Below are 72,089 nucleotides of genomic sequence, written 5' to 3'. Positions count from 1 at the left end.
GTATTTAGGTAACAACTTCGTATTATCAGATTGTCCCATTAAACATGAAATAATAAGCCAAAGAACGAAAAAGAACTTAACAATACCGGTATTTTTTGTATGAAGAAAAAACCTTGGTTGACGGTATTATCATTACCTTTTCCAGAAGTTCTCATGCGTGATATCAGGGGACTGCCAGGTGTCCTTCGCTGGGGACTCGTCCCAACCAGGGGCCGTCTCCACTCTCGAGTCCATAGGACACGTCGCGCCGGAAGACAATCGAGTGATCGGGCGGGACCTGTCCGCGTTTGTACAGAAGGAGCTGGGAATACACCCTGACAGGTGACGGGTTAAGACTGCTTCCTCTTAACATAAATACTGCTTCTTTAATACTATTTCCTCTTAAAAACAGTTTTTTTTTAATCACTGCAGGTTACTCTGTTTTACCGTTTAGTTTTATAATTACAGTTTCTTCTTAAATATTGTTTGCTCGTAATAGCACAATTACATATAAATTCGCAACGAGTGGTGGTAAATTAAAACACGAACGAAGGGAGTGTTTTAAATCGACACAAGTTGCGAATATAGCATTTTTGTACTGAATATGCTTGTGCAAACAGTGCCGCACACTGGTGGAATCCCGCCTTAATATTAAAAAATCTAAAAAAATCAAACCCATCAATGGTTAATATACCTACATACAATAAATAGTGTAAATATATTTTTCCATGCAAAAAATAGCATCACGTACCTTTTTGGAATGGGCATGAAAATGCCCGCTTAGTTTTTCCTTTGGTATTAAAACTAAAACTGAAAATGTGTATATAAATATTCAACTACTAATACTTTTATTTTGTTTCAGGTTTTTCATAAGTATTTACGATATTAAAGGCACCAATATTGTAAAAGGCGGTGACACGCTACAACAATAAATTATAAAACACCAATATGTATATAAATATATATTTAATTTTACCCTTGAACATAAGAATATAACCCACATTCCCCTATATTTTTTATTATTATTATTATTTTATTGGTTTTTTGTATTGGCTATTTGACAAAATACCGAAAAATCATTAAAAAATCCAGTACCCCTAGTGTAAATTTCATTCGATAGCGTGACGTGACGTACCTACACGTTTTGTATGGGATTTTGACCCAAACCGTCCCGCTTGTCGCGCTGTTCAAAATCCCATACAAAAAAAGACACCGCAAACGCGAACGCTCATACACTAGGGGTATTACACTGCACTACATTTCTGGGGTACGATTTTTATTTTTAAGCTTATCATCTAGATTAAAATCCTAAAATTTAAAACTAATAAGCTACTTTTTCCTTTTTTTTAACTACCTACCTACTTTTAATTTGACGCCTGACAGTTTCATCATAGCAAGGTTGTCCCTGACTTAATATTTGCACAGATATATTGACAAGAGATAAAAAGGGCGGTTGCACGGAGCGGGTGAGCGGGATAACGCAAAATATAGTACATATGGGGCATTATCTATGAAAAGGGACCTTATTGTCGATGGCGCTTACGCCGCACAGCGTCGCGCGGCATTGTATTTATATCGGAGCATCGTTAATAATAGCGTAAGTGCCATCGACAATAAGGTCCCTTTTCATAGATAATGTCACATATGAGCTTTGCTAACTGGCGCGGACGCGTGCGACGGATTTTACCTACAATGGCACCCGCGAGCGTGCGCCCGCTCCGTGCGCAAATCATGTGCGTCAAATCAAAAGGGCATCTACGTGTTGGCTTCGGCTCCGTGCACGCCTCCCAAAGGTCCGGAACGCCATTGTACCGTGATGGTAAAGACGTTCAAAAATTAATAAAATTACATGAATGGACATTAAACACTTTATTGTATAACATTAAGCTACGACATATACAGGAGCAATAAATTAAACTAAAGGCTGTACTCCTCAAACTGACCAACATTTGTTCAGCAACTTTTAAAAATTATGAATCCTTTAGACTTCCTCTTTTTCATACAAAATAAATATTGCCTTCAATGTACGCTGACATCAGTGTGTTTGACGTTGCTTGTCATGCTTTAAACATAACAAAATTTGCAATACATTGCGTCTTAGAATAAACTTTAAAGTGTAATAAAAATCAAATCACGAGTTATTTTCAAAAGTTGCTGAACAAATGTTGGTCAGTTTGAGGAGTACAGCCTACGGTTTAATTTATTGCTCATGTTACAGGAAGCACCCTGTATAAACATTTAAAAAGTTTATAAACTAGGATAGCATAAGTTTGGTCAGGAAACATTGGTTGAAGTAAGGACGCTAAGCACGAAGAATTTCGTACAGGCGAGCGAGATAGACTGCGATCGAGTTTACGCAGCGCTAACTTAAACGTTAGATCATAACCATAAAAAAGTTAAGTCAAAATGGACCTCCTGGATCATACGCCGCATGAAAACAATGTCGGTTGCCTGGCATCTGGCAACCGCATACTTTGAAAACATTGTTGGTTGCCTGGCAACCTCATACTTTGAAAACAATATCGGTTGCCTGGCAACCTCATAATACTTTGAAAACAATGTCGGTGGCCTGGCAACCTCATAATTTAAAAAAAAAGTCGTTGAAAACAATGTCGTTGAAAAGTGCAATTGTGCTCCAACAGTTTTTATAATTATGTGTATGAAAACTATATAAGTAGGTACCTATATCATTACCTCATTAAAGTATTACAACATGATAGTAGTAATGGTCTACTTAAAATTGGCACTAATCTAATTTTAATAATTTAAAAATAATTATGTATAAATAAATTACGAATTTTGGTATGGTATGGTGTAATTTTGGTACACGGTATTTTATACTTAAATAAATAAATAAATAATAAAATTAACCAGATTACATGTAGGTACCTAAGCAGAAAACAATTACATAATACACGCTTCGTGATTGTTACGCCATTTAGGGTTCTAGCTAAATTGGACATTCCATAGCGTGAGTATAGAACAACCAATTTAGCTAGGATCCTAAATGGCGTAACAATCCCGTGTGGTGATGAGTACTTAATATTATTTAATACTAACAACAATCTTATAACTAATTACTTGGACGAATATGTTTCTTCTTTTGGATAGTTCTTTAAACCCTGGTTTTATTGTATTTTAATTAACAAACATGGACTTTTAGGGTTCCGTATCGCAAAAGGGAAAAAACGGGGCCCTTATGGGATCACTCTTGCGTTTGTTTGTCTGTCCGTCTGTCACAGCCTATTTGCTACGAAACTACTGAACCAAAAGCTGAATGTAATTCTGTACTTAACCCATAGACTTTTGGAAGGTAACTGAGAAAATAAAATAGAAAATTTAATTTTTTATAATTTTATCATTGTAAATAGTTTAGAAGTTATAGTTATATGTAGTTGTAGTTAGTTTAGAAAACAGGCAATCTGACATATCACAATCTAATTACCATGACCTCGAGCAGGACTTGGTAATCACACCTAACCATCGAATGATGTTCATATAACATGCAGTTCATTTAAAATAATATGGAACAGCTGACACGTAAAATGATTGTAACCATTTTTTTAAGTTAACACATTTATAATATAACGGTCTAAAAAAGAAAATGACTTATTTCGACGTAAACAATACCTATATCAATATGTGGAGAGACAGTAGGTAGTGATGGGTAGGACATCAATTTAAAATGACATTTGTATGAGTACCTCATTTTCTAAAATGAGGTGTTACAATGTCTTACTTCAAATGAGGTGAGGTACTAGCATATTTTCAGCGGCGACTATTCCATTAATTCCAACAGCGACATTTTTTTTTAATGTATATGACACCGTAAGATTGTGAACCCGTTAGTTTATAATCTAACGTAGGTTAGGTTAGATTATAATCTCCCTACCGTCAGTTTATAATGTAACTAGCGAGATTATAATATGACGAGTGATTACAATTTTACGGTGACATATATACATATTTATGTATTCATCACTTCCTTTATAAATCAATAAATAGTAATATTTAATTGGAGTGCAATTCTGGAGGTTAAGAGGATTTTTGGGGGGTTCATGTCACAGAGAGGCGGTGAGTGGTACAAACTTAACGCATTACTTGGTGGACCTTTTGTCGTTGCAATAAGGTTTGTAGTTCGGTAGTTGACAGTGTGGACCATTACTCGTTTCTTCATTTGAGACTTTTGAGTTTTGAGTATCGGCGAGCAGGCGAGCACCTAGCGCCTCGCGCGATCCAGTGACTTTCTTGCGAGTTGTGAGGAGTGTATGAGTTGTGAAGGTCGCGAGACTCGCGAGTGAATTTGAACAAATAAGAGTTTTTTGAAATTTGAAGTGTGTGAATGATTTGTGTGGCAAGAGGTGTTTGTGATGCGCGCGAGTAAATGAGTAAAATGAATAGAGGAGTGAAGTAAGACATTTTTGCGGTACGAAGTACTGCGACAAATTAACAAAATGAGTGGTACAAATGAGGTGCCTCACGAGTGAGCGACTCAACACTAACAGTAGGTGTTACATAAAAAAATAATTTACTTAGAAATGTATGTTTTCAGTAACGAATAAATATACGGTGAAAGCATATTTCTCTATTATCTTTTAAGCCCAGCCAGAAGTGACTTGACGGAACTGTCATATGGCCATCATTTGACGCAAGAAGTATTGTACATACCTATATTGCGATGACTCGTAGGTCGTGGTAATTAGTTTGTATTAGATGTAGAATGTTCGGTCTTCTATTGTTAGTATTGTTACAATTACATCTATACAAGTGTGACTACGGAACCCTAATAAACCCTGACGATTGGCAGTGATTATTATACTTATCTTAAACTTATCTTAAACACCATTTACAGGTGATTTTTTATTTATTTTCAACTTTTCTCCTTAGACTCTATTTTTTAAATGTGTACGAATTCATTTTTGTTACTTGCCATACATTCTTTAGATATGAAAAGTATTTTAAATGTCTAAATATAATAAAATCTACACTAGGGGTTCTGGGCTAAAACCGTTGGTTTTGATAGATATGTTTTAAGTAATAAATACAGATTTGAGGTAGGTACATATATACATAGTTAAGGTACAAGTAGCAATTGTATTGACCGATTCGATTTTAAAATTAACAGCTATTTAACAGAGTCTAAAATAACAAGTACATAGGTACCTACCTAAATACACTTTTATAAATATGCGTGTTATAATCTTTTAATAATACAATTACGCACAACGCAGAATACATGAATACATGTATATTATTAATTTTATTAACTTATTAAACTAGGTACCAAAATTCTACATGGATATAAAATATCGAATTAATATACATTTGCATTCGTTCATTGGTTTTCTGGTACCCTTCACTTTACTTAAAAAGTTGAAGCAGTTCCATTTTCACCTCAAATCGTTCCTTTAACTTTATATCTGTTTCACTTTACACTAGAGTTCATATCACATAAAAAATTGAGGTGAACGTGAGTGATGTGAATGTATACTTGGTCAAGCAGATCTTGTCAGTAGAAAAAGGCGGCAAATTTGAAAAATGTAGGCGCGAAGGGCCATCGTCCCATAGAAAATATGAATTTCGCGCCTCTTTTTACTGACTAAATTTGCTTGACCAGCTATAATTTATTCCTCTTTACTCTTTTCGAGCTCTTTTGACCTCGCCTTCCAATTCTCCAGGTTAGCGGTGACCATTTCCACCATTGGTTTGGTTTTGGGGAACAAGGCTGCTAGGATGGTGTAGCATGGCAGGCATATTTGGCTCAGGAATCCGACCTGTAAGACAAAGTGTGATAAATCTTTATTGAACAACAACATAAGTATAAAATAACAATAAAATAACCTAAATAAAATTAAAACTACCTACAAAACTAAAACTACTACTTAAAAAAGGAAAACTAAATATCTATATCTAAAGAGGGCCCCTGGGGCATAGTACCAAAGACACTGGCAGCATTTCCTCGCTGAATTGCAACGCTTATTCGTTGAGCGAGGAAGCTGCCAGCTCTTTTATCCCCAGTGACTTCGACCAGCCGTTAGGCCAAATATGTAAATAAATTTTGAGCTCCCGGACCGAGGGTCTCGACACCGAAAGGAACAAAGTTAGGTTGAAAACTGTTCTACGCATTTGTCAACGTCGAATCGGCTTGATAAGATGAAGTTTCATACTTTAAATTTGACACTTATCTGAACGTACCGAATTTGTTGCAATGACATGCAAGAAATTAAATACCACCTTTTTGAGGTGGAAATAAATATATTTTATTATTATTTTATTATAATTCATAAAATTGAACGAGCTAATTTATGTTTTATCCCTGTCTTACAAATACATAAGTCAAAATGACAGATTAAAACAAACGATAACTTCCTTAAAACAATACAAAACTGGAATCCACATTAAAATGTATGTATATCTAAAGACCATACGGTATGTATCATTCTATAGGGAAACGTTCAGTATACTTATAACGGTATAAGTTTTAAAGATGGCAATAATCATGCATCTAAAACAAAACTCCAGAGAATAGACAAGCAACTAGTGGACTTTATATAGAGTCAATTCTATGCAATAGGTTGAGATACAATGTGATATGCAATAAAGATTATGAGTATGAGTTTAATTTAGTAACTCTTACACCGACTGGTAATATACAGCTGTGCTGTACAATATTTGCCCATTATTTTCAGTCGAAGTTTTAGGGTCATTCTCTGATAATATGTCTTAGTCTAATTGCCACGACTCTTTTCATATATTTAGTATGGGTCCTGGCAATTATACAGCAGACATATTTTTTGAGAATTACCCTTTACATTCATTCATGATAATCATGATCCAAGTAGTAAATATGAAACTTTTTTTATGGGAAGATCTTCCTCGCAGAGTATATTTAACAATGGTCAATCATTCGGACTTTGTTATCGATTATTGACCGACTACTTGGTTTGTTTGCTTGCTTTAGGCTCTGGTGACATTGCTGAAATTATTTCCTCTAGTCAGGTACTCTAGGATAAATACATACTTAGCTAGGTATCATATTGCACACTACCGTAGACCACAAATTTCTATGGAAATACGACTTATATGACGCCGCCACTTTTAGGTGATGAAAAGTCAGGTGAGAAAGTCAGTTACCTAGCTTTGTCGGATTATATTATTGCGACTATAATAGTTATTTGTACAACAAGAGATCAAAGTTTGATATTTCTTCGAGTGCTTATTTTGAGTCCCGTGCAAGCGAAAGATTCTATAATCGCTACGCTCGTGAATCTAATTTAGAATCTTGAGCGTAGTAAGGGACTCAAAAGCGCACGAGATGTAAATAACTTTGATCTCGTGTAGTACACAACATTTTTCACCTCAGCAGTAAGAACATATTAGAGAACCCGAAAAATGTATTCCTTCTTCATCACTTACCTTTATTCACTCATGTTTTCTTAAGATATACCAACAATTAAATTTTCACCTCAGCAGCTCGAACAAGGGTACTTTGCTACTTAAAAACAGTGAGCAAAATCGAATTTTGCTCATTTTGTCTCACTCAGTGAGCAAAATGCGATTTTGCTCACTGTTTTTAAGTAGCAAAGTACCCTTGTTCGAGCTGCTGAGGTGAAAAAATATTTTCATCAGGCTACCACGGATGGACACATACATTAGAACAGGCCAGGCTATGGGTCTACCACTTGTCTCAGGCGATTGCGGAGAAGTTGCCCATTAATTTTCTAGTAGAAAATAACTGAGATAATAATAATAGACTCCAAGTAGTTAATATATTACCTATTTTAATTACTTAACACAATACGTTACATATACTCCATGCAGCAAACCTGTCCGTACCATAATAACTCTTAATAATCCGTCTCAGTCAATCGGCAGACCTATAAAACGTTTCACCGGCAGGCTGAAACCTGATGGGTCTACCGTAGTGTCATCGAATTTTGGCCAACGCCAAGACGGCCCGGGGATATCTGTTGGTACAATGCTGGGTTAAAACCCAGGGAATATGACAAAACGTTCAGAGTAAAATGATAAAAGTTAAGCTGAAGGGTGGAAAACTTGAAGAACTTGATGGTTTACAGAACATTTAATCCAATTCGTAAGAGAAATTAAGCCGTGAGCCGTGGTAAAATGCCGGGATAACGCTAGGAAGAAGAAGAGGAAATGTAAGAGAAATTAAATTAAGAATACAGCAAGTATACAAATTTTAGTGCCATTAACTGCGTTCATTCATGGCTTAACAGTTGATAAACCTTAAAGCCAAAAATGAAAGAACTAGCACGTGATTAATTGCTAGGAAGAGAACTGCATGCATGAACTATGAAGAAGGACTAAATGCCCTTCCTTTTTTGGGGATACAAGGTTACTCAAGAAGACAAACTACTTAAATAGGTGAAGAATAAACGCTTTTCGTATTCCCTTATGAGGAATTGGGGGATAGAAGTCAGGGAATCTTAGCTTCAGTGGCAGACTTGCCTTGGATATCACCAGGCGTCATTGGTGACAAGCCGTCCCGAACCGCGGGGAAGATCTGACGAACAATCCCGGGCGGTCTAACTGTACCCAGAAGAATAGAAGAATGTGTGAAACTGAGTGAATATTGGTAAAGAACCTGATGAGCTCTGACTGAATGGAATCCACAACACAGTTAGAGTTAGACCAAGACAAGTCTGCAACTATTTTGATAGCACACGTAGTGCAAGTGTTATTTTATACGTCATACGTCTATGACGTATGACATTATATTCTTATGACGTATAAATAACACTTGCACTGCGTGTGCTATCAAAATCGTTGCAGGCTTGTCTTGGTCTAACTCTAGCTTAGCAGTTATTTCATACAATTTCTTTTTGACGCATGGAGAACCTATACACCTCCAAATCTTATTAGTATTTTCTATGACTTTGGGGACCTTTTATATCTCTTGAATGTATAATTTACCATAGAAACTTATACATCTCCGTAACATTATAAGAGTATTAGATACTTTCATTTTGACTTGTACTTTAAAGCGCGATGTGTTTAAGTAACTTCTAACTGTCACTTTCCTGGAAAAATGTATGGGGTTTGATTTGACATTGACCGTCAGTCTTGTGACAATTGGTAACCGGCCGCTAATGGTAGGTAGCAGGTGTATTATGGATGTGCAACCACGGATCCACGTAATAAAATAACTGTCACACTAAAACCGCAGGATGGAAAGTGATGGACACATGACGCTGGGTGAGAATACGTTTGTGCCATACGCCACTTACATTGGTTTACAGGAGAGCGAAAAGAAGCAAAAAAAAATAATTTCTCGAAAAGTTTTACATTTAGGAAATATTGAACTTATTTGTCATTTAGGCACATATGATTACTGTTTATAGTACGTACTATACAAATATTGTGAATATAGTGATAATCATGAAATAAAAGCACTTTTATTATTACCATATCCGTTTTGATGAGTAAATGTTAAACGTACAATGTTTTGGATATGTCACATCTTTGTGATAATTTTCTGTTAACAGAGTGTAATTATCCTATAGTTACATTTTTGAAAAATATGTTTTTCCAAAAACCGATTAGTGTCAATTATATAGCATATTTTTTGTTATTTTAGAAATAATTAAAAAACGATTTTGCTCATAAATGGATATGGCACAAACGTATTCTCAGCCGGCGATGATGGACACTATTTTATCACGCTGTCACGTAGACCAGAACGACCATAATAGCCGTGCAGAAGTAAAATAGCCCCTACCATGAACTGTTGAAAATAAGATAAGAGAAGAGTTGCTACCTGGCATGATGGGAGCTGGTCTTGTCGTCGGCGGTCCATCATCGCGATTGGGGAGCGGCCTGCTTGCCTCTCCAGGTCACCCTGGCAATTTGTTATAGTTCAATTTCAAAAAACTACGAAACTAGGGAAAACCTTAAAACCATTGTTAGTCGCTCGTATTTGCAAATAAAACTAGTTATGGAAAATTATGAGAAAACAGAAATTAATAATAGAATTTGAAATTGATTGTCAGTATGTATCACGAGTATGATGAAAACTTTATGGCAGCAGGCCACAGATAGATGATAAAATTCATAGTATATAATTTTCAACATACTTAGGTACGGCGTGCGCCATCAATCATCATACAGAAGAATTTACAACAATTCTCAGAAAATATACGTAGGTATTTGTAGTCTAATTGCCACGTCCGTGAAAAGGTATAAGTACACGCAAAAGCATAATAGTTTTCTGAAATTGGCCAAGGCATAATGATGATGTATTTTCCTCAATCGGGTTCGCAGATGAAATTTCCATTTGGCGCGATCTTGAGCGGCTACTACCAGCCTTTTCCAGCAAGAAATATTACATAGTACAAATTAGTGATGGGTAGGACATCAATTTAAAATGAGTTTGTATGAGTACCTCATTTTCTAAAATGAGGTGTTACAATGTCTTACTTCAAATGAGGTGAGGTACTAGCATATTTTCAGCGTCGACTATTCCATTAATTCCAACGGCGACAAAAATATTTAATGTATATACATATTTATGTATTCATCACTTCCTTTATAAATAAATAAATAAATAGTAACATTTAATTGGAGTGCAATTCTGGAGGTTAAGAATAGAACTTTTAGGAGAAAGATAATTTTAGAATCAAGTAAAATGAATAGAGGAGTGAAGTAAGACATTTTTTCGGTACGAAGTACTGCGACAAATTAACAAAATGAGTGGTACAAATGAGGTGCCTCACGAGTGAGCGACTCAACACTAGTACAAATACCTGTTGATAGAACTCGTCGAAAATTATTTCCACCGTTTGGAGCTGGGCTTCGAACGGCTTCGCTGAAGCGCTGAGGTCCGCGCCTGTCATGCAGAAACTCTGGCCAAGGACCCTGCGAAACACAGCTAAGGTCAATGTGGAAAATATCGTCTATAAGAACAAACTACAAACTTTTTAGCTTTTAACGCTTGTACACATACTCCACTTTCAGAAGGCCGGAATGATTTTACCCAAGTGAATCTATTGTATGTGTTATCTTAATTGTTCCGGTAACGGATCCTCTTAGATATCAAGGTGGAATCTTTAAAATCCCAATTCGCATGGCGGCAGAATAATAGTAGTTTATGTGACTGCTATATAATGATAGCACTGACTTAATATAAAAGAAATAGACACACAAAGCAGAACAAAAACGTCAAGAAATGTGGATCCCAATGACGTTTCGCACCATTTGCATTGATGATAAAAACGCTTACGTAAATTTTGAGTCAAGATAAATGTTTCGTACAGAAAAGAGCTTAATGTCGTAAGCATTAAGTGTCAAATTTGCAAACATAAGTACCAACACTGTTAAAAAATTTAGTCCGATGGCACTAAACGTAACGTATTTACGTCAAACAACGTCAAACGAGAATAATGAACGAATGGAGTCACTTTGGTACACTTTAATATGTATTACTGTACAGGAAAATATTAAAATTGAAGTAATAAATAAAACAAATTTAATTTAATCGGGAGCTCAAATAAAATTAATTCGTGGTTGAAATTCAAACAAATTAAATTTTTAATTCGTAAGTATAGGTCTTTAAATACTAATTTCCTTGAAATAAATTCTACTTATTAAATAACTGTGTATTTAAGATCTACATTTACTCATAGCACGGGTGCACGGGGACATTTAGATACTGATTGGATTTTTTTTATAAAGTCTACCTATACTTTATAAAAAAAAATCCTGTGGTTGTCACTGTGTTCCGACAGGTTTAGCATTTACAGTTAGTCGATATAAGCCCTTATTGGTGGTGTATATGTCGGAAACAGGGAAATGGGCCAAACACACAAGTGCCGTTTTGCCTTGTTTAAAACTGCATCACCCCTATCTCTTGCTATAATTAAATAGCAGTCCACTTTGCACGTCGCATAGGTTTTCTTGGAAATCTTCAATTTAAACATAATATTATTTCTTATGAATTCCATATAAAAATATAAAAAAATAATGACCTCACATCGACTCGATAGAATTTTGTTCCTTGACATCCCTTCCTTGGTACTAACAAATTAATTTATTCAAAACCATAAAATTACCACCAGATTACATAAATTATGTAATGCTATCCAAAGAACTAACCGAAAGAAATACATTCCATCCTTTTTCCTTGTTTTATCATTGTTATTTTTACATATTTTAACGGCACATTTCGTAATTGTTGACAACTTCACATTTGAGCGTTTCAAACAAGACTAAACGAAAAAGTAATGCATGATCTGTTTTGACATCACTTTTGTGGGGCCATTTTTGGCGGCTGATTGGGTATCCAGTTCTTTATACTATATCAATGAATGATAGGCATTAAAATACGGGTGTGCAGTTGAGCTTATGAAACAAGCTGAAAGCAAATTCATGAAAACATCACACGCGTGTTTCTAATTATACAGGTTCAGACACTGCTTTATCTACAGACATATTATAATAAGCTCTCTCATATGTATTCAGGAACCGCATGGTACGACCGCCATTGTAGCATTTGATAACACACTAAATGAAACGTCAACTCGAAATGTGATTTATGTGATACTAGAAATGTGATCAAATCACATTCGTTTGTTTTTCAGAGATGTTCGAAATTTGAATCATCATCTTCCTCGCGTTGTCCCGGCATTTTGCCACGGCTCATGGGAGCCTGGGGTCCGCTTGGCAACTAATCCCAGTAATTGGCGTGGGCACTAGTTTTTACGAAAGCGACTGCCATCTGACCTTCCAACCCAGAGGGTAAACTAGGCCCGTATTGGGATTAGTCCGGTTTCCTCACGATGTTTTCCTTCACCGAAAAGCGACTGGTAAATATCAAATGATATATCGTACATAAGTTCCTAAAAACTCATTGGTACGAACCCGCGACCTCCGGATTGCAAGTCGCACGCTCTTAATACCGCTAGGCCACCAGCGCTAACATTTTCACAGATAAAAAATTTCTTAGTATAAGAAATGTATTTGTGCTGTTTCTGAATTTATCATGTGCGATTGATGTTAAATGTGTAGATAAAGGCACATAAATTTTACTGTACCTATGACTTTCATCGTTCCAATCAAACTGGGATGTCTCCAAAACGAGTTTATTAATCCTCTTTAAATTAGGAAAAAATGCAGCAAGATCTGTGGCCAGAATACACTGGCGAATCGAGTCCAGGACATCTTTGTATTCCCCGCTCGACATCTGATAGAAAATATTGTGACCATCCTGGGAAAATATTAAGGATATTTCAGAAATGGCTAAAACTGTTAGGCTGCAAAGATTTGAGATTAATATACTTACTGAAGAAAGCAACTTTAAAATTGAATACTAGCAACTAAAGTTTATTTTTTTATTCGGTAAACTAAAATGACATTTCATAGTATGAAATGACACATGATGTTCATACTATGAAATGTCATTTTAGTCTACCGAATAAAAAAATAGACTTTAGCAAGGTCTAATATTAAGAATAAAAGTCACGAAATATTTTAGTGCGCTTTATACCAAAGAGTTTTAAGGTAATTATTTAAAGTAGGGTCATTCTCCGAGAATATGTCTGTAGTTGCATCTAATTACCACGACCCGTTTCATACATTTTGTATGGGTCGCGGCAATTAGAACGCAGATATATTTTTAAGAATGACCGTTTACGTGTATTACAAATGTGTTTAAATGTATTAAAAGTGGATATTTTTATGATTAGTCGTTAAAAGTTACTGCAAAGACTAACATATTTATGATAAAGGTAACGACAATATGATTTGTGACGTTTTGTGTGATGATTATATACTCAAGTTAAAACGTAACAAACCTGTTGGAGTATGGTTACTGTCATATTAAAATGATGGTGCTCTAAGGTAGAAGTTGTATATATGGCGGCTAAAGGCGACGCTATTTCGCTCATGAACTTGTTAGTGTATCCCCTGTGATCTAAATCGTGGCACAAACTAGCCACAAATAATGCTAACCTCTGAAAAATAATTGCTCTAAATATTACAAAAAAAATACTTTCAAATCATATCACAGGGTCACAGGCTTTAGAAACGTTGCATTTTGCTTCGGTATCATTACTTACATTGTTATAATTAAATCTGTTTTCAGTATCATGTTTCAACATGACATACATGGAGTTGGCAACCGCCCAGCCGTGATCAAAATTGTGATAAGGCACTTTTCTGTAATTCTTCTTCACGGTCAAAACAAATCTGGTTAAAACTGTTACGTCAAACTTGGTTATATCGAACAAATCATCAAACATACTTAGAATCCCTTTACATTTCTCAGTATCGTTAACATCAAAAGGATTTAAAGCGAAATCATTATAGTTGATCGTTGCTCGTTTTCTTCTTTCTTTAAGAACAGTTTCAACGTCTTCTTCGGAGCAGGCGTTATGATAGCCAAGCACTTCCAGTGCTACTTTATACTTCTGTTCTTTCCTTTTTATTTTATCGTATAGCTTTGCGTGGTGTAAAGCTAGTCCAAAAAACGTAGAGAATACTTGAAACGCTGATTCGTCGTCGGCTCCGAAAGCCCGCTTGTCTCTTTTATTGACCATCTGGACGACCGCTAGAATCTTACCCCTCACTTTGATTGGCATACACAGGATGCTGACAGTACGATAGCCGGTAGCTTCGTCTACTGCCCTATAAATTTAAACAAGGTACTTATTTTAGTTAATCCAAATTTCGATCATATAAACTACCATTCCCAGAAAGATTTATGTGGCACCGTCTAATTACCTCCACCACTTTATTTCAATTGAGTCGCGGTGATTAGTTTGATGAAATATATTATTATTTTAGAACGGTTTAACATTTAGTGTCGTTACATAAGTGATTTAAGTACTAAAATATTATTTATGTGCAAGCCAAATTTTTATTACATTTAAGGTTTCTGTAGTCAATCTGGCAAAACAGGAACCCTTATAGTTACGTCATGTCCGTCTGTTAATCTATCCGTAATTGTCACAGCCCTTTTACTCGGAAACGATAAGATAATACTTTAATGAAAATTAGAACCGAGCGTACAAAAAATATACAGGTTAAAAATGTCCACGAAAATTATTTTGTATATGAAAATATAAACTTATCTTCTTATTAAAACGACGTAAGTGCCGCGAATGGCTTTTTATATTGCATGAAGCAAAGAAATTCTCCATTAAACGTGGTTCGACAACCATTTGGCCATTTTTTTGTGCTTGATATCGATAAACACTTATGTTGGGTACGTAAAAGATACTGTTTGTGCACCAAATGGTTGACTTACTTGTTAAATCTTTGATCCGAATATGCATCGGGAATATTCATTGTTTCTCCAGATGTAGCCACATGTCCAGCGATCCCTTTATTAATCGGCATTCTTATCTCTTTCTTTGAGAAGTCGCTGTCCTGCTCTGTTTCGTATTTGAGATCGAAGACCGTGGAAACCAGTTCCATGTTCCTGTGGTCAACGAGAAAGAGGGATGCCCTGTCGGCGCTCACCAGATGCTGGGCCACTTCTAGAATCTTCTTGATTAATTGGTCCAGAGATAGCATCTCTTCGAATACTGCCCTGGGATAAAATAATATTTTTAATACATTTCTCTCAATGAAATTCATTGGTTGCTTCCATACCTTTCACTCTGACATTTACCAGATTTAAACTTAAAGCTGTGGTGTGCATAATGATCATCCAAAAACTATATGTCCGGTGATGCCAGTGCTTTAAGGCAGCGGTCGGCAACAGGCGGCCCGCGAGGGCCGCGAGCCTCCCTGGCTATTTTGTTTTTAATATTGACAAACGACAATGTCCGATAAAGTCATAAATATTAACAAACTGCGGCCCGCGTCAACTTCGTTTACGAACAATAAGTATGTGGCCCTTGGCTGCTAAGAGATTGCCTGCTAAAATTGCCTGATAAAGGCTCAAAACTCAGTTCCACCATAGATAAATATAAGTAAAGAAAGAGTGGTATACATCAGTTTTGTTACCAAAACGCGAGTTATTTCGTAGTCGACATCTAGCGTCAAGTAGCGGACATTATCAGCACTGCTAGTTGACAATAGACGAGGCGAACACAAATACCAATGCTCGACAATTTTTAGCTACTATTATAACCGGATTAACCGCAAGTCTATTTTCAGCTTCTGCTTATAATATTAGTTGTCAATTGTTTTAACTAACTAACTATTTTGGCTCAGTGATCCAAAGTGAATCTTGGCCTCCGAAACGACAGCGTGCCACCTGACCCGATCCTGCGCAACTTCCCGCCAGTTACCGACGCGAAGCTGAAGCAGATCCGCCGCCACACTGTCTGCCCAGCGATTCCTGGGCCGACCCACCGGACGGCCACCAGTCTCGGTCGTCCCATGAACGCCCTCTTGAAATTGTTTTAGTGGTACATTTTTCGTGAGTAGCGAAACTTGTGACATGACGTTAGATGTCGACTACGAAATAACGAGTTTTGGTAAGAAAACTGATGTATGGAGTTACCACACTTAGGCCCACTTGCACCATTTCACTTACCCGGGTTAACCGGTTAAACCTGGAGTTACAATGGTTACCAGTACTATTTAACACTGGGTTAATGATTTAACCGCGTAATTACAAATACATTGAAATTTACATTTTTTTTTTGTTAAGGCTTGACTTTGGTATTTTTGACATAAATTTAATCCTTATTTTTACATTTGCTTATAATTATTGTTTATATTAAGATTTAATCACTTTACATTAATCACAAATTCTCCTCTCTTTGGAATTGTAAATAGTATATTGCAGTGCCCAACAGGGTTCACAAAGACCTAGCTTATAAGTTTACCACCTGTACAATTACTTTGTGAAATTGCAATAAAATATTGAGTATTGAGTATTGAGTAACCCCGGGTTAGTGGGATGGTGCAAGTGAGCAACCACCTTTTCTTTACTTATATTTCTCTATGGTTCCACTTACTGCGCCACCTGCAATAGAAATTCCGACATCTTCGACTCCTGCAACAGATAATGATACCGGCTGTGATACGGCAGGGTCAACCCGACGAGTTGCGGCAACCGCTCAATCAGAACTCTGTCGTGCGCAGTGTACGCTGATGTATTCCATATTTCTAGCACTATTGCACCGAATTCGTATTTGAACGGTACGAAAGCGACGTGGTGGTTTTTCTGCAAGAAAACGAGTTGCATTATGCGATGCGATGCAAATTGCTTATATGCGGCGACTTTAATGTAAATATTTTGGAAAATTCAACAATGTCTTGTAGATTATTGAATCTTTTCAAATCTTGTAATCTCAACCACATGTTTATGGAGCCCACTAGAGTGACTGCCTCTAGTGCAACCTGTATTGATAATATTTTCACTGATATTTTTCCTATTACTAAAAAAGTTATCAGCAATTTAGAATCAGACCACTTAGGTCAATTAATGGTATTTGAGGCATTAAGGAAAAATACTATGAGAAAACAAATAACTTTTGTACCAGTAACCTCGGACCGCGTGGAAAGAATGAAGCAAAGTTTAGTTCAGGCGCTACCCTTTTTGTCTTCCGATATGAGTCCTAATAGTATGTATAATTCATTCTTTCACACTTTTATGGAACATTATAATGCGATATTCACCTCAAAATCGGTCGTAGTTAATGGTGCATCAGTTTTTAGTGAGTGGGCTACTGCGGACTTACATCAACGAAGACGTGAACTGTATGCCTTGTATGAGGAACGGCGGTTTAATCAGAGTGATGAATTTAAAGAACATGTCAAGGAATATTCGAAGAAGTTTAAAGTAGATTGTCATATAGCTAAGCGAAATTATCTAAGTCAGAAAATAAAAAGTAGTTCCGACATTATTAAAGCAACCTGGAAAGTAATAAATGTGGAGACTGGTCGCTCGAAACACACAATTAAAGAACTTAAACTAAATATTGATAACAAAATTATAGATTCCAATTTAGAAGTAGCTACAGAATTTGAAAAATTTTTCACCGAGGTACCAGTATCCACAACTAAGGATTTAAATTCATCACCCTCATCTGCTGTTACATTATTAAAACATAACGCTCCAGAGTGTTGTGGAGACCTTCATTTTGAACATGTTTCTACCTCAGATGTAATAAAGGCGTTTAAATCAATTAATGTCAAAAAAACTAATGACCTCTGGGGAGTCTCTGTCCATGCTGTCAAATCCTTAGTAGAAATTGTAGCGCCTGACTTGGTAGTTATATTTAACAACAGTGTTGATTGCGGCGAGTTTCCTGATTTAATGAAACATAGTAAAGTAACTCCTTTATTTAAATCTGGTAGCAGCTCTGACCCCACTAACTTTAGACCGATATCTGTGCTACCAACATTTAGCAAGATTTTTGAAAAATTAGTTCTTTCTCAATTAGTACGACATTTTAACGTTAATAATTTAATGCATAATAAGCAGTTTGGTTTTACGCGGGGTCGCTCAACAACCGATGCTGGTGTTGAGCTAATTAAGCATATTTTCGATGCCTGGGAGGAGTCACGAGATGCTTTAGGTATCTTCTGTGATTTGTCTAAGGCCTTCGACTGCGTTTGTCATGAAACATTAATCAGGAAACTTCATTATTATGGAGTTAGAGGATCGGCACTGAATTTACTTAAGTCCTACTTAAATGGTAGAATACAAAGGGTCGATGTGAGTGGACAGCGATCACCGGGGTCATTGGTCTTTATGGGTGTACCGCAGGGGTCAATATTGGGGCCTTTCCTGTTCCTTATCTACATAAATGACTTGCCATTCCTTGTAAAGACCCACCATGATATAGTGTTGTTTGCAGACGACACCTCACTTATTTTCAAAGTCAAACGACAGCAACAAGCTTACAATGATGTAAACGATGCTATTTCAAAAGTAGTAAATTGGTTCAATGTTAATAATTTATTGTTAAATGAGAAAAAGACTAAATGTATTAAGTTTGTCACTAGTAGTAACGTTAGGCATGTGCAAACAAGTGTCATTGTGAAGGATGAGGAATTGGAATTAGTTGATAGTACAGTTTTTCTTGGTATAACTTTAGATTCTAAACTCCAGTGGGGTCCCCATATTGCTACTCTTTCGAATAGACTGAGTTCTGCAGCTTTTGCAGTGAGCAAAATCCGTCAGTTAACTGATGTGAAAACAGCTCGATTAGTATATTTTAGTTACTTCCATAGCATTATGGCATATGGTATTTTACTATGGGGTGGTGCTTCAGAGATAAATACCATTTTTGTTCTGCAGAAGAGGGCTATTCGAGCAATATACAAAATGAACCATAGAGACTCACTTAGAGATAAATTTAAGGAAATTGACATAATGACAGTGCACTGTCAATACATTTATGAGAATATTCTGTATGTACATAAAAATATTGTAAATTTTAGAAAAAATTGTGAAATTCATAATATTAATACTAGAAATAAACATAAGCTCGCAGTGCCCTTCACTCGGCTCTATAAAATTAAAAAATCATTCATGGGTAATTGTGTGAGATTTTATAATAAACTTCCAAAGCATATTACTGAATTATCTATTAGTAAATTTAAGAATTATGTAAAGCGTAAACTTATATCTAAAGCGTATTATACCACACAAGACTACATGAATGATAAAACAACGTGGGATTAATTGTTATTCGAAATGATTATTTATATATTAGGTATATTTGATTAATGATGAGGAAATTGATATTCCGAATATTCCGATGTTTGTACTTCTTTTGTGTTTTTTATTTATTTATTTGACATTTAGATTTTATTCTAGAAACATTCTAGACTAGTATTTTTTATACAATTTTTTTTTCATGTTTGACGATCCTTTTGTGAAATTCTTAAATTTGTGTTAAATTTGATTTGTATAATAATCCAATATTATTATGGAATAATAACATCAATAAATTGCTCTGATAATTAGCTTAAGATAATTTATAAGTATGTTACGATTCATAAGTGCTTGTTGCTAGGCCTACATGAATAAAGATATTTTTTGACTTTGACTTTGACATTGTTCTTAATCGGGTTTAAAAAAAAAGAACGACATTTTAACATTGAAAAAAATGAAAATTATATTGCTTTAGCGATTAATTAGAAAGCTTTAAAACCTACCTCATTTAAAGGTGCCCACTAATTAACAGTCCGCCGGACGATATCGGCCAGACAGTTGGAACCAAAAGTTGACAGTTCCGAACATCTGACAGGCCAATACCGTCCGGCGGTGGACTGTTAATCAGTAGGCCCCTTTAAGGTGCAGTGGGTTCAGCCAGTCTTAGAACATAATACGGTTCCCAAAAAACATTATTAGCAAGTTTGAGGAGTTCCTCGACTTAAAGCCTGATTAAACAATTGACGCTCTAAATTGGTAACCATTTTTGCATAAAAATATGCCTCTAATAATGGGTAATGTTTGAACTAAAAATAACAATTCAGTAGGTAACAATGATATTCTCGATCCCGGGTAGGTATGCACTCGGCCGTCTTCAGTGCGGTCGGACAAGGACCTAAACCCACTGCACCTTAAGTTAAGGTCCTTAACATTCACTTACATAGAGAAGATGAATAACATGTTTAGGTAAACTAGAAAGTCTTGGCGCGTCATATCGACTAAAAAACCATGGTACTCCCTCGGATATCACTCGTCTAGCGATTCGGACGTGTTGCTCTGTTGTATGCTCCTGTAAAAATCCGGTGAGACGACATATCAGAATACAGAAACAGAATACTAATTACCTATCTTATGATAGAATCTGTGCGGAAAGGCATGTGGCTGCGTTTAAGCGACAAGAGACAGGCTCAAAAAAAATTCTGTCAGAGGATGAGAAGAAAGAAGAGTACTATATAAAGCACAATTACTATTAAATTCAGCTTGACCAGATTCTATTTTAGCCCTGAGATAGTGTCGCTACAGCCGTGGCAAAATGCCGGGACAAGCCGTGGCAAAATGCCGGGACAAAGCCGTGGCAAAATGCCGGCACAAAGCCGTGGCAAAATGCCGGGACATAGCCGTGGCAAAATGCCGGGACAACGCGAGGAAGATGATGATAGTGTCGCTACAAGCAGGTTACATTTATATTATGGATTTATGGCAATAATGTGAGATATAACATGGTATATTACTCACATTATTAATTAATAGTCGATCTATTCATATATCTATATCATATATATAGATATAGATCTAGGTTTAGGCTAAGCATGGAAGGCTAAGATGAACTTACGAGGCCGGTTTGTGTCACAATGTACACATAATTTTGGAGGTCCAGATATAACTCTGTGACTGCATCAGGAAATACTTTTAATGTAAAATCTTCTATGATTGATATGATATTTATCTTCTTATCGTCAAGCCTAGCCTGTAACAAAAGCTAGAAGGTAATTTTTGGATGAAGATTTTTGATTCAAAATAAATATAGATTTAAGAGCATAATAGAGCGTTTTCACATTGTCCGATCCAATAAAACTGAAGTTGACCACGAACGCTGTAAAGAGTTCGCCTCTTGTCTGTACAATAGTATCGATTTTGATGAAATTCGCTATATGGGGGTTTTCGGGGGTGAAAAAGCGATAGTTAGGGTCTTATCTCTAGGAAAACGCGCTTTATTGAGTTTTTATATGTCTCAGATATTAAATTCACTATACGCAATATAATCCATTTCCATAGTTTTATTTTATATTGTTTGTTGTTCAAAAGAAAGCGTTAATGCAAAAATAAAAGAACATGGCCATTTTCCGACAGCTAATCCGACTTCCGATATCGAATCGGACAATGTCAAATGCTTAAGACATAATGCTACTTGCCGGTTTTATTAAATACAGCTGCCTTGGCATAGAGCAACCAATAGATGGGGCACAGGCACGTCTTCTCTCCAGTGTCTCTTTTCCACCCTGTATAACAAGGTATTAATAAAGCTTTATTCATTCATTCATTCATTAAAAAACTTAAAACGTTTAATTATCAAAAAAAACAGCAAAAACAAGAACATGGCGCTAGTGCAGGGTGGAGGTAGACCGTAGACGGGTTCGGTAGGGCTGCACCGTCATTGAGACCGAAGAAATGTTGGATGGATTTGAATCTGTGCCGTGTTCCACGGATATACATGCTGCATGGTGGCTCGGATTATCGAAATCATGATTTTGGATCTTAGCCAGCCCATTACTACACTAAGGGATCTGTCCCAACGGTCAGCGATAGCTTCACCGAGATGTTTGATGAAGGTGGACATTTCATTCTATCGACGGATGTGACGAGGGGAGTGAAAGTTGCGTGTTAAAAGTGTTGTTGTTTGTAATGTTTGTACATGGCAATATAAGAGATGGCACTTTTGGTGCTTTTGGGCTGGTCCCGTCAAGTCTCTTCTTCAAGCGAAGCCAATCTCTCTTTCTCTCTGTCTTTGCTGATCTAGTTTTCTCTTCATGAGTCGTCATATCTCTCTCGTTCAGTCTCAATTTCGTACGGAGACAGTCTAAGTTCAAGGACATGTGAAATACCTTGTTACTGCTCGCAAACATACGAGCTGTTGGGGCTGGTTCCATCAATATTCTTCGTAGTCCAACCTAGAATGACCTAACCTAGAATGAATATCCTCACAGGCATCTCTCTCGTTATCTCCTTTTCACACGGAGCCATTCCTAGTCCCAGGCTGCAGCATTACCTTATCGCTGCTGGCGCATGACGTCACAACACAGGAATGCGCACTGATAGGGCTGGTTCCGTCAACCCGGCGTTTCATGTGGAGCCAGTTTTCCAAGTACTGTGCGGGCACCTCCTCAGCGATATAGTCGGCCAGAAAGCCGGGATTCTTAACCAGGTACATTCGAATGGACAACTCGTCGTCGTCTGAAGCAAAATCAAAATATTTATTGTTGGTAAATTAACAAAAAAAAAAAGTTTAACCCTTCGTATGTCTAAGCACTGCTTCGTAATATGTGCGCACGATTTTAAGTCCATTGTTTAATACATTAGGTTTAAATTCGTTCGCACTGATCAGTGCTTATACATACGAAGCGTTGATAGAGAACTCTTTTCAGGGCTTTTTAGGGTTCCGTAGCCAAATGGCAAAAACGGAACCCTTATAGATTCGTCATGTCTGTCTGTCTGTCTGTCTGTCCGTCTGTCCGTCTGTCCGTCTGTCCGTCTGTCCGTCTGTCTGTCCGTCCGTATGTCACAGCCACTTTTCTCCGAAACTATAAGAACTATACTGTTGAAACTTGGTAAGTAGATGTATTCTGTGAACCGCATTAAGATTTTCACACAAAAATAGAAAAAAAACAATAAATTTTTGGGGTTCCCCATACTTCGAACTGAAACTCAAAAATTTTTTTTTCATCAAACCCATACGTGTGGGGTATCTATAGATAGGTCTTCAAAAATGATATTGAGGTTTCTAATATCATTTTTTTCTAAACTGAATAGTTTGCGCGAGAGACACTTCCAAAGTGGTAAAATGTGTCCCCCCCCCCTGTAACTTCTAAAATAAGAGAATGATAAAACTAAAAAAAATATATGATGTACACTACCATATAAACTTCCACCGAAAATTGGTTTGAACGAGATCTAGTAAGTAGTTTTTTTTTTATACGTCATAAATCGCCTAAATACGGAACCCTTCATGGGCGAGTCCGACTCGCACTTGGCCGCTTTTTTTTTAAACAAGGGATTCCAGCTAAAGATAAACATCAGATACGGAGAAAAATATACAATATAACAAAATTGCATAAATCGGTCGAGCGTGATAGGTCTCATGAAAAATTTAAACATATTAAACATGTACAGTAAGTTTCTGAGATATCTGACCATCCCCTCCAGCTATCTCTGCAGCTTCCTGTACGCAACCCTCGATTTTTGATTTTTCTAATCTTACTCTAGGTTTTTACCTGACAACCTGACATGCTAAAACACCAGTGTACGTTTCATTCGATAGCGTGACGTGACGTAGGCGTTTGCGTTAACTGTCTTTTTGTATAGGATTTTGGGTCTGCAAAACCTCCCGCGCGCTGTTCAAATTCCCATACAAAAATAGACACAACGCAAACAGAACGCACGACTCGCTGTCGATTGGAACTTACTCTAGGGGGTCTTAAGTTTTAAGTAAAAGGTTAAGTTTTTTAAACTATTCAATAATCTGTTAATTGTTACCATTCTGTGTGCTTGATTTATTCGGGTCTCGGCGGCGGCGTGGAGCTGAAAATTTGAATGGAATACAGTTAGTTTGGCAACTTAAGGCAAATCTGTTATTTATAGTTTTAAATTTAAGTGTTTTTATTATGTTTCATATAGGACATATAGGTACTTGTTTTTTTCTGTATCTTTAAGACTATATTACGCTATTAATATTATATTAATAAAGCTTTATTACGCCCCTCGTTAGTTGTACTGGCCTTTTTAGGGTTCCGTAGCCAAATGGCAAAAAACGGAACCCTTATGGATTCGTCATGTCTGTCGGTCTGTCTGTCCGTCCGTCTGTCCGTCTGTATGTCCGTCCGTATGTCAACCACTTTTTTCCGAAACTATAAGAACTATACTGTTGAAACTTGGTAAGTAGATGTATTCTGTGAACCGCATTAAGATTTTCACACAAAAAATAATAATTGAGGGTTCCCCATAGAATTGAAATTCAAAAAATTTTTTTTAATCAAACCTATACGTGTGGGGTATCTATGGATAGGTCTTCAAAAATGATATTGAGGTTTATAGTATCATTTTTTTCTAAACTGAATAGTTTGCGCGAGAGACACTTCCAAAGTGGTAAAGTGGTGTGTCCCCCCCCCCCCCCTGTAACTTCTAAAATAAGAGAATGATAAAACTAAAAAAAATATATGATATACATTACCTACCATGCAAACTTCCACCGAAAATTGGTTTGAACGAGATCTAGTAAGTAGTTTTTTTTTATACGTCATAAATCCCCTAAATACGGAACCTTTCATGGGCGAGTCCGACTCGCACTTGGCCGCTTTTTTTTTAAGATCTAATTTTAAAAGATATGCAACTTGCAATGTTTGTATGGGTACTTGTATGTTCCGGTTACATATATATATATCTTGCAAGCTAAATTATACCCACTTTCCATATACATATTTTATGTAAGTTGGGTGACAATAACAATGCAATATTTATTATAGTACCATCGAGCTGATCCGACGAGAGACAGGAGGTGGCCTTAACTCTGTCGGGCCTCGGCTGAAAACTTACATGAGAGCTGCGGAGGCCTAGGGCTGCGGCTGTGACAGTTGCGGTGGTACCACGACCAGGGCGCCGGCGACGGTGGCGGAGGGCATGGGGCCTTCGCTAAAACAGAAATGGACCCTTTAGGTACTGAAATCCAGAATAAAGAAGATAGTGGACCAACGCTTCTCCATGCAAACGTAGTTCCCATATTCTTCCCTGAATATTCATATTTTGGAAAATATTTTTGCACAATTTATTTTATATTTACCGTATGCCCCTTTGTTAGACTATTATCGATTTTATGATTAGTTATTTTGAGAGTTAGGAGCGTAAAACAAATTCCACACTAAATTCTTATAATCGTTAGATGTGACTAATTTAACACGCACCGCGATAAACGAAAATCGAAACTTCTTTATCAGGGGGCCTACCGCGAAAACAGAAAATCCCAAATTGCGGGGATCTTTCTCTTTTACTCCAATGAAGGCGTAAATAGAGTGACAAAGAATTTCGGTTTTCGCGGTAGACCCTGCGTCTATCGCTCTAATATGCAAGATCCGAGTCATGTGGATGTCATTTTGATGTCAGTGTACGTTCGAATCGGTATCTATGACTAGTATTAAAAGTAGATACTAACCTACACGTTCGGTCACTATCGGCGGCAACCGCGGCGTCAACCTCTGGGTCAGCAGCGGAGAGGGGATAGGGCTTGTTTCCTTTGAGCGGAGGGCGCGAGGAGAGGGCGACAGTCCCGCCATGGCAGTAGAAAGCTGCGAGCGAATATCGACCTTAGAGACAAATATAATCCTAAATAAGTTATTAGCAAAAAAAACATTATTGGTAAATAATACAAGCATTAATCGTCTACTCATCGAAACAATTATAACAACCCCAAACACAATTTGCGTTCTTTTATCACAACGATCCCATGACCACCTCCTGTCTCCATCATCAGATCAGCTCCATGTCAACATGATATAGCATTGTCATGATTTGCAAAATTTCAGATCAATCGGGTCTAAAATAACTAAGGGCCGATACAGAAGGTCTTCGGAGTGCAACCCGTCTGCAATTTGTATGGGAACGCCGGGGATGGCACGTGGACTGCACGCCAACTGCAACGTTGGCATGCAGTTCCCATACAAGTTGCAGTCGGTTGCAGTCATTCTGTACCCGGCCCTAACAGGGCAAGTTAGATAAATAAAAGCTTGTAAAAGACATACCTATCAGATATCAAAACGCGTTTCTGTTTTTGTTATTCACGTTAAAATGAACAGGGAAAACTTGCAAGATCGCCTTTTATACTTAAGTAATAAGTTGTTAGCTTAATAAATAATTAATTATACCTATTATAGTCTATCGTAGTTATGAAAGTCATCAATCAAGTAAGTAACTATAAAAGACTTTGTTTTGTAGTTAAATATTGGCAACGCGCTTTGTTTTTATGGCATCACGCAAGGGGGGGTCATTTGGTTTTTAAGGTAATTAAGCGGTAAAGGATGACTCACGCTATAGACCGGGCCACAGAACAAGTAGAATGGCGATGCGAGCAGGGTACGTGTCGCCGCCGGTTATGAGCAAACGCTCGCATGCTAGTACTCGCCCGCGCTGACCGAAAAACGTAAACATGCCTTTTGCGCCACAATAACGTTCAGATTAAGAAGCCAGACATCAAATCTGTCTAAAGGAGGCGTATCCATTCACCAGGCACACAAGTTTTTACTACCGTTGCGCGAGAAATGTGGAAATGTGGAGAGGAACGAGCGGCGACACCGGTTCCGATACTAACTGCGCGCGATAGCCGTTCTAACCTCTTTAATATGTTCTGTGGACCGGGCTGTATCCGGGACGGTGCTTCCGGCGCTTCGTTTTCTATGGAAAGCACCACGTGATCACCGATCAGCCGTCATAGGAAATGACATGTCGGACGCCTCGGCCCGGGCCCGGCCCGGTCTAGCCTAAGTAATCATTCTTAAATCGAGGAAATTAGAACAAAAGACAAGAAAGTTGCACGAAATATATGGCGATCGCGCGGGTTTTAACGTTTCACATCAATCATTCTGAAAGTACCTATTTATTTATTTAAACGTTTTAAACGATTAAAAAAATTACAATACAATACAAATACAAATACTCCTTATTGCACACCTCAATAAAAGAAGACAATACAAATAAAACAGAAATACAAACAGAGGTAAACAACAAGCGGTCTTATCGCTAAAAAGCGATCTCTTCCAGACAACCTTTGGGTAGCGGAAATTAATAAATTTACATATTAAAATTGTATAATGGCGGACTTAAAGCTTAATAACTGCAATTTGTATGGAACTGCAAGCCGACTGCACGCCAACTGCAACGTAGCTAACGGACTTATAATATAATATTTTCATGAAAATGTATACTAGATACGCTTTTCTAAACTATAAACAAGTAATATGGAAGGGACTAGATTTTATACAATATATGTAGGTATTACCTGTAAGATACCGCGCGAGCTTTACAAATACAGTCCGTAGTATTAATGACATAATGATTCATCAATTTCATTAATTCTCTTATCGGTAATATCAGTATCGTTCCAGCCCTACCCCAAGTTACAGATTCCTGGCGATTAGGTGATTCCCCTCTGAAATATTTGGCAAACATAGCTTTGAAATAAGGAGCATTACTGCAATGTTTCGCCGCCAGAGTGCAGCACTAGCGCAAACCGTAAACCATAGAGTAATTTATATTATAGTATATTATGCCGTAAACAGTTTTTGATAAGTTTGCACATATTACTTGTTGCGAACGTTACGAATAAATATGACATTGAATTGAATCATTTCTTGATTCATTTATTCATAAATTTCATAATATCTGGGAGACCGAGCCCAAACCGAGCTTTGCTCGGAAAACATATAAAAACTCAAAAGTGCGCGTTTTCTCAGAGAACCTAGCTGGATCGATTTTTCGCCCTCGAAAACTCTCATATTGTAAATTTCATCGAAATCGTTATAGCCGTTTCCGAGATCCCCGAAATATATATATAAATAATAAACAATAATTGCTCGTTTAAAGGTATAAATTTACGATGCAAGTGCGAAAAATAGGAAATGAGCCAGGAGTTGCGAATTTTAAAACACGGACTAGGGACTTGCATAAAACGCCCTCAGCTTTTAACTTAGATCATGCTAATTTAGGAGAAAGGACTAATTTTTGTTTATTGCATGGTGTATTGAGATATCAATAATAATATAGCATTCATATTTTATCAGTGATAGAGTCGGACCACACTATCTCTGCATGGAATTTGTAATGACAAAATGGGGCAACGGTTTTAGTGTCACTTCTTTATTCAAGTTAGCTTAGTTAGAACGTAGTGATTATATGCTTTTTGGCTTATAATACGGACTCTAGCTGACCACTTACTAGGAGGCGTTCTGATTGTAACAACAGGATATGAATTAGATCTGGATTTGAACATTTCTTCAACCAGAAATGCTACTTTTCCCAACGACTTTTCCTACTTTTCACACTGACAGATCGTATCCATAACAAGTCTAAAGTGCCTCAACACAGGAGCACTTTTACAACGCGCGTTAAAAAAAGCGCGTGAATCCGTCCACACGCTAAATTCGATTTAACGACCAACGCTTAAAGTCGAAAATCCAACAACGCTTGATAAAAAGCGCCACCGCCATCGTGAGAATATAGCTGGTCAAACCAAATTGACAGTAAATAACGTAAATAAGAACAAAGAAAACTATACTCATCCTTTTCTTTTGGGTGCTAGTTCTAGTGTAAAACAAAGACAGTGTGATTCTCTCTGTCTATGTTTGAAATGAGACAGTCCTTGACAAACTATAAATGTCATTCAAGCTCTCTCGTGCGAATTAGGCCTTAATCTTGCGTAAAACCATGGTAAAACCAAAGAGTAGTATAATATATATGTCGCAGGGAAATGATCAAAACAGAGATTTGAACAAATCTCTAAGGGATATGATCAAATTACGCAGGATGTTAAAATGGCGAATCCATATCATCATTTCCCTAGAAAAATTCAGTCATTTGACCAAATCACTGACTCTGTTTAGTGAAAAGACAAAATCGGCCAATAAACGCGAAACGCTTTTTCATTTCACTAGATTTGTTTAGGAATTTGACAAAATCCCTAACCACGACAGTAAGTTGACGAAACGAACGCAAAAAGTCAACTAGTTTTATCATTTCGCTAATAAACAGGTTTAGTGAAATGATAAAGTCTCAACTGGAAGATGGTACATATATGGTGATTTGAATAAATCTCTGAACGGTTTAGTGAAAGGACGAAATCAAGTTTACAGCGGCAGTTAAGCCTCAGGGGGCTTTGTTCGCTGTCATAATTTTTTGAATGTAAATATTTTGTGTTAATAAATAAATGAAAAAAAAAAAGTACAGAATACAACAGTTTACTCTCTACAGTTAAGCGATTTGATCAAATCTCTGACTAGATTATGAAATGGTAAAATAAAATGTCAATAGTAAAGTACTGTAGGTATCAAAGTTAATCGAATACAAGAATAGGTGGTTGTAAACTGAAACATAATAATTAAATAAATAAATAAATAAATAAATATTATGGGACAATCTTACACAAATCGACCTAGTCCCACGGTAAGCTCATAAGGCTTGTGTTATGGGTACTATACGACGATATATATGTCGCAGGGAAATGATCAAAACAGAGATTTGAACAAATCTCTAAGGGATATGATCAAATTACGCAGGATGTTAAAATGGCGAATCCATATCATCATTTCCCTAGAAAAATTCAGTCATTTGACCAAATCACTGACTCTGTTTAGTGAAAAGACAAAATCGGCCAATAAACGCGAAACGCTTTTTCATTTCACTAGATTTGTTTAGGAATTTGACAAAATCCCTAACCACGACAGTAAGTTGACGAAACGAACGCAAAAAGTCAACTAGTTTTATCATTTCGCTAATAAACAGGTTTAGTGAAATGATAAAGTCTCAACTGGAAGATGGTACATATATGGTGATTTGAATAAATCTCTGAACGGTTTAGTGAAAGGACGAAATCAAGTTTACAGCGGCAGTTAAGCCTCAGGGGGCTTTGTTCGCTGTCATAATTTTTTGAATGTAAATATTTTGTGTTAATAAATAAATGAAAAAAAAAAAGTACAGAATACAACAGTTTACTCTCTACAGTTAAGCGATTTGATCAAATCTCTGACTAGATTATGAAATGGTAAAATAAAATGTCAATAGTAAAGTACTGTAGGTATCAAAGTTAATCGAATACAAGAATAGGTGGTTGTAAACTGAAACATAATAATTAAATAAATAAATAAATAAATAAATATTATGGGACAATCTTACACAAATCGACCTAGTCCCACGGTAAGCTCATAAGGCTTGTGTTATGGGTACTATACGACGATATATACAGTGTGTGGCCTACAACACGGGCGAAAAATTAAAACGTAGATTCTACTCCTCAAACAAAACAATGTTTGTTCAGCGACTTTTAAAAATAACTTGTGGTTTGTATTTTAAAACACTTTAAAATTTATTCGAACACGCAATGTATTACGAAATTGATTATGCCTGTATGGTGACAAGACTGACGGGCAATGTCAATTAGACGGAATTTAAAGTAGATTGAAAATATTATTTAGTTTGTTTGAAAAAGGGACAATTTTAAGACTACATAATTTCAAAAAGTTGTCGAACAAAAGTTTTATTGTTTGAGGAGTAGAATCTACGTTTTAATTATTTGCCCGTGTTGTAGGCCACACACTGTATAATATATAGATACATATAAGTACTTAAATACATAGAAAATATCCATAACTAAGGAACAAATATTTTAATTAATTAATTAATTATTAAGAGGGATTGTCTTTTTAATTATTAATATTATAAACCGTTCAGAGATTTAATCAAATCACCATATAGGTACCATCTTCCAGTTGAGACTTTATCATTTCACTAAACTTATTTAGCGAAATGATAAAACTAGTTGACTTTTTAAGTTCGTTTCGTCAACTTACTGTCGTGGTTAGGGATTTTGTCAAATTCCTAAACAAATCTAGTGAAATGAAAAAGCGTTTCGCGTTTATTGGCCGATTTTGTCTTTTCACTAAACAGAGTCAGTGATTTGGTCAAATGACTGATGTTTTCTAGAGAAATGATGAGATGGATTCGCCATTTTAACATGCTGCGTGATTTGATCATATCCCTTAGAGATTTGTTCAAATCTCTGTTTTAATCATTTCCCTGCGACATATATATGAGACAGTTAACAGTTGGGACAGTGAACGTGTTAATTACATCATATAGAGTCTGTGCTCTTTCCGAACCGACTCTAACAATCATAATCTTAATCTATATATATAAATGCAAGTGTCCTGACTGATGACTGACTGACTGATTCATCAACGCAGAGCCGAAACTACAAAAGCTAGAAAGTTAAAATTTGCACACTAGGTTGCATTTGTAAAGTGTACAAGAGATAAGAAGCGATTTTGAAAAATTCAACCCCTAAGGGGGTTAAAAAGGGGATGAAAGGTTGTATGGGGTTCAAGTTTTAGTTTAAGCTAGGAATTTGACTCTTTGTGAAAATGTATTATATTAAAAAACAAGAAAACTAATTTCAGCGTTTTCGAAAATTCATCCTCCAAGGTGGTGAAAAAGGGGTTGAAAGTGTGTATGGAGATCAAATATTTTTGTGAGTGTATGACTTTAAACTTTGTATATGGGTATATTATTATAAGACAGGAAAAGTAATTTCAGCGTTTTTGAAAATTCATCCCCTAACAGGGTTAAAAAGGGGTTGAAAGTTTGAATCCATTACAAAGGCTTTGAAACTTCTTAGAAAGGCATAATAGCCGATTACAAAAAAAGTAAATGCGACATTTTAGGAAATTCAACCCCTAAGGGGGTAAAAAAGGGGATGAAACTTTGTCTTGGGGTGCAAATTTTATTTTAAGCTAGGACCTTGAAACTTTGCAAAAAGGTATTAAATTAAAACTCAAGAAAAATAATTTCAGCGTTTTTAAAAATTCATTCCTTAAAAGGGTTAAAAAGGGGATGAAAGGTTGTATGGGGTTCAAGATTTATTTTAAGCTAGGAATTTGAAACTTTGTAAAAATGTATTATATTAAAAAATAAGAAAACGAATTTCAGCGTTTATCGAAAATTCATCCCCCAAGGTGGTGAAAAAGGGGTTGAAAGTTTGTATGGAGATCAAATATTTTTGTGAGTGTGTGACTTTAAACTTTGTATATGGGTATATTATTATAAGACAGGAAAAGTAATTTCAGCGTTTTTGAAAATTTATCCCCTAACAGGGTTAAAAAGGGGTTGAAAGTTTGAATCCACTACAAATGCTTTGAAACTTCTTAGAAAGGCATAATAGCCGATTGCAAAAAAAGGAATTGCGACGTTTTAGGAAATTCAACCCCTGAGGGGGTAAAAAAGGGGATGAAACTTTGTCTTGGGGTGTAAATTTTATTTTAAAATAGGACCTTGAAACTTCGCAAAAAGGTATTAAATTAAAAAACAACAAAACAAATTTCAGTGTTTTTAAAAATTCATCCCCCGAGGTGGTGAAAAAGGGGTTGAAAGTTTGTACGGAGATCAAATATTTTTTAGAGTGCGGGACTTGAATCTTTGTATAAAGCCATATTATTAATTTTCAAGAAAAGTAATTTCAGCGTTTTCAAAAATTCATCCCTTAAAAGGGTTAAAAAGGGGTTGAAAGATTGTATAGGGTTTAAATTTTATTTTAAGCTACGAATTTGTAACTTCGTAAAAAGTTATTTCATTAAAAGAGAAGAAAACTAATGTTAGCGTTTTTCAAAATTCAACATTTAAGGTGGTGAAAAAGGGGTTGAAAATTTGTATGGAGGTCAATATTTTTTGTAAGTACGGGACTTGAATCTTTGTATAATGACATATTATTAGAATACGAGAAAAGTAATTTCAGCGTTTTTAAAAATTCATACCCTATAAGGGTCCAAAAGGGGTTGAAAGTTTGTATAAGTTCAAATTTTATTTAAAGCTAGGAACTTGAAACTTCGTAAAAAGGTATTTTATTAAGAGAAAAGAAAACTAATTTCCGAGTCTTTGATAATTCATCCCCCAAGGTGGTGAAGGGGGTCGAAAATTTGTATGGAACCCAAATATTTATTGGAGTGCGGGACTTGAATCGTTGTATAAAGGCATATTATTACAATACAAGAAAAGTAATTTCAGCGTTTTTAAAAATTCATCCCCTAAAAGTTTAAACAGGGGTTGAGAGTTGGTAGAGGGTTCAAATTTTATTTAAAGCTAGGAACTTCAAACTTCGTAAATAGGTAGTTAGGTAGTAGGTTTTATTAAATAGTGGACTTGAAAATCTTCTGGGGGTTAAGAGAGATTATATCGAGATTATCGAGAACAATTTTATTCAGTTAGGAGCTCAAAACTTTGTAGCCAGGTTGTGAAAGACAAATCTCATGCGTTGTATAATAATTAACAAATGATTAACCGTCCCTACTGCTATCTTTTGCTGCATAATGTTCTAAGCTAATGTAGAATTTATAACCACCAATATACAAATCCACGCGTACGAAGTCGCGGGCAACAGCTAGTCATGTTATACACCGTGATTTTTTATTAGTTCTGATGATGGGTTCCGTGAGGTCCAAATCCAAACTCGAATCTCCTCAAATCTTGATAGCTTCGGACCTAGACCTTGAAACTTGATTGATACTTACCCGAAGCGCAAAAATGTTTAGGACCTAAACTTTAGGTACGTGACAGTTTGACCAGACAGGAACGAATGCATCACTCATAAGAAAAACTTAAAACTAAAAATGGAAACGTTTGAAGTCGGTGCCAAGTCAAACTTCAAAAGCGTCAACACCTCGTCCAATGGAATGCCAACACGGTGTAGTTTGATTAGAAAGAAAGAACCATTAGGTATATAACCAGTATTGTAAGAAAGAAAGAACCCTTATATAACCAGTACCTATTGTAACTAAAAGGCTTGGTACCGACTTCACACGTTTCAGTTGCTAGCGCATATAAAACGTGATAATATTTTATTTTATCCTTTTTGAAGTCGGTTTTACTTTTTTTAGGATTAATTTTATGTAAGATTATGCCCAACCCACTGTATCTCCTGAATACAGCTTCTCGTATCCCGCGAAGTGCCCTAGTATCACACGTGTGATACTAACTCAATTTGGGTCGTAGCGACTCAGTATCAGACGTGTGTTACTACAAATAAATATGGGTCAAATTGCTTTGCATCAATAAAATTTGTTGTATGATGGTATTGATGGTCGTTCGACGGGGTATTTCCCCGTTCACTATCCTTATGTTTTGGTACAGTCAGCAGCAGAAGTTGCTAAGCGGGCCTGGTGTTCAAAATGATCTTAACGCGACTTTATTGTTAAGAGAATAAGAGCGTGTCAAGGTCATTTTTAACACCTCGCCCGCTTAGCAACTTCTGTTGCTGACTGTAGTTACTTAAATTCAGGCGGCCGCTATGAAGCTCAAAAGTCGTTACGTTTTTCCATTTTGTAGTCTACCTCTTTCGCATTCATGGAATTTTCACAATTCAATTTCCGCCATTGATCCTTTTATAAGGGCTGATCCTTTTATAAGTTTAACCCTTTCGCAGGGTGCACTAATAAATGTAGGTAGGTATCAAATAATGTTCCGAATAATTACATTTTAGTGATTAATTTTAAGGGGATTTTGCGAAAGACCAATCGAATTTGAACCTTAAATCGGTTGAAAAGCTAAAGTTGAAATCCTACGAGTATTGACACGTTATACAAGGTATCCCAAGAAGTAGTGATATACTGATTATTTTGTGTGCTAAGCTGATAGATAGGCCAATTCAGTATGGTAACATTTACTATCGTTAGATCTTTGAATGGAATTAAAAAAAAAAATAATGCCAAGAAAGATAAAATTACCCAGTATGTTTTATTTTTTTAAGCGCCCTTGAAGTTGTGAACATACTGGGTAATTTTATCGTTCTTGGCATTAATTTTTTTTTAATTTCATTCAAAGATCTAACGATAGTAAATGTTACCATACTGAATTGGCCCATCTATCAGCTTAGCACACAAAATAATCAAGCATCTACCGCAATAATTCACGTCACCATAAATAAAAATCTCATCGTACTCGGCGATAGGTGAAAAATTAAAAAAAATCATAACTCCGAAAATACGAAAAATCGCGGAACATACATGGGGGTGATTCAGATAGCCCTCTAGGTCCTCTACCTCCCAGCTTCAGTATATCACTACTTCTTGGGACACCTTGTATAAATCGTACTGAAAATGTCGTTAAAAATGGCTTACTGTCGGAAAAAAGGCCAATTCCAGTGCTTTTAGTAAAATTGACTTTTTAAACAATTTGATTTATATAATCTTAAAAACAAAATTCAAGCTGAAATAATTTATTTTATACATTCTACAAATACTGACAGGGTCATAAATATATTATATACAGTAGCGCGAGTTTACACAATACATGACAATGCCCAGTCGGAACCAAATGGTAACGAAAATTTCCATTAGATCCGCTTTTCCATACAAACCAAGTCCCCGCTTTCCTTTCTGAGGGCATACCGCAAAATCCGAATTTCGCAAATTGCGGGGATCTTTCTCTTTTACTCCAATGAAAGCGTAATTAGAGCAGAGAAAAATGCCCGCAATTTGCGCAATTCGGTTTTCGCGGTAGCCCCTCTGAATTAAATTAGTTACGGAGAATGGGTCTGTACTAATCCCGCATCGCATAGCAAACCATTTCGTAGGTGGTGAATATGATTACACTGGTCACCTGTGCCTTGAATATTGTGACGACCCAACCGGTGTACAAACCCGTGAAGCCGTCCTGAAAAAAAAAAAGATTATGAACAAAAAAAAATGGTTGTCTGTAATGTCGGTTTACGGACGATAATTTTGCGTGATAACGTCATAAGATTTGATGAAAAATTGCATACTTTTATACGTTACCATGGAGATCTGTCCACAACGTTACCATGGAGATCTGTCCACAACGTTACCACGGAGATCTGTCCACAACGTGACACTTTTTCGTGCATGCTACCGGTGTTCATCGATTTATAACACGTTATCACGTCAAAAAAACAGTGTTACGGTGTCAAAAAACTGTTTTACGGTGTCAAAAAACTGTTTTACGGTGTCAAAAAACTGTTTTAGAGTGTCAAAAAAATGACCCTATATGTGAGAGTGTTCTTGTGTTGTTGACCTCTTTAGGTGTTTTGCACGAACATTTAATTTAATTTTAAACTAAAATTTGGATCTAGGCATTAGGTATCAGGGCTAACGCTTTAAACCCCTTGGCCACCGTGGTGGGGAGTTTTAATTAGAATTACGATTGGAACGTGTAATTGAGAAATAATACTCATTACATTACATCCTAAAATTTGCACTAAACTATAGATCCATTTATCCATGAATGACATGCATTGAATGAAAATACATACAACGCTCATTTAAATTTGTTGCATGAATTTTGAGTCGGAGAAATGAACTTGGATTTCATCTCAGAAACGTCGCCGTCAAGCCTACAAGTTTGAAAGAATCCAAACATCAAGTTAGATAATATATTTACTTTGTTATAGAGTCACTACAGAAAACTAAGGGTACGGCGGCCTCAGTGGCGGCGTTTAGCGAAGTGTTCGGTGGGGCGTGTAGCGTAGCGTCAAACGTCCAACTGTCTTGAAAAGCGTGCACCGTTACCGCTCGCCTACGTTTGCATTAGTTTAACATGGACGACCGTGCAAGCCCCCAAAGTACCTAAACCAATAAAATACCAAGAAAACTCTTTCAAGTTTAAAATAACTCAAGCATCGACTTAACAGGCGGTTAACGCAAAATTGTAGTTGTTGTGTTATATGCTTGCATACGATAACAGTATAATTTTAGTATAAAATAGCTAGTGATATAGCCGAGGCATCTGATGAGCAACATTTTAAACAGCAATATCGAATATTTTCAGACTAATTGAGATAAAAGTGAAAAATCCGCGTACCATTTCCATCACAAGTTTCGCGCCAAGCGCCAATCTGTTGCCCCCTTCTTATTCCCCCCTCCAACTGTTAAATTGATACAATATTTGACAGTTGACTATTTCTGTACATTTTTGTTTCCCTCTATAGTTCGTTTTTTTAGCATTAGAAAAAGACTACGCTATCTTGACGTGTCTTTTAATTGAAAAACGCTTTGAAAAACCAGTAACTATTAAGCAAAAGAATGTAAATAATCGTATATGGTTCATAATTGTTACTTAATTGCCGTGACTTATTTTTCAAAAGTGTTTTTCAATAAAAAGACACGTCAAGATTGTTTACCTTTTTTCTCATGCTAAAAAAACGAACTATATTTTCCTGAGCAGCCCAGAAGTTAGGTTACCTACTCTTGTAGTAGTACTATTGTAGTTTATGTCATAAAATTAGTTTAAGAGGTAATTGTAAAAAAACTGAGCACATCTCGCCATCAAACGTAGCAGTTTGGCGACAGTATAAATGTTTAGTAAGTAAGTTGTAAATATGAATATATAAATAAATAAAAAAGTAACTGAGTGGATTAAAGATGAGCGCTCCAAAGACATTACCAACACTATTCTGTATCCGGGCGGTTGTATTCGCGCATCGCGTAGCACATCATCTCGTACGTCGTGAACGTGACCACGCTGATCCACTGCGCCCTGTAGACAGTGACGCACCAACCCGTGAACATGCCACGCACGCCGCCCTGAAGCAAACATTTTGGTTTACCAGTCAGCGAGACACGTATAGATAGCGGTGGCCTGCGGTGGCAACGCGACGGATCCGCGTGTAATGTGGACAACGCCTTATCTGACGGCTTAGTTGGTAATAAACTACTTGAGTCTTCGGAGTTCGTCTTTAATAAACTCAGTTTTTTTATTAATAGGTATGTTCTTGTAATAGTTGTAGATGAGTTTTATGTGGAAAGTGTCCTTTCTTACGATTTGAAAGGAGGTCTTCTTAACATACCTATACTTAAAATGCTTTAGACTTCATATTTAGAGTATTTTATTTAAACCTCAGTTCCTAAAAGTAGACTAAAATCTAAGTTACTTATTCATTTTAAAGCTTCAACCCAAAAAATGAGAATAAAAAAATATTTGTCTCAAGCATTAATTATATGTGAACACTTGCATATATTTTGGGTTTTCTATTCTATTGATTATTGGGCTTGATTTTCTACAGAAGATTTATGTTTCAGACAAGTAATACATACTTAGTAGTAGTAAAACACTTTATTGTAGAAATATCAACGACAGAGATATACCTACATTACCTACTATACATACATAATACAAAACATTTATACAAAAGCGAACCTGTGCCTTTAATTTTAAAAGAACCGTCAACCAGAATTGTCACTTTTGACAAATTTATAACAAATGTTTACTATCTGAATGGACCTCCAGTCTGACTAAAATCCAATAATAGCTTTATAGAAAATCCTCAGCACTTTCGATACACGTAATTTGATTGCCAGTGCACGCGTGTGGGTAGACGTGTACGTGCGCGGTGTAATAAACAGAGGGGCTACCGCGAAAACCGAACTTCGCAAATTGCGGGGATCTTTCTCTTCTACTCCAATGAAGGCGTAATTAGAGTGATAGAGAAAGATGCCCGCAATTTGCGAAATTCGGTTTTCGCGGTAGCCCTTATATGGGAGACGGCACACCGCTTGCGTGACGTGTGCTTGCACGGATCCAACATTTTAGCGCACGCGCACGTGGACGTTTACGTTTACACACACGCAGCCAGTGTGCTCCGAAAAATGCAGTTGGCCGGTCGAAGTATTTAGCACATAGCGCCATCAACATCATAGGTTGCCCTCTGTCAATCCCTAGAAGTGTGTCCAATTTTTGTGTTTTTAATACCCTGGATGCAAAGCCCTTTAAGCCAAATCTCATAGAAAAAGGGGCAAGCTATGATGGCTCCATCTATGCAAACCTTTGACAGTTGCCAACCCCATTGAACCGAGTCTTGCTTAATCGAGTCTCAAAGTCGAGTCCTCCAAAGACGAGATCACCAACACTAGACAGCGCGATTGTAGTACTCGCGCTGCGCGTAGCACACCACCTCGTAAGTCGTGAACGCGGCCACGCTTTGCACCTGCGCCCTGTAGTTGGACACGTCCCAACCGGCGTATAGGCCGGAGACGCCCTCCTGAAATGTAAAGCCACTCTTGTATGTAATAGTTCATCCATAATCCACATATGGCCACTTTAAATTTTATTGTAATGAAGGTTAAGCATACATATTTAGGTTTCAATGTCAAAAAAATATTAAACACTACAATTACAATTACACGGAAGAGGGGCTTTACTCGTTTTTTAGGTACCTATAAAAGTTTCTGCGTTCAGGACTTTAAAATAAACTGTACAAAAAAAAAGTAATCAATCAATAAGATCGATCAAAAATAACATTAAGTACCTACGCATTTTTAAAAACAATTTTCATGTACCTACATAAATAATAAAAAAAAAATGGTGCGTTTTAGACCTGTGTTCATAGTTTTTTTTAATATCCAGCGCAAGTTCTTATATCTATTAGGTTTCCAATAAATGAAGTTACTAGAGAAAGACCTCAAGATTGTTATCTATAGTTTTTGGCAGCCATTTAACGATCTAAAAAAGCGCTACGATTTTTAAAACTCTGCTGAACGCACTGCACCTGAACATGAACGCCGCGCCGCGCCGCACGCCCCGTTGTTCGCACCTTTCGGGCGTCTCCCCATATCGAACACTGTGAGAAATATAGTGCTCCCGGTACTGGTTTTCTATACAAATACAATACCGGAATCGGGAATTCCCGTACCATACAAACTCAGTACCATTCTCTAGTGAAAAATGTGGGTACGTTCACCACTGAGACCGTAAACTTTAGGCATACCCCACACGGGCTGAAATTAAGCACCGTAATTTTGGTCACGGAATAATGAAAGCGAAAGGATATGGTGCTCAACATAAGCCCGTGTGGGATGCCAAGGATCCACCCTACCTTGCGGACCATGTCCACTAGACAGCTCATCAGGGAGCGGCATTTGACCAGCTTTTGTGTCATCGTCGGTGTCTTCACGTTGGGGTCTGGCTTGTGGCTCTGTAACAGCAACCCAATTTGAGAACTAAAGGTGTTTAACCCTAATTGGGCAGTGATGGAAAACTCAGGTATTTTGAGGGAGTTCGCTAGTTGGCGCGGGTGCACGGAGCATTAGCCACGGGTGCCATATTGTAGGTAAAATCCGTCGCACAGTGCTAACACCGTCTTAGTTTGTCCGAGCCAATAGTAAGAGGCAAAAATGATGACTTTCACCCGAGTTAAATACTCTACTTTTCATTTCGAATACGAGGAAAGTAAAATGAATGTGATTTTTAAAACATGACTGAGTATAATTTTTTATATTGTTTCTCGAGGGTACTTTTAATTAACAATTTAGATAAAAAAATAGTTATTTCTACAACAAGTGATCAAAGTTTGATATTTCTTCGAGTGCTTATTTGAGTCCCGTGCAAGCGAAAGATTCTATAATAGATTCACGAGCGTAGCGAGTGAATCTAATTTAGAATCTTGAGCGTAGTAAGGGACTCAAAAGCGCACGAGATGTAAATAACTCTCTCTAATCTCGTGTAGTAGTACACAACATTTTTCACCTGAGCAGTGAGAACATACCTATTAGACAACTTGAAAAATGTAATCCTTCTTCATCACTTAATACCTGCACTCATGTTTTCTTAAGATATACAAACAATTAAGTTTAATTACCGCAATGGAACACAAAAACAAAACGTAATAATAAATTCCAGTAAAATAATATAGAAATAACAAACATTAACTGACACTTCAATCGACAACTTTTTTTTGTAAAAAAATCTTTGTAAGATACGGTCCGAATTGCGGATACGTACTATTTGTCAACTATGGTAGAAATTCTTAAAAGTAAAATAATTAATTTTGCGTGATGATCTGTGTATTTTTTGAGTTCATTATTTTAATTTGTACAATAAAATACCTAAAATATAGTATTTTATCAGTTTTTATCAAATCTTAAACTTTATTTTTATTAATTGATTATTAAGAATTCATACTCGTACCTACGTGGTTTAAATAAATAAAAAATAAATAAATAATCGTTTATTCAGATGAAATAAACCCTAACATACATATTTTTTTCTTCTGCCAAACTGCAGGACAGTTTGTTGGCAGAGGGAACTCCCTTAAAACATAGATGGGTAAACTTAGCTACTTAGGTAATTGCTTAATTAATTGTTAACAGTAGGTACATCTTATTGCTTATGATGGTAACTTTAATTTAATTTTGTCTAATAGAAACATTTTCATTTTAAATTTAAACATCCTAAATGATTTACATTCCCTTATATCATACGGTATTTCGTTATACAATTTTGGGATCAAGTACTTCCTACATCTTTTTCCATAATAATTTTTACCACAAGACGGAACCTCTAACATTTTTTTACTGATTGTTCTCGTGAACCTGGGGTGATTTACATAGTTTTTAAATTCATCCTTATTGAACTGCTCTAATGCCAGCAACATCCCTACTCCCTCATGAACCGGCAACATACGGCATTCCGCAAATAATTCCTCATAATTACTTTTTTTACAGCGATTTTTGGTTTTTTTGTCCACTAGTAGTTTCATAAAGCGTATCTGTAATGATTTTATCCTGTCTAAATACGTTTTAAATGTCCTACCATAGCATGCCAGTCCATAAGAAAATAGAGAGTCTGCCAGTGCATAATACAATGTATACATCGTGGCCCTGTCCAATACATATTTTAACTGGTGAAGTTTTACTAGTACAATTCTTAATTTTTCACATAATTTATTGATATGATTATTCCAAGAAAAATTGTAATCTATTGATAAGCCCAAGTACCTGTACTCTGACACCACCTCGATGCTGTCACACTCACAATTCTGTGGCCCATCGTGCAGGCAATCATACGTGTGGCCAACTATGCGTGGCGGTTTGGAACGATGCGGTCTGTAGTTTTTCGGGGGTCTATTATAAACCGTGAATATACCGTTGAATGTCGTTTTAACTTTTTTTGTCTGTTTCTTTATGCTAACAGTGTGAAAGGGACAGAGATAATAGAACCCAAGTATTTCGAACTTTTATTAGACCCCGCATGTTGAAATGACATTTGACTATAAAGGTCACTTGAATGTCATTTTATCTCACTCAGTGAGCAAATTCGCATTTTGCTCACTGTTTTTAAGAATCAAAGTACCCTTGTTCGAGCTGCTGAGGTGATAACGTAATTGTTTTTCTTAAATAAGTTTTTGGCTAAAATTTAATTTTTGGTACAAGCTTTTATCGCTGACTGTACTTTTCTTACGACAGTCTTTTTCTTTTCTTTTCTCATAGAACTAACATAAAGAATAAGAAATAATAGAAAAGAAAAGAAGAACATATAATAGAAATAACATAAAAAAATCCCAAATATGAAAAAAAAGTGTAGGGGACAACTTGAAAAAAACGCCCAAATAGTACGAGTATTCTTTTGTTTTAGTTTTTTTTTAATCAAATCTTGAAATCGGAAACCTGCCGTTGGACACCCTATAAAAACCCACAAAGCCGCGGAAATATGGGGCATTATCTATAGGGACCTTATTGTCGATGGCGCTTACGCCTCGCAGCGTCAGGCGGCATTGTATTTGTATCGGAGCATCGTTAATAATGGCGTAAGCGCCATCGACAATAAGGTCCCTCTTCATAGATAACGTCACATATATGTATCCCAGTACAAATAGAATTACCAAGAGATACGCGGAACATAACTCCACTTTACGTAACCGGTTACGCGGCCGGAATCATGGAATGAAGTTGACTGTGAAATTATTGTCATTTTGTCATTGGCCGAGAAAGCATGTTACCGGTGCGGTGCGTAATATATTATAATGACGTAACCTGATTGGATATTACCATCTTTGATACATATGAAAGATCTATTGAGTGTAGGTACCAGAGAGATAAACTAAGAAATTAATTTATGACAAAAATTTAATTCTCGGTACAAGCATTTATCGCTCACTGTACTTTTCTTTCCATAGGCAATTATTAAATAATTAGAGACAATTCTAAAAACCCCGAACACAATTAGGTTGCGTTGATTTACCACAGCGTTCCTATGGCCACAACCTGTCTCCATCATCGTCAGATCAGCTTCATGTCATCATAAGGGCCAAGACATTGGATATCGTTCTTTAATTCTTATTACGTTCTAATATTTTAAGAGACTAGAATCTTGCCATACGATTAAATAATAAATGTCGTCATAATATTGTATTGTCAGAATAGAATAGAATAGAATAAAACTTTATTTTATATAATTTATGTTACAGAATTATGGCCCGCCAAGTGCAAGCAGTATTATTTTACATATATGTCATCATGATCAAAAAGATCTAATGTAAAGTAAATGGGGCTCAGTTCAGACATGAACTGGCTCACGCTAAAGCTATGTATGTACATTTAAATAACAGGGATACGAGGTGGGGCCATTCGCTTGGATAGTGGTTTTCCTCTTTCTGGTTTACACACATAGTCAATTTCAGCAGTACGCAGACTAGGCAACATAGGATTATGGTGGTTTGGCTTATCATATCTGTCCCCGGGTTGCGTAAGACCCGGAATTTGCTGATCCTTTAACTTACGGAGCATGTCTTCATGGGGGTCTCTAGCACGTATGTACCATGGGTCCTCATCAAGCATCTCCCAAATTATTTCTGAACTCGTGTTACGCGGAAAATTAGCAGCTGTTTTCAATGCCATGCGTTGTATTGTCATCCGATTTACATATGTATGCAAAATTTCAGCTCAATCGGAAATCGGGAAGTGGGTCAAATTTAGCTTCCAAGACTTGACCCACACTAACTAACATAGGTACATAGGTACTCACGGCAAGTTTAATAAAAGCTTGTACAAATACGTTTAAAATACATTTCGTCAATGATTTCTTAAATAAAATGCAACTAAAAGAGACTTGAAGGAACTGTCAATAGGAGTTAAGGGTCGGTTGCACCAAAATGTCATCGTTAAAGAGTTCGCTAAATTTTATTGTATGGGAAGTTTCATTGTAAACCGCCGCGGCGCGCCGGGTGATTTTGATCAGTCTGTCAAGTGCGGATGGTGAAACTGGCACTTACAGTTGGAAATTGGAAACCACCGTAAATGTCGTATATGGAAAAGATTACCTACTGCTATCTGAAGTCTTCTCTTGGCCAGGTCGAACGGGTACGTCGCCGTTTTAGACACGAAGCCAGCAGTCGAACCGGCGACACTTGATGAGATGAGAAGCTGCCTGCGAAATTATACATACATTATTATAGTCTGGAGTCGTGGAATGTATTGGGCTCCATACAATTCATGACTCTTCTCTTTCCGGACAGACTAGTTTTGACGGCCTCCTAGCCTTGGTATTGTATTCCTACTACACAAAGTGTGACCAGCTCAATATTGTTTGAATTTCCCGCCAAACATTTGTGTTTCAGTAGCCAGACTCTATTAAAAGTTACTTTGTCTCTGCCGCCTTTTTCTCAGCCTCCGTCTGCCCAGCGTCCTCCAAATAGGCGACGTAGTCCATGACGAGAGGCTGCACGTACCGGAACACCGCGAACGTTATGCCCACTTGTGGGCCCATCTGGGGACAACGAAACTGGTTATAATGCGAATCAGATCATGGGTGATTTAATATTATTATGTACAAAACTCTGTCTCAGAAAAAAAAACGGTACGTTGAGATGGGAGTTTAAGTGTAAGGCCAGGGCCGGATCTAGGGTAGAGCGAGTGGAGCGGCCGCTCTAGGCGCCAAATGATAGGGGGGCGCCAAAATGGCAAATACTGTCAAAACAAACATCTTGAAAAAACGGGGTACCTAACTACTTTGATGCTTTATTTACATGCACGCTAGCCGAGACTTGGCATACCGTTGAGCTTACATATATGAGCGAAGCGCTGGGCCTCCGCTTGCCGCCCGCTTGCCGCGCCGGTCGCTAGTCGCTACCGTCCAGTCAGTGGTCTTAAGTGTAAGGCCTGAATGGACGCTGGAGTTGGGCGTGCAGCGGGGCGCGGTGGGCGGCGTGCATGTTAAACAAATGCAAACATATAGGAGCGGCCTTAGTGCACGCTGCTTAAATTACTCCTGACCCCGACGCCACGCTGCACGCCCCGCCGAACGCTCCGCTTCGAGCGTCTACTCAGGCCTTACACTAACAGCGTTGAGCATACCTGCATGAGGGAAGCGGTCAGACCCTCGTAGAAGGCCAGTATACCGCCTCCGCGGTACACTTCGCGCGCGCCCTGGATAACTCCACCATATTGAGCCTGGACACGAAAGGATCGGTATGATTTAAACAATACAAGCACAGACAATCGCCTCCATACATTTTGGCCTAAAAGTGCTGATATAATAGACTCGAGTATTCGCAGTTTTTATGCAGATTCGGCGAATTGTTCGACGAACGCTAGTACAGTCACCACACGGGTCCTAGCTAAATTGGTTGTTCCATACTGACGCTATGGATTACCCAATTTAGCTAGAACTCTAAATGGCGTAACAATCACGAAGCGTGACTGTACATTCTCATGTTCGCGAGAATGCTTATTACAAGTGAACGCTCAAGTCTATCAGACCCTTAAGAGGTATGGAATTTTTAGGAAAAAAAAATTCATACGCTATGAAATTCCGCAAAGGGAGGCAAGAAAATCAGGAGTCATATTGGGTCTTGACATCAGTTGAGCAAAAAATATTCTCAAAACACCAGAAATCCTATATCTACCTAGAGTCTAGTATTATAAATGATCATACCTTGCCGACCATCTGCCGAACGCGGATCACTTCAATAGGCGACACAAGTGTTGCGCTTGCGCACCCGGCGAATATGCCACACATGAACAGCAGCACCTTCCTACACACACACCCACACACACATTTGAAAGTAACCGCACTGAATACGCGAGGTTGATGCGAATTATACCTACAATAGATTTTTTTTACGCCGCTCAAAAAAAAAACTAGCGTCTTCCGAGCGTCGCCGTCTAGTCAACTCTATGGCTGTTGCTCGACGCAACGTTGGCGCAACTGCTCAGCGACGCCGTTTTCCAAAGCGTTGTCTATAGACGCCGACGCTCAAAAGACGCTAGTGTGGGGAGGCCTTTATCTTATACCGTTAAACGAGCAATTCTTGTAAATTTATTATTTATATATAATATAAGTAGGTACTTATATATTTTTTGAGGATGTTGGAAACGGCTCTAACGATTTTGATGAAATTTGTTATATGCGGGTTTTCGGGGGCGAAAAGTCGATCTAGCTAGGTCTTATCTCTGGGAAAACGCGCATTTTAGAGTTTTTATGTGTTTTCCGAGCAAAGCTCGGTTTCCCAGATATTAGTAGGTATATAGGTAGGTATATGTTAGAACTTAGTATAAGTACTTGAACTGGGGACTGGTGTACTGGCTTGCATAGTTCTCCACGAACTTGGTACTTATTTCATAAGCGTGGAACTGTGATGCCACAGACACGATGGAGTGTAACTGAAACAAAAATCTTTTACAACCAAGGTGAACCCAAAAATGTATGAATAACTTGTGAATGTTTTTTTTTTTTACGTTAAACGGTTACATTAAAATGGTTTAATAACGGTTTAAACGTTTAACGTAAAAAAAAACGATTCTTTCCATTCAGCGCTAGGTCATCTCAGTATAGACATCATGTATTGTATAGGCATGGACGACCGCCCGAAACCTCCATACAAACTTAATCCCCATTTTCCTGTAGCTGTCTGGATTTGATGTTGTATCAACAGAAGATTCACTCTCTAACTAAAACGCGTCTATTATGACTGCTACGCTAGATGGCGCAAGCGCGAGCAGGCGTCCGTTTTAACATGTCCGTACCTGTCCGAGACTGTGTCCGTGCCAGAAGGTGGCCAGGCCCTCCTCCTTCAGGATCCGCCAGGAGAGCCCGAGCCATGTCAACCCCTTGTCTTGGGCCTGCAGCTGCGTGCGCACCTTCACGACGTCCAGGGGTTGGGTTATGAACCTGAACCACAGAATATAGTACTAGGTACAGAAGATTCACTGTTGTTATGTTACGCAGCGGTGCGCGGTAACTACATGGGCTGCATGTACTTGTTGGTGCAGTCGCCATCAGATATACATATAGGAGCGGCTAAGGCGCTTATAAATAGGTATCTGAATACGCCTCTATTGTCAGGGTGTTAGAGTGCGTGTTCAGATATTGTGAACACTTGTAGCGAAGCGACGAAATCGCACGCCTGCCTGAACAGAATATGTTTATAACGGCATGCAGTAAAAACTGAGAAAGAAGTTAATAAACACAAGAATTGGCTAACACCAACTACACCTTATAAAACAAAGTCCCCCGCCGCGTCTGTCTGTTTGTGTGTTTGTTCGCGATAAACTCAAAAACTACTAAACGGATTTTTATGCGGTTTTCACCTATCGATAGAGTGATTCTTGAGGAAGGTTTGTGTATAATTTGTTAATCCGTGTGAAGCCGGGGCGGGTCGCTATTAAATTATAAAACAAAGTTCCCCGCCGCGTCTATCTGTATGTTCGCAATAAACTCAAAAATTACTGGACAGATTTTTATGCGGTTTTCATCTATCAATAGAGTTATTCTTGAGGAAGGTTTAGGTGTGCCATTAAATTGTGTTTGCGTCGGCCGGTTATCATATTCCGCGCCTGATATTTATTTCTGCGCAATGTTACAATTTGTCAGCTTGCCGCGTTATTCACAGCAGACTTGCAAATTTTTTTAACACCAAATTAATAATTATTTGTTAATAGGTAGTTAATAAATAATAGAAATACACGACAAGACTGGCATAAAATCTTGAATTGAGTAGTTATTAAAAAAACATACCTACATAATTATTTTTGATTTCTTTAAAATATTATTGATTTTGAAAAAAACATTTGTCGTCATTATACATATTTGGTGCCATTTCAAAGTTTTTTGCTAGTTGCTAGTGAGCAATGCTGTTTTATGCTGTATGACCTAGAGTTTATTCTTTGTTGGCGATAACTTATGAAGTAGGAGAATTGATCAGTGTTATACTTAGGGCGTCAGCTAGCTGGCGCGGTTGTACCAAAGAGAATTAAGTTTCCCTTGTCTCTGGTTGTACGGAGCGGGTGAGCGGGTTAGGGTTAGCGGGTTTTTTTATTCCCCACCATAAATTAGTAGGTATGGATTATGGTGGGCAGCAAATAAATTCAACCAATCATAGTGTCGCATTGCCTATGTTTTGACCCTCACGGACGCACGCGTATACCACATCTATTAGAATCCTACCATGGGTTGATGATTACCTATATTACTATATATACCTGGTGGTGACTCCAGATACTACGCCAGCAATAAGCTTCTGATTTGGGGTGAGTGTTTCGTCCTTCTTATAGCCAACAACCATCTCACTCCGACGGCATGGTCGCTCCACACGCGCATTTTGCCTTTTACTATTACATTACTGATAATTTTGCAAATGACAGGTGTTTTGTTTTAGTATGTCAGTGCATGACAGTGAAGATGAAGAGGTTTGAGTATAATTTTATTTGTTGTCTATAGATGTCATGGTTTTACCCAGGGGGGGGACAGTCACATATAAAGCCCTTTATTCAAAAAAATAGCACCACCTTTATCATTGAACACTAAACTTTTTTTTTAAATATGGCTACATTTTATTTCCTCAGAACGTCTTAAAAGTCTCGTATCTAGGACATGCAACAAACAAAAAACATTTAATAGAACAGAGTATTTTATGGCCATCGTTGCCATGGAGACGATTGTCACAATAAAAAACATTTTTGTCAAATAAAACTCAAAATATAATATTTTCGTATTTATTGTACTACAACATAATTCAGATAAATAAAGAATACTTTCGGTTATACAATGTTAAAAGAAACAAAGTTTTCATACGCCATCACAGTCGCTGAGAACTTTACAAGATAATTCAGAAAAAACCATGGCGGGTAGATTCCCGACCTGCTGCGTGTAATTGTGTTTCGTGGTCAATTGTCAGCCGTGTATGTTACGAGAGCAGAGAGGTCTCCACGAAGTCCACAATCAACTTATTTCAGATGCGGTGATGCACGTCTGTCCAAATCCAGACAAATACCCTGAGCGTTTTAAAGTTTGGGTTAAGCTTATTGGGGGCAAGTTGGATACCCCGTCAGATTATGAATTTTATAAGAAGAAGAGGGTCAAGAGGATTTGTGATCTTCATTTTACAGATGAACATAAAAATCGCTTTAAGCGACTGAATGCAATAGCAGTACCGACGCTATGTCTACTTGGTAAGTCAATAATAACACTATAACCACACAGCTACACAGCCACACAGCTAGTATGCCTGGATGACGGTTTTGAAGCCTAAATCACTATATTAAGTATGCTAAACTTTTACTCATAATTATCAAAAAATTGCATGTAAATAAATAAAATACCTATGTAATAATAAATAAATATTACAGAACATTATTACACAAATAGTCGCACAGTAAGCTCAATAAGGCTTGTGTTGTGGGTACTTAGACAATGACATGTATAAACTTTTATATACCTATAAATACTTAAAAATACATAGAAAACATCCATGACTCAGCAATAAATGCCCTGACCGGTTTTGAAGCCGGGACCATTGGCTTCATACGCAGGGTCACTACGTACTAGGCCAGACAGGTCGTCAAAAGCTGTCCACGATTGTAATTTACAATGCACCTACATGTGGAACTGAAATTATGCAACAATTTTGGATATGATATACCTTTTGTACAGTCAGCAATAGTATGTACTTATTCGCTTAGCACCTTTGCATACTAACTTCTATGCAGGGAGATTACCTTTCTTTGCAGATGACTCTGCCAGCGCGAGCTACGCGTTACGAGCGCAGGCGTAGCCAACAGCATGAGAAAGATTGTAGGTCTATGTAGTCAAATTGACTACACACAGAAAACCCGCCTAGCGGGTCACGGAATTGAACGCGTATGCAAAGTTTTTTGTTTGTGCAATAAAATTTAAACAATCATAATTTTAATACACTTTCAGGCACAACCACCTTTCAAGATTCTGCTCCTATCTGACATTCAAGCCACCTTTCATTCTGCTGCTTCTACGTCAGGTAAATCACAAACCATCCATATTCATAACTAGATTGTTAATTAAACACTCTACTTTTCATTTCGATAACGAGGAAAGTAAAATGCATGTGATTTAAAAAAAACATGACTGAGTACTGTATACATTTTTATACTGTTTCTAGAGGGTACTTTGAATTAACAATTTAGGTTAAAGAATCGTTATTTATGGAATGGAGGGTTAAAAATCAGAACGGAAATTGCAAATCTATTTAAAACGAAATTTCAATTATTTATATAAAAAAATGAAAAAAAATCGTCCTTGGAAAGTTAACGCATTCACTGCCAGGGGGAGTGGCCTAGGAACAAACTTGTATGACGGTCGACGCACATGTGCGTCAGTGGCAGTGAATGTGTTAATGCTCTAGTGCAGAAACGTATCACTTTCTGCAAACCATTTAGAACAACAATGACCCTCTTTCAGAGCATGAGAAATGAAAATTATACACCTAAACCTTCCCCAAGAATCACGCAGTCGAGTAAATACTTTGTACAGTACTTAGCTCGGGATTTGGTAGCTGCGTAACAAACCTGTTTTTCCACCCATTGAAAGGCTTTTTTTAAATAATGCGTCGGTGGCAAATAAGCATACAGCCCGCCTGATGGTAAGCAGTCACCATAGCCTATATGGATACCTGAAACTTCAGAGGTGTTACGTAGGTACGTACACGTTGCCTACCCTAGGTAACACTTCGCACCCTCGTTGAAATGATCTAAATATGTATATTTAAAATAAGGTTTTTGTGTAAACATACGTTTAATATGTTTTTTCAGACACCTCCAGCGCCCAACATATTTCTCCTGAAATAAACAATCAACCTACCTTTAATTTCGCTACTTCTGCCCCAGGTAAATAACGATCCTTTCACTCACGTACTAACTGTACTAATAAAAGTAGGCAACTCAGAGTGATGTCTCAGTCCATCTGTTATCATTTCATGGCTTACTTAAGATGCAATAGAATAATAAGAACGTGTGTGTATGTGTGTGTGTGTGTATATGTGTGTGTGTGTGTGTGTGTGTGTGTGTGTGTGTGTGTGTGTGTGTGTGTGTGTGTGTGTGTGTGTGTGTGTGTGTGCATGTACATCTGTGCATGTGATAGGCAGGCATATAATACTTAATAGGTAGGTAGGAAAAAAGGAATACCTACAATTGATATCTATATTTAAATTTTCTACTGGAGCTGAAGTTGTTTCTAATTAGTGCACTAATAAATTTGAGATAAATTGGCAGTAAAAAGATGGGAACATAATTAAGACAAGGGTAAAAATAGGCATCTTGGCTAGGCACCCAGTTTACTAAGTAACTAGCCCTGGCCTGGCGTCCGTTCCGTAGCGGTGCGCGCGTATTATGGCTAGACACCAAAATCGGCGTAGGCCGCATGTACTCGTAGTGACGCGATGTCATCGCGGAGTGAGCCACACCTGTTCTAACATAGGAGAATAAAGCGCTTTGTGTGTCTTTTTTTATTAACCGACTTCCTTTCCCAGAAGTAGGAGGTTCTGTATTCGGTTGCGGTTATTTGTTATGTATGTTCGCCGATTACTTACTCCGACATCCGTGATCCGATTTGAGTACTTAATTATTTTTAGTTTGAAAGGAGGTCCTCAATTTTTAAGGTACGTGTATGGTGATTTGGTTGTTTTCTTAAGCAAGGTAATTTTGAACACCTCGTCCGCTTAGCAACTTCTGCTGCTCAATAGTCATCAATAGTTGCTAAACATGCAGCGTGTGACATAAGAAAACATACTTAAACTTAAATGTCCATTTGTAATCTCGATGTCCTGAATTGCGCAGAGACAGAGTGGCGCGTAGCCGAAGTGTCCGTTGGTGTAATATTAAACAGATGTTTTTTTTATATATCGGATGGGCTGTCTGCATGTTAGTCTGTAGGTCATGTCCTACAAGGGCGACTATTTAAAACATCCAACGAAGTATTTTCAAAAATTAACAGGCTTGTCATAAACAAAATGCAAGAACACTGCAACATTTAGGAAAAAACGTGATACCTAAAGAGGCAACAGGAGTGGTCATTTCTCCATACAAACGTATTCGACTGTTTCCTCCGTGGTTTTTGAAGCTAGAGCAATGACTTTTTTCTACACAGATTAATATTGTCAATATCTGTGTCGGACTGTTTTCTTTTGTTTTAGGCGCTAGAGCCCTCCAAACATGGCCAAAATGGCCTAATTAAATACGCTGCAATCAGACGGAGAACTGTCTTATTGTAAATAAAAATAAAAATAAAGTCTTTCACTGGCTTCTATCATCGACATTTTATTATATTAATGCATACAGATGTAGTGCATAATTGTTTTCCACCCCATTTTCTCGGAAACATTCGTATTTGTCATGACCCTTACATTACCTACTGAAGTACTTTTTGTACCGAGACTGACTGAAATACCAAAACACGTTCGCAAGTTTCCGTGAAAATACGATGGAAAATAATTATGCACTACTTACATATAATGTATGCATTTAGATATCATTTTGATGTCATAATATAAGTTTGAACTGGCCACTGAGTAAAAATAACCGAATTTAAACATTGAAAAGCGACATATCTTCAAATGAATGCTTAGTTTAGATTTTCTCACACAGGCAAGGCCGCGGGGCACGGCTAGCGGTAATCTTCTAATGTACATTGAGAATCAGATGTGCTCCCTGTTGCATAATGTCGGCCGGTTGCATCACGGCGCGGCCCAAGTGTCAAGCGACAAGGGGTTTGCATTAATCTAAACTAGCGAGCCTCCCCGGTTTCGCACGGGTTAACAAATTATAATAAACCTACTCTTGAATAACTCTATCTATTAAAAAAAACCGCATGAAAATCCGTTGCGTAGTTTTCAAGATCTAAGCATACATAGGGGCAGACAGCGGGAAGCGACTTTGTTTTATACTATTTAGTGATTCTATTTAAAATAAGGGCAAGGACGCTAAGCTCCAAGAACTTCGTACATTTACCCGCCTGTTCTTATCTTTATCGCACGCGCATATTTCTGTCCCGCTTGCACCGCGGCACCGTGGCATTGACCCCTGGCATCATGGCGTTCAAGAAACAGCTTTTTCATCTGATTTTTTTTGGATTTTCCTCAATGTTCTTACAAATGAATACTGTCCTAAAATTATAACTCCGGCGGTGTGAAAAAAATAATAATTTCAATGTTAAATTTTCGCTTAACTTCAAAGTCGGGTAAATCCATCTGTCAGATTATGCGAATTTGGTATATATCAAGAAAAGGTAATAGGGTAGATTGTAGATATTAAATTTGCTGAGAGGGTCGAATGGATTTACCCGAGTTTGAAGTTGAGCGACACAAGTAGGTTATGTAGTTTTACTTGACTTAGCGATGTTACGGTTCGACTTCACAAACCGGTTCAAACCGAGTTAGGCCTGAAGTCGACTAAACCGACGTGAGTGTACCGTAAGTCGACTTTTCGATTTGTTGCTGCGTCACTTTCGTTTGACATATTGAGGAAAGAGATGTTTGTATTGTACTAACGCGAATCAATTCCAAACCCCTAAGAAAAATGTTGCCATGCACATTGCCGCCATTATTGAGTCGAGTCTAACTCTCATAGAGTTAAGTCAAAACTTGGTACGAACAGGTAAAGTAAAATGAAACTTATTACATGAGTTTTAAGGTTCACTTTCGCATGGGCTTAATTAAAGAGATCGACTTGGCGGTAAACTTCGGTTCGGTTTGGCGGTTTCGCGCCGCGTCGCTTTGCGCGCGGCTTACGGAAATGTACGAATTCGCGCCGATAACTGACAGAACCGCACGAGACCTCACGCTCTTTCTTGCTTACTGTTATACTGCTTTCCCGTTTTAGCTTTAGCAATGAATGAAATTGTGATCTACCGCGCAACGCAACTAAATTATTAGGTACAAATGTTTCTAAGAATTATTTTGAGTCAAAGTTTTTGTTGTCGTGTAAAAGATGTGCTTTTTCGTATAATTGTCTGTATAGAAATTCTAGGCGCGACTTAGGTTTCTCGCCATTTTTTACTGACAAACAAACTGGTTTTCCAGACATTACGGACCATTAAAAAAAAACTTGTAGGTACCATTCGCTTTTAAATCTCCTTTTCACAACGATAATGGAATAGCATTAACCAAAAAATTTTAAGTTCTGATTGTCCATCCTAACGTAGGGACGTTAGGATGGACAAGGATCGAACAAACCGTAAAATTGACAAATAGATTTGGTCGACTCAAAACCAAGTGACTTTAGTGACTACACGCCATACACGGTGCGGTTTGAACTAATGATACTTAAAAACTATAGAAGTTAATTCGATTTGGCTAAACCGGTTTGCAAACCGGGTTGGGTCTAAATCGGAGTCGACTTGTCCGGTTTGAAAACTTAGCGGTTTGACTCATCACTAACTTGACTAAATGAACGATTAGTCCATAAATCGACAATAAACTTGAGTAAAAGTATCTTCAAGTTTATTCTTTAAGTTTCGTGTAAAAACTGGAAATCGCCCTTAACCTCTTCACCAGTCGCTACTCGTTTAGAGGCCCCACTGGTGCAGTGTATCGCGTTATTTCGTCGGAGGCGTCAACGCTGCGTCGTTATATATATCTTTTTACATGGCATGCCACATTAAATGCGTTGCGACGACGCGATGCACCAGTGGGGCCTGGCCCGTATCGCTAATCGCCGCCAGTCGCACCTCAAAACGCCTGTCGCTCATGCCTCGCCCCGCTTCCGCCTACGCGATGTTATGCCGCTGTCCACGGCGCACAATTTCACCTCGTGTGAAACACAAGTACTATTCAAACATCAAATGCGACACTTATTATGTTTGTACATAAATTGACCGTGAACGTTATGTTTTTAACCGACTTTAAAAAAATGTCTGCATATATTTTTACAATTAATTGTTTAACCCTCCCTCTTCCCTACTCCTCTCCTCACCCCTAACATCAGTAACATCCGTGAGATCTTTCAAAATTTTGTATTTTGAGTATGAATGCGTTTGATTTATTAAAAGTAAAAATCTTTAATAATACTTACTAAATTGTAGTTAATTTTAGGTACCTACATGTTTTTATCTATTTATGGATTTTAATATACTTAAAGAAGAATTGTGTCAGATTTTGGCATAAGTATTTTAGTTAAGAAACATGTTTTACTTTAAATTAATATAATTCTTTCAAATTTTTACACAACTTTTTGCCCGAAAAAAAACTTGCGTGATATTTGCCAAACCCCCCTTGCCCCCCACTTGAGATCAGTGAGATTCGGCTTGACGCCTCCCACCTCCCTGAAGCCCTCACGTAATTAATGGATGCCCCCCTAGGTACATACATAATCTGCGGAATCAGCACATATTAAGAATGTACACACCGGATCTTACCATACCGGATATCTAATTACATATTCTTAAGCAAACATTCATGAATTAATTCAAGGTATTATTAATCCGACAGTGCGCGATTTCGAGGAACAACGTAAAGTTGACCTCGATGCTAAACGCGACAAGCTGAAACCCACCAGCCCGCTCCCATTTACTACCACTATGTGGCTGGTGTCCTCACGTGCCCTCAATGTGCGCGGGGGTTCACCTCTAGAGTCTGTTCGGAAAGAGAAGAGTTGTGGATTGTATTGGGCCCCATACATTCCACGACTCTTCTCTTTCCGCACAGACTCTAAGATCGGCTACGTCAGCCATCTTCGGGCGCACGAGCACCGAGCAAACTAGGAGTCGTAGTGGTCGCCATGGCCGAAATCGGCCGGAAGGATCATCATCATCATCATCAATCCGACAGGTTTTTGAGCGAGTTGAGATATCAGCAGTGTGGAAAAAAAAACAACGGGTTGCACTCAGGGAGTGCCTGCAGAAGTGAAAATTCAATGACTAGTGCAAAATGCACTATGTATAATTGAGGTTAACGCCATCTAGCGTTAGCGTTAATTACTTGAAACCCCTAAGCACATTACTGTTAGTACTCGAGTTATATGAATACCAGTTAGAGCGAAACTCACTAGACGGCATTTAAATCAATAAAGAAAAACTCAATGACATTACATGTAGGTAACAGTTTTTCATCATGTAATGTCATTGCGTTTTTCTTTATTGATTTAAATGCCATCTAAATTAGTGGCCATCTAAATCTTACGGTCACGTGATCGTCTTACACTGTCTCGAGTTTAAAATTTATTCCCCACCTCAAAAAGTGCACAGCGCCGCTAAAGAAGTTTTCACTTCAAAAATTAATGGGCCCTGGGCGGAAATTGCCTTAAAACCATAAGTCTCCTCATTTTACTTAAAGGAAACATTCTTTTATTTTTAGAAGAAACAAAACTGCATTGCACACGGATGCGCTCTACAATCATACCCTCCGTGTCTTTGGCCTTATGCGGGCCTCGACCGGCGACTTCGCTCATACTTGCCACTAGGTTTAATTCTAAGCTCGAGCCTCCGACCTTAGGTTTTGACGTACCAGGCAGTATCAGCCCAATGGTTCATGACATAGCCGAGAGAGCATACCGCGAAAAGCAAAAATCTAATTTTATTTATCTGCTCTTGCATATTCGAGCGATAGAGAGGCAGATAGAAAATCAGTTCTCAAAGAGTTCGACCTTTAGCCTGTCCACGAACCGTTTCTCCTAAACCGTTAGGTAAGCACCCTCATTTAAATATTTAAATCACGTAATTATATAAATATAAATATTAGGGCGGACATCTTACACAGATCAACCTAGCCCAAAACTAAGCAAAGCTTGTACTATGAATGCTATGCGACGATATACATACTTATATAGATAAATACATACTTATTAGAAAACACCCATGACTCAGGAACAAATATTTGTGTTCGTCACACAAATAAATGCCCTTACTGGGATTCGAACCCAGGACCATCGGCTTCACAGGCAGGGTCACTACCCACTAGGCGGTCTGGTCGTCAATTATTCATTTACGGCGGAATCTTGGCGGAATAAACTTACAAATGCTTAAATACTTAAATGTTAATTGATTCAATTATATCGTTAAATTATTTCCAAAGCCAGTAAATTGCGTGATCCGTCAGTCTTGAAATGTATGTGAATAATAGAAGACAGCAAATAGGGATAGCTGGTGAGGCTCGCAAAATGGATAGAATCTATTTCACTATCAACGGAAGGAAATATAGCGGTAATTTTAAACTTTTTACTAATCTTTAAGATCATTTACATGGGTTTTTAGTGAGATTTAACTAACATTTTAGGGAAATTTATTCTCTGCAAATATTATAGTAGTCGAGAGTGGAGGCCCTAAACGACGGCGTTGCATGAACAAAAGATTTCCTTTGGCAGGATTGGTCCTTAGGACCCAAGGATGGATTTAAGAAGTGGAGCAGTCGCAGACGCCTAAATGTCAACAAATACTTTGTAAACAATTTTTTTACATTTCTAGTATTGCAAGCGTGATGGGCACTTTAGCACCCGGTACAGCTCGCGGAGGTCTTTTTGAATAGTTCATTTGTAGTTTATTGATTACCTAATTTAGATACTTTTAACTTATTTTTTTAAAGGATTGTATACCATCTAATCTCATATGGTGAATAAAAAACTGCAGACGGCTCAAATCATATTCTTCCACTGACTTTAAGAGTTTAGTGTAATTTTAATAAGGTTACGAATTCAACAGCGATCCGGGACATTCCTGGTGCAAAGGAGTGTGAAGGACCTTTATATCGAGTGTGGGTTTTTTTTAGAGTATTAACCAAAAGTATTAACTATATAGTAAATGTATTTAATTATAGATTTATTATTCCATAGCTGGTCCCGAGGTATCCGTGGACACAACCCTGAACGAGTACATCAGGCGGCGCGCGGACCTGCGCGGCACCAAGTACATGTGCTTGGAGGGCGGCTGCGGCGCATGCGTGGTCAATGCGCGCGCGCAGCGCCCAGGCACCGGCGAGATCATCACTTTCTCTGTCAACTCCGTAAGTCCTAATATTTTTTGTCCTAACTTTATCTGTCAACTCCGTAAATTCTATTTTTTTTGTCCTAACTTATTCCGTCAACTGACACTGAACTTTGGAAGTCCTAATTTTTGTGTCCTAATTTTCGGATCAATATCTGAATCCCTAAAGTCTTTTCTCCTATCTTTGCATTCCCTAATATTGTTTGTCATAATGATCAGTTGTCCTAACACTAAAAACACTAATTTTGGTTTCCGTAATTATAGATTGCTTATACCACCTAAACATTAAAACACACCACACACACATTAAAACCTAACCATTTTTCAGAACCTTACATTATAGAAAATAATCGTTATGACAATTGATCGTTAGGACGTGTGCCCATTAGGACAAACCAGTTAGGGAAAGTGACTTTAGGACAAACGTTGTTAGGGATTCAGAATGACACCCTTTTTGTGTCCTAATTTTCTCTGTCAGCTCCGTAAGTCCTAATATTTTTCGTCCTAATTTTCTCTGTCAGCTCCATAAGTCCTAATATTTTTTGTCCTAACTTTCTCGGTCAACTCCGTAAGTCCTAATATTTTTTGTCCTAACTTTCTCTGTTAACTCACTCATAGTTTTCCCTGGATTTTATTAAAGGGTACGGTGAATCGCAACGCAATATCCTGGTACACACATGGCCGTTGAAGGAACGACTTGGAGGCAAATTCGAACGTACAGCAAGTTGGAAATCGTTTTAAATACCTTGTCATTTATAGCACTTTAAACTCGCGTTTTTTACACATATTTAATAACACAAACGGAACTACCGCGATATAGTTTCATTGTTTTTACCCTAAGGGCCTACTAGCCGACGTTTCAGCTGAGTTGCACCAGCTGTGGTCACGGAAAGACTGACCCGTTTGTGTGATTAAATATAACTTAATTCAATTATCAAATGCGCGTAATCCGAGTTTGCTCCATCCCAGGAGGTGTGCATAAAATTTTAAGTACCTCTTTAATTTTTAGTTTTTTGCTTTAAGATGAAAAACGGTAAGTACGTCCGACGGAAAATTTGTTTTAATCCTGATTACAACTGCAATCTAAGGATTCGGAAGGTATTTTAATATAAGTTCGTATTCTTCTTATTATTCTTTGTTTTTGGTATACTCAATCATGTCAAATATTCGAAAACGCTTTTTTACCGATGTCTGATCCAGCAAACCTTGCTGGTAGTGTGGTATTATAATTGATGGTAGGTTCCTTCTAAACCGAGTGGTGTGGCAATCCAAGGAAACTTTATCACCTAAAATTTATAATGCACACCCCCTGGGAAAGAGCAAATTTGGATTACACGCCTTGAGGACCAAATGAAAGTATTAAAACGATTTCCAACTTGCTGGGAATTAATTCCTAGAAACGCTATTTTTGGATCTACATTTAATTGGCCTATTAACATTATGATGTCAGTGTACGATCGAATTGGATGCGAGCGATAGAGAGGCAGATAAAATGAAATCTCGATACTCGTTTTTTGCGTATAAATCCGCTGAAATAATGAATGAATGAATGAAAATTAATGACAAATCTTTATTTCAGACAACTACTGGCTTATACATAAATACTTTAAAACTAGCATACATATTATATTAAATCTAAACACTACAAAACACATTATGGCCGCGATGAATTACGCAACCCCAAAGCACAACGCTTTGATATGGAGGAAATTAATAAATCCGGTAATGTAATTATGTAGCTTCACTTTTGTACGTAGGTATTTGTATGTTAATAACATAATAACTCGAGATTACCTCATAAGAATAAACGTTTTACCATTTCACGTAGGCACGAATGGGGCAGCTAAATTACCATAATCAATACGGTTAATTGCATAGATGTAAGAAAATTATTGCAATATCCTAAATGATTCTAATTCATCTTATAACTTATAGTGCCTAGTTGCCGTATTATCATGTGAAGGATGGGACATCACCACTATAGAAGGCATAGGAAGCAGAGAGAAAGGTTACAACATCATCCAGAAAAGACTTAACAATTATTTCGGCACTCAGTGTGGATATTGCAGTCCTGGTTTCGTTATGAGTATGTATAGGTAAGTTTGTGTCCATATTAAAACATAATTTTATCGAGTCTATATATCTATCTATCGGAGCCCACATATTACCAGTACGCCTGCAGTCTCTGGTCATATCGGGCGGCCTGCCGTCCCAAACCAATAACATCTACACACGTAAGCGATTATTGCCTGCCAGCAATGGCCTGCTGCCACCCCTGCGACTACACACTAGTAGTTGAGAGTCGACAGTTTTCGCCCCAAGGCAGACTGTCCGGCCGATATCTGTCGACAGTGTCGACGCTGTTAGGGTGTGACCTATTGCGATTAACTAAAAGCCTAATATCATCAGGCGTCAGGCGAATTGGTAATCTGTGGGCCTCGTATTCGACGCAGGTTACAGAAGTCATGGTCATGAATAAATGATGATAGATCCCTTGGCTGTGATTTCTGGATCACTTGTCCCCAGTTTAGATACCTATTACTTGTTTTTCTTTACTTTTAGCTTGATACAAAGTTCAGAACATCATTTATCAGAAGAAGAGATCGAAAAATCATTCGGCAGCAACCTATGTAGATGTACCGGCTACAGACCCATTCTAGAGGCCTTCAAGTCGTTTGCAGTGGACCCCGACCCGAAAATATTAAACAAGATTAAAGATATCGAAGACATTGATAATTTAATCTGTCCAAAGTCAGGGAAAAAGTGCGGTGGAACCTGCGAAGATGACGAACAAGAATGGTGTCTAATAAATGCAAAAGTTACGACGAGCAACGATGATTCGGTGACTAAGAAGATATTTATTTCTGATGACAAAGTGTGGTTTCGAGTTAACAATATTAAAGCAATATTTGAGGCGCTAGATGACGTTCAAGGGTATGACAACTACATGTTGATTTCGGGGAATACTTCTAGAGGTATGATTTAATTAAAAGTAAGTTTATTCAAGCAGAGAATCGCTGCCCCATCGCGAAGAATGAAATCGCAATTTAATTATCTGCCTCTCTATCGCCCGTATATGCAAGAGGAGACAGATAACGAAATTCTGGTTTTTGTTTTCTCATCTCTGCACACTTTATGAACGCCTTGTAAGCAGCTGCTTAATAACATGAAAAAAAAAATGTAGGGTGATTACTATAAATAGTTCGTGGCCCCTCCATAGTAATTGGCCACCCTTAAACGGAACCCTAAAACCGATTTATGATATTTCTTCCAGGAGCTTACCCCATAAAATTTTTCCCCAAAGTTCTAGTCGATATAAGTGCTGTGGCCGAATTACGCACGCACTTTCTGGACGTGAACTTAGTTCTTGGGGCAAACACAACCCTTACCGATACTTTAAACTTATTCGACGTATTAAGCAAGACGAATGAAGATTTCTGGTACTTGAAAGTTTTGAAGAAACATCTGGAAGTGGTTGCACATATACCTGTGAGAAATGTAAGTACAGATTTTTTTTCTGTCGTCTGAAATTTTCACTAGGGATAGGGGGCGAAGATTTTCAACTGATAATGAGACGATACATGAGGTGTACGAATATTTTGACCAAAATGATCGACATCTTTTTTAAAAGGTTTATTTTAAGGTTAGGTTTAGTAGGCAAAGGTAATTTATAAAGCATGTACATTACTATATTCCTATTATTCGCAGATTGGCACTTTAGCTGGGAATCTTATCCTGAAACATGAGCATCCAGATTTTCAGTCAGATATTTTCCTGCTGTTTTCGTGTGTTGGAGCCATTATAACACTAGGTATGAGCAATATGATCATGGACCTAAAAATTGCCTACACAAGAATATGGGTTAGTCCCACTAGTTCCCACATTTTACCACTGAGAACCGCTAAGAAAAAGAATCCCACTAATTACCACAAAAGAGAATTATGTCACTCAGTTGTCACCACTGGAGACAAGTGAGAAAATAATCTCAGTTGTTGCCCACCTCGTGGTAACAAGCGGGAATAACCCGACAATTTTGGGATGTTATAAATTCACAGTTTTGTCTCAGTATCAGTCAATATTAGGCCAATCAAATATGATTTTTTTGAAGAATTAATTCCCAGCAAGCTGGAAATCGTTTTAATTTTTTGGTCCTAAATGTATGTTATTATCCGAGTTTGCTCAATCCCAGGAGGTGTTGACGTATTCCAACTTGCTGGGAATTAATTAATTGAAACTTTTTTTGGATCTAATTTGATAATTTATTAGTGTTACCTTGAAATTTTAGTGGACCGTAATATACAGCAGACAGAAATGGCTCTTCCTGAATTTCTGACCACAAATATAGTAGGAAAGGTTATGACAACGATTAAATTGCCGCCCTTGTCCAGAAATTATAGGATCGTTACATACAAGGTAAGCGCATTTAGGCAGCAACAACGAGTAATAAGACTAATGAGACACTAAGACGACGACCAATGAACCAAACCAACCAACCACCAAGGACCAACCACCACCAACCACAAGATCAGTTAACAAATTTGTTTTATTTTTTGAAAAAATGTTGTACATCGCAATGTATTATTTCCTTCATAACTTGCTGTCACTTGTCATTGCCTCTATACTTACATCAACTCTCAGTCCTTTCCCTTAGCCTACATCTCCGGGGTTACCCGAGGGCCTCGGAACGCACGCTCTCAACGTGTACGCGACTGTACGACTGCCAACAATTTGTACCAACTTTTAGCCAATGTATGTGTAATGTGCGCGCTCGAAAAGTGCGTTTCGAGCCTCGTCTATGAGTAGTATGTTAGATTTTAGTCTTCTACATTTATAACTGAAACTTCTTGGAGAAGTTGCAGCAGACAAGTCATCTTTACTTATTGTATCGCAGATAAGACCAAAAGCCCAAAACGCGCACGCTGAAGTCAACGGCGCCTTTCTCTTCAAGTTCGACCGCAAAACCCACAAAATTGTCACCGCTTCCATCGTCTACGGGGGTATAAACCCTTCCTTTACCCACGCGTATAAAACAGAGAAGTTCTTGATCGGACGGGATCTATTCACGAATGAGACATTGCAGGGGGCCCTGCATTGTTTGGAAAAGGAGGTGGACCCGGACTTTAATCCACCGGAGCCAAGTCCGCATTATAGGAAGAAAGTGGCTTTGGGTTTATTTTATAAGGTAATGGTATCAACTTCAATACTTAATAAGAATTCTAAGAGTTCAATAATAAATTAGACTCCTATTATTGGCTTGTTTCCTCTTAGCAAGTAAAGGATGACTCACGTTAGACCGGTCCGGGTCCGGTTCAGTTTCTATGGAAAACATAACGTGATCATCGGTAATCTGTTATTAAAAAAAGCGTCGGAAGCTGGGGCCTGGACTCGGCGCGGTTTAACGTGAGTAATCCTTAATCATAATCATTAGCCGGTATATCGCGGATTAAGGCAATTCAATAATATGATTTTATATGTGTTCCAAGCGCATGTTTTAAATAGTATGTTTCCTCGACATGCAACGTAGATACATAACAATAATATCCTTTTCACCTCAGCAGCTCGAACAAGGGTACTTTGCTACTTAAAAACAGTGAGCAAAATCGCATTTTGCAAAATTTAATTGTTGGCATATCTTAAGAAAACATGAGTGAATAGAGGTAAGTGATGAAGAAGGAATACATTTTTCGGGTTCTCTAATATGTTCTCACTGCTGAGGTGAAAAGTTTTGTGAACTACACGAGATCAAAGTTATTTACATCTTTCGCTTTTGAGTCCCTTACTACGCTCAAGATTCTAAATTAGATTAACTCGCTACGCTCGTGAATCTATTATAGAATCTTTCGCTTGCACGGGACTCAAAATAAGCACTCGAAGAAATATCAAACTTTGATCTCTTGTTGTACAAATAACTATTAAGCCCGCTTTCCAAAGGGTAAGTAATTAAGCGGAAACTGAGGCAACGGATTGAGCGGAGCGAAGTAACATTAATGGTGCACGTCCACCAAGGGAGTTTCAGTATTTGCCTTCCACTACTTGCGGGCTGAGCGGAGCGAGGTAGGAAATGAGCGCAGTCTATTCAAAACTCATCATGTCTCTGTCATTACACAGTGGAAACTTAAATATAAACACAAACTAAATATATAAAAAATAACTACCCACTAAAATCCGTCCCGGGCTGCCCCCGACGCAAAGGTGCCCATCACGCTCGCTGCGTTGCCGCGTTGGATTGCGATGGACAGCCTGACTAAGAGTTCTTGGATGTTCGTGTTCCTCAACTCATTTTTAACTTGTTTCGATGTTGATAAAGTTCTTTCACTTCTGCAGTTGGTGAACATTTTTGTGACTTTTTGAACTCGCCTACTCCGCTCCGCTCTCTCTTATTCAGTGGAAACAAAGCACTTCGCCAATAATAGGGATGATGACACATGTTGAAATTTATAACAAAATCTAGTAAAATAGATAGCAAACGAGCAATTTATCACAATAATGTGGATATTAAAATAAAATATTGAAAAATTACAAAATTACAGGACCTGAAAGTTTCAAAATTTAAGTTTTTTTAACTTCCAAAAACGATAAAAGTAAGGGTACCATTCGATTCCTTACATTTCATCCAAAAAAATATTGTATACCAACTATATACATAACCGCAATATTTCACCGACAAAAACGCAATTTTCTTGTTTTGTCCATACTACAAGATGGGCGATGACGTCACTGCCTCTGGCCGTTTTGTATAGGGCGTTTCGCGAGTGAAGTGCGACTGTCGGACTTTGACTACAATTTCTGACTTTTGTGCTACTTTAATGCAATGGGTCCCATATAGACATTTGATCCTAAAAACAAACCCGATCGATTGATACCATAAAAAAAAATTGTCATGTAGCCTATTAAACTGTTCTTGTAATTAACAGTGCGTCATCAAACTGTGTCCACATGAAATCCTAAACCCCATATACGCATCAGGAGCTACCCTCTCCTTTGACGATAGACCACCAGTCAGCCGGAGCTATCAGGAGTACGACACAAACAAAGCTGACTACCCCATTACCCAACCGCTCTTGAAAAAGGAGGGTCTCATCCAATGCGCTGGAGAAGCCAAGTATAATGATGATATCCCGACGATAGCTGAAGAAGTGTTTGCTTCGTTTGTTATGGCTACGATTGCGAGAGGGGAGATAGAGTCTGTGGACTACAGTGATGTCCTCGTAAGTTGTAGTTTTTCTTTAATTTTAAATATATTTTTGTGCATTGGTTTTAAACTTTGAAGGAATTAACAAATGCCGGAAAACGTCCAGGTGACTCGCGGCATAATGTGCACATTAAGAAAATTTTAACTTGCTTAATTAAATTGTGTGTTCTAAAAAATAAACAACCTTCATTCACTCCCAGGGGCCCCAAGCTTTGTACATGTCAAATTTTATCAAAATCGGTTCATAGTCCATTAAATGGACTCCATTAGTACAAGATAGATCTAGTACAAGATACTAGCGAGAAATTAAGTGAATGTGGGTTGAACACAAAAAAAAAACATGATTTAAGAGATATTTTCGACAGGATTTGTAAACGAGATGGACCTAGATGGACTATAAACTATAAGCATTCAGTGAATTGTTGTAATAAAATAGATACGAGTAGGTAAGTGAATTGTATGACATTGTTATTTCAGAAAATTGAAGGAGTGATTGCTGTCTTCACTTCCAAAGACATACCAGGAATAAATACTCTCGGACGCGGAGACCAACCAATTTTCCCTGAGGATGAAGAGCTCTTGGCAAGCCACAAAATATTCTACTACAACCAGCCTGTGGCTATAGTCGTTGCTGAAACGCAGGTCTTGGCAGACAAAGTGGCATGTCTCGTAAAGGTGATTATTTACTACAATTTTAGAATTTATAACTTGGGTTCTTTAGTCAGTGTAGAGTATCTTCCAATTATGTTACGTGGTCCACGTTCCACATGTATACTGCTAAGATGTTCGCTCAAATTTCTTAAGGTGTGATCAGACATTATACAGAATCGGCCTTCCGCATTTTACAAATCGGACCGATAATCTGGTGCAAGGTTCCGGTGTCCGCTGGATAAATGGTCTTAAATATGTTTACTATGGTATATATCCAGCAAAAAAGGGCTTTCAGCTCGTAAAAAATCATTTATTTAACTCCCCTATGGCTTCTTCATATTTTCCCCAATTGTTTTTTAAAATAATCATGTCATATTAAGCGTCCAATTACTATTTCAAGCATTAATTACTTTTCCTTCAAGGTGAACTACAAGAACATATCCAAAAAACCGATCATCTTCACGATACAAGACGCCATTGAAGCGCCTCCTCTCGAGCACAGACTAAATTCTTACCCAGGCATAGATCCCTCAGACCGAGGAGTGAACGTTCAAAGGGTGATCAAAGGAGAGTTCTATTCTCCGCGCCAGTACCACCACATGATGGAGCTGCATACGACGGTTACCAGGCCTGTGGATAATGGCTACGAAGTGGACTGTTCGGCGCAGTGGCTCGGGATCACTCAGTCGGGGATAGCGTTGGTGTTGGATATACCTTATAATGCGTAAGTGATTGAAGCTCCATAAAATCTGTACCCCTAGTGTAGCGTTTGCGTTAAGTGACTTTTTTATGGGATTTTGAGTGCAAACGTCCCGTTTGGCGCTAACGCGAACGCTCGTCACGTTATCGAATGAAATTTACACTAAGGGTTCTGAAAAGATCATGTTTACATTTTTTCTTTCAACAATAATTCAATCATTTTATTGAAATCAAATAAGATTCGATACCCCACATCATCAGCGTTAATTTTCTCAAATAGTCCCACAGCAAAAATATGTACCTACTTAGAGCCGATTCAAAATAGTTTACCAAGTCAAACATAGGCTCATGCTCCCAAACAAATTTTGAACTTCGCGAATTTTAAATTAGAAATAGACTAAACATTTATTCATGACATACATAAAATACTATAAACAAAACACAGCTGAAAATAGACAAGACATGAATAAAGCCACGAAATCCTGGCCTGTTGGCCAGCGCTGATCTTCCGTCAGAGCCCTTTGTGATTTCACGGACTAAGACAATTATAAAACCCAAAGAATTAAGGTCAGTTACGCTAGACCGGGCCGTGCTCGAGCCGAGCCGTCCGACATGGCTAATCGATGGTCACATGGTGCTTTCCATAGAAAACGAAGCTCCGGAAGCTCCGCCCGGCCACGACCCGGTTTAACGTAAGTTATCCTTCCTACTGACATATTGGTTTGCCAGACAATCTTTCGAAAGCTAAGCATATTTTCTGCCAGTGTCATAGTTCGAACGAGACGCTGTGGGGGTGGATTTGGCTGCAAGATCTCCAGGCACATGTTCGCAGCCACGGCCACGGCCCTGGTGTCTTACAAGCTCAACAGGCCTTGCCGAATGGCCATGAGGATGCCAGATATTATGAAGATTTCTGGGAAGAGACCTGACACTAGACTTGATTATGAGGTATATCTGTAAGATTTATGTTATTAGCTCGTTATTAGCTTTGGTTTAAATATTGCGCTAAGAGGGACTTGATTGCCTTTCATATCGACTACCGTGATAAGGGGAGAAGAGAGAAACGTATGGAGTACGGAGTGGCGCACCGTTGTGAACCGCAAGACACCGTTCGCCGCGTTTGCTGACAATAACATTTTCCGGAAAAGAACTTCTCTTGTCAAGCCTCCGGTAGAGGATGTCAGTCTCGCATCAACATAAGTTAAATCGCAATCGCAAGTTAAATCATAAATTGTCTGTAATAGACGAAAGTGCTTAAAGTAGCTTTATATTTGTGTTCGACTACTCGATTTACTCCATTAAAATTTTTTTGCTGACGGTAGGTAGCTAGGTAGGCCAGGATGTCGGGATGTCGTGCAAACAATTTCTTGATAGTTGTTTTTTGTGGGCGGCTATGGCAGGAGTAGTAGCATCATCAAAGCTCAAAGTAAAGACTCACTGCAGTTGATCATAATTCATAAGGCGGCAATTATGACCAATTGACCATAATTTTAATGGCTCCAATAGTTAGGTATATATTGTTAGTGATTGTTAATAAAAACAGCTTACCAATCATTTTAGGTGGGCGTAGACGGAAACGGACAAATCCAATACATGGAAGCGTCCTTTTACATCAACGACGGCATGAGTTCCAACGAGAATGAGAACTCGTACGCCACCAAATCCCTGAAGAACTGCTACAACCCAGACCGTTGGAAAGTTGAGTCATTCGGCGCCATTACAGATGCGCCTACCAACTGTTTTATGAGGGCCCCAGGTACCTAAACCTACGTTATGTATAATTTTGGATAATTATCATCTGATGCGGGCACGGATAAGATTTTCTTGCTTGCTTAGATTATTTTTGCATGAGGCCAGTAAAGTAAAATGGGTCAGGTAAAGTATAGTCTGTCAAGCTGGATATGTCAGTATGTAATGTAATGTAAATAAAGGAAACTAAAGTATCGTATCCCTAGGAAACACACAAAAAGCACCAATGTACATCGAACAACGATGAAATGTAAACAAAACAGTTAAGATATAATAAATGACACGCGATTTTCGAACAATTCAAACGTAGTGTTGCTAACCTCCGATTTTTCAAATTTGCCGCCTTTTTCTACTGACAAGACTTGCTTGACCAAATATATGCGAAATATCGAGACAAGATAAACAATTATATTATGGAAATGTCATGATGTTTGTTCCACTCATATATCTTACTTTACTCCTTGGTACCTCTTATCCCGCTTGACCTTTCCTATTGCGCGAAATAAATAATTTTTTACACCTTATTACAGGAGAGTTTGAAGGCATCTCAGCAATAGAACATATTATGGAACACATAGCGGATGAATTAAAAATAGATCCCATACGAGTTCGCTTCGCCAACTATCGAATCAATGACAACCAGCTTCCCGACTATATAAGTATGTTTTTAGAGAAATCCGATTACAATAAGAGACTTGAGTATATCAAAGAATTCAACGCCAAAAATCGTTGGAAGAAAAGAGGCTTAAGACTAAACAATATGGCTTTTGACACGACATATTTCGGAAACTATTCAGCGATAGTATCAGTTTATCATGGAGATGGAAGCGTTGTTATAAACTCGGGCGGAGTCGAGATTGGACAAGGAATCAATACAAAACTAGCACAAGCAGCGGCTTTCGAGTTTAAAATACCTGTCGAAAAGGTCGCAGTGGTAGCTTGTTACGATTTTGCAACTCCTAATTGCTATTCTACTGCGTCTAGTATAACGACTGAATGTGTCGCTTTGTGCGTCATCAGATGTTGTGAGCAGATCAACGCCAGGTTAGCCCCAGTAAGGGCTGCTATGCCGAATGCCACTTGGGAAGAAGTGGTTTTAGAAGCTGATGTCAGAGGGATAAATTTACAAGCCAACGCAGAAACGAGTCCGAATGATCCGCGTTTGCAGAATTACTCGATTTTTGGTGTCGCTGCGGCTGAGGTGGAGGTAGACTTATTGACGGGCACGAAATATATTGTCCGCGGTGATATTTTTGAAGACGTTGGTATCAGCATTAATCCTGCTTTAGACGTGGGTCAGGTAAGATAACTGACTGACCATTTTGAAGCCAAGATATCTCGATATAAATTCAAAAACATTAGGGGTTTAGGTTTTTTCAAGATTAGATATTAGAAATGATCGTTACACAGAATGGAATGTGACAAGGTAATCTACCTTTAACAAAAAAATCTGTAAAATTGAAAAGCTTCTCCTTTTTTGAATTCTAAGTATTGATAACTACAGGACTGACAAATATTTAAAAGCAGTAAAGGCTAAAGAGTGAGCTTAAAATTTCAATTTATCATCTTTTAAGTCATTGGATCGTGGAATATATTGTCATTTCAAGCTCGCCGATAGAAACCCGGGAATAAAAAATTTGAATGTTTTCAGGTAGAAGGAGCATTTGTCCAAAGCCTGTCCCTGTGGCTGATTGAAGACGTCATCTACAACCGGCACAATGGGGAGATATATACTGACCGTACGTGGAATTATCACATCATGGGCGCCACGGATATTCCGAATGACTTCAGGGTTTATTTTAGTAGAAACAGGCCTAATCCAGTGGGAATATTGGGATCTAAAGGTAAATAAATACTATGTAGTAAATAACTAGTATGCACTCCAAAACTGGTATCGCAGATGAGGGTGTGAAGGCCGTCAAGCTCAAGTGGGATTGGGCGTGACATATCTGTCGGATGCACCCGGACAGATGGGCCAAAATAGCGACCGAATGGGCACCACAGATCACCCGAGGCAGAGGCAGACCAAAAATGAGATGGCAAAACGACCTGGACTCATTCTGTGAACTGGCGGGAGCATGCCCAAAGCCGTGACGAGTGGCGAAAGACAGGGGAAGCCTTTGCCCAACAGAGGGATACAATAAAGATAAGATAAAGATAAGATAAGTTTTCTGTTTTCAGCGACGGGCGAACCCCCATCCTGCCTAGGCCGTGTCGTGGTGGACTCCATGAGACAAGCGATTCAAGCCTCCAGACGGGATAGCGGATACGACACTGATCATTTTCTCAATCTTGGTAAGTTAACAGGATATATTGACATCTAAAAAACTGAACAAGTGCGAGTCGGGATCGCCCACCGAGGGTTCCGTACTTTTTAGTATTTGTTGTTATAGCGGCAACAGAAATACATATCTGTGAAAATTTCAACTGTCTATCACGGTTCATGAGTTTATACCCTTCGGGTAGGGGGCCCTAAAAATAATCGACGTTCGTATTCGTGAAAGATATGGTGGCATATAGAGAATGCTGTATGCCAGTCAGTACCCCTAGTGTTAGTGTAGACTAAAGGTGACAGTCCATTTCCAACCGCAGCTGCACTACTGTTCATTTTACTATAGAAATTGACAGTAACAGCGACGCGTTCAGTACCAGTAGTGCAGCTGCGGTCAGAAATGGAATGTTACCCTTAGGTATCATTATATATGGAATTTATAGGTTCCAAAACGTTCCGCTTGGCGCGCTGTTCAAAATCCCGTACAAAAATAGACAACGCAAACACAAACGCTCGTCACACTATCGAATGAAATTTAAATTGGGCTCTGTCCGCCATTTCTACGAAAAGTTAAATGTTTGAGCATACATGCGTATACAGCTATTTGCTATTTTTTTTTTGCGCAGATGTTCCAGTTACCAATGAGAGTGTCGTTGATGCTGCGGAGGTGAAAATAAGCGAGTTTCTTTTGTATTAAACAAATAATATATAGATTATATCACAGTCGAATAGTGTAACCTTAACCCCTCAACTGCCTTGTCCCGTATCCGTCCCAGACAATTTGGACTGCAATTGGACTGTAATAATAATTAACAGTTGAAAGGTTATTAATTCAGTAGCAAATTTTTGACAACGGCGTTCGAGGGGTTAATTAACAACTTGTGGTGTGTTAATAAGGAATAAGTATACATACCTATAATATAATTATGTAATTACCTAATATAACATAAGTTAGATTAAAGCGGAATTCCACCAGTGTGCGGCACTGTGCGGCACAAACATATTCAGTAAGTACCTACAAAAAACCTTGTCCAAGTGCGAGTCGGACTCGCCCACCGACGGTTCCGTACTTTTTACTATTTGTTGTTAATGTTGTTATATTGGCAACAGAAATACATCATCTATGAAAAATTCAACTGTCTTGCTATCGCGGTTCATGAGATACAACCTGGTGACAGACAAACGAACAGACAGACGGACAGTGGAGTCTTAGTAATAGGGTC

General features: G+C 37.9%; 5 protein-coding genes across 6 annotated transcripts in view; 3 read left to right on the top strand and 2 right to left on the bottom strand.

Moving 5' to 3' along the window:
• LOC134661401 (MIF-like protein mif-2) overlaps window positions 1-911 on the top strand; it is a 4,263-nt gene extending 3,352 nt beyond the window's left edge. The window contains exons 2-3 of the mRNA XM_063517469.1: window positions 146-321; window positions 842-911. Of these exons, the coding sequence (XP_063373539.1) occupies window positions 146-321; window positions 842-911 (246 nt within the window). The remainder of the gene's footprint in view (window positions 1-145; window positions 322-841) is intronic.
• A 4,692-nt stretch (window positions 912-5,603) lies between these two features.
• LOC134660876 (probable 3',5'-cyclic phosphodiesterase pde-5) lies at window positions 5,604-21,343 on the bottom strand. Its single transcript, XM_063516719.1, has 10 exons — window positions 21,174-21,343; window positions 20,502-20,630; window positions 16,911-17,119; window positions 15,245-15,529; window positions 14,055-14,622; window positions 13,791-13,949; window positions 13,032-13,204; window positions 10,746-10,857; window positions 9,761-9,841; window positions 5,604-5,753 (listed from the first exon to the last, which is right to left on the bottom strand). Exons 3-10 carry the CDS (start codon window positions 16,937-16,939, stop codon window positions 5,604-5,606), a joined length of 1,557 nt encoding a protein of 518 aa, XP_063372789.1. The 5' UTR covers window positions 16,940-17,119; window positions 20,502-20,630; window positions 21,174-21,343.
• Window positions 21,344-35,896: 14,553 nt separating this feature from the next.
• Window positions 35,897-48,731, bottom strand: LOC134660781 (mitochondrial thiamine pyrophosphate carrier-like). Of its 2 annotated transcripts, none has more exons than XM_063516570.1 (9): window positions 48,565-48,731; window positions 47,110-47,254; window positions 46,646-46,746; window positions 46,019-46,118; window positions 45,439-45,534; window positions 44,727-44,851; window positions 44,410-44,512; window positions 40,185-40,283; window positions 35,897-36,010 (listed from the first exon to the last, which is right to left on the bottom strand). In XM_063516570.1, the coding sequence occupies exons 1-9, from the start codon at window positions 48,645-48,647 to the stop codon at window positions 35,897-35,899; spliced, it is 966 nt and encodes a 321-aa protein (XP_063372640.1). In that variant the 5' UTR covers window positions 48,648-48,731. The 2 variants fall into 2 exon arrangements, with proteins under 2 accessions (XP_063372640.1, XP_063372639.1); XM_063516569.1 differs by lacking the exon at window positions 35,897-36,010 and adding an exon at window positions 39,193-39,350.
• A 6,260-nt stretch (window positions 48,732-54,991) lies between these two features.
• LOC134661729 (uncharacterized) lies at window positions 54,992-66,885 on the top strand. The gene is made up of 12 exons (XM_063517908.1): window positions 54,992-55,142; window positions 55,818-55,936; window positions 58,137-58,322; window positions 60,239-60,399; window positions 60,866-61,278; window positions 61,578-61,801; window positions 62,012-62,114; window positions 62,589-62,716; window positions 63,195-63,485; window positions 65,218-65,511; window positions 65,973-66,170; window positions 66,569-66,885. The coding sequence occupies exons 1-12, from the start codon at window positions 54,992-54,994 to the stop codon at window positions 66,872-66,874; spliced, it is 2,574 nt and encodes an 857-aa protein (XP_063373978.1). The 3' UTR covers window positions 66,875-66,885.
• Window positions 66,886-67,615: 730 nt separating this feature from the next.
• Window positions 67,616-71,563, top strand: LOC134661206 (xanthine dehydrogenase-like). Its single transcript, XM_063517174.1, has 6 exons — window positions 67,616-67,793; window positions 68,406-68,601; window positions 69,125-69,894; window positions 70,246-70,438; window positions 70,776-70,889; window positions 71,493-71,563. The coding sequence occupies exons 1-6, from the start codon at window positions 67,668-67,670 to the stop codon at window positions 71,561-71,563; spliced, it is 1,470 nt and encodes a 489-aa protein (XP_063373244.1). The 5' UTR covers window positions 67,616-67,667.
• Window positions 71,564-72,089: the final 526 nt, after the last annotated feature.

Source organism: Cydia amplana, chromosome Z (genome assembly GCF_948474715.1).
Source record: "Cydia amplana chromosome Z, ilCydAmpl1.1, whole genome shotgun sequence".
Lineage (NCBI taxonomy): Eukaryota > Metazoa > Arthropoda > Insecta > Lepidoptera > Tortricidae > Cydia > Cydia amplana.
Note: the sequence above shows the minus strand (reverse complement) of the source record. Positions and strands in the feature narration are given on the sequence as shown.

What these genes read in the sequence shown, in the direction of transcription:
- LOC134660876 (XM_063516719.1), bottom strand. Translation starts at nt 16,939, where the DNA reads ATGTCGGAATTTCTATTGCAGGTGGCGCA. An exon ending in ACAGATTTAATTATAACAAT is followed by an intron (nt 13,950 to 14,054) that starts GTAAGTAATGAT and finishes ATTATTTTTCAG; the next exon opens with AGGTTAGCATTATTTGTGGC. An exon ending in TCGACGAGTTCTATCAACAG is followed by an intron (nt 9,842 to 10,745) that starts GTATTTGTACTA and finishes ACAAATTGCCAG; the next exon opens with GGTGACCTGGAGAGGCAAGC.
- LOC134660781 (XM_063516569.1), bottom strand. Translation starts at nt 48,647, where the DNA reads ATGGTTGTTGGCTATAAGAAGGACGAAACACTCACCCCAAATCAGAAG. An exon ending in ACGGACACAGTCTCGGACAG is followed by an intron (nt 46,747 to 47,109) that starts GTACGGACATGT and finishes TTTTTGTTTCAG; the next exon opens with TTACACTCCATCGTGTCTGT. An exon ending in TGACCGCTTCCCTCATGCAG is followed by an intron (nt 44,852 to 45,438) that starts GTATGCTCAACG and finishes CGTTGTCCCCAG; the next exon opens with ATGGGCCCACAAGTGGGCAT.
- LOC134661729 (XM_063517908.1), top strand. Translation starts at nt 54,992, where the DNA reads ATGCGTTGCGACGACGCGATGCACCAGTGGGGCCTGGCCCGTATCGCT. An exon ending in TGTCCTCACGTGCCCTCAAT is followed by an intron (nt 55,937 to 58,136) that starts GTGCGCGGGGGT and finishes ATTTAATTATAG; the next exon opens with ATTTATTATTCCATAGCTGG. An exon ending in CACATATACCTGTGAGAAAT is followed by an intron (nt 61,802 to 62,011) that starts GTAAGTACAGAT and finishes TATTATTCGCAG; the next exon opens with ATTGGCACTTTAGCTGGGAA.
- LOC134661206 (XM_063517174.1), top strand. Translation starts at nt 67,668, where the DNA reads ATGTTCGCAGCCACGGCCACGGCCCTGGTGTCTTACAAGCTCAACAGG. An exon ending in CTGTTTTATGAGGGCCCCAG is followed by an intron (nt 68,602 to 69,124) that starts GTACCTAAACCT and finishes ACCTTATTACAG; the next exon opens with GAGAGTTTGAAGGCATCTCA. An exon ending in CTGCTTTAGACGTGGGTCAG is followed by an intron (nt 69,895 to 70,245) that starts GTAAGATAACTG and finishes GAATGTTTTCAG; the next exon opens with GTAGAAGGAGCATTTGTCCA.